This window comes from Saccostrea cucullata, unplaced genomic scaffold, assembly GCF_032062105.1.
Source record: "Saccostrea cucullata isolate Sc308-1 unplaced genomic scaffold, CSIRO_AGI_Scuc_v1 ctg1592, whole genome shotgun sequence".
Taxonomy (NCBI): Eukaryota; Metazoa; Mollusca; class Bivalvia; order Ostreida; family Ostreidae; genus Saccostrea; species Saccostrea cuccullata.
Genome location: NW_026928923.1, coordinates 113,417 through 185,505, shown reverse-complemented (window position 1 = coordinate 185,505; position 72,089 = coordinate 113,417). Strand labels below are relative to the sequence as shown.

The 72,089-nt window shown below is 34.8% G+C and overlaps 2 protein-coding genes across 2 annotated transcripts; one reads left to right on the top strand and one right to left on the bottom strand.

The window, feature by feature from the left end:
• The first annotated feature begins 25,940 nt into the window (after positions 1–25,940).
• On the top strand, positions 25,941–27,651 carry LOC134279248 (uncharacterized). Its single transcript, XM_062761604.1, has 3 exons — positions 25,941–26,205; positions 26,487–27,193; positions 27,385–27,651. Exons 1-3 carry the CDS (start codon positions 26,103–26,105, stop codon positions 27,490–27,492), a joined length of 918 nt encoding a protein of 305 aa, XP_062617588.1. The 5' UTR covers positions 25,941–26,102; the 3' UTR covers positions 27,493–27,651.
• Positions 27,652–49,687: 22,036 nt separating this feature from the next.
• LOC134279257 (uncharacterized) lies at positions 49,688–71,362 on the bottom strand. Its single transcript, XM_062761613.1, has 14 exons — positions 71,325–71,362; positions 71,155–71,236; positions 68,600–68,761; positions 68,273–68,413; positions 67,705–67,866; positions 58,162–58,223; positions 58,016–58,070; positions 57,867–57,905; positions 56,930–57,220; positions 55,731–55,916; positions 55,282–55,417; positions 54,691–54,721; positions 50,847–51,008; positions 49,688–50,007 (listed from the first exon to the last, which is right to left on the bottom strand). The coding sequence occupies exons 2-14, from the start codon at positions 71,204–71,206 to the stop codon at positions 49,987–49,989; spliced, it is 1,500 nt and encodes a 499-aa protein (XP_062617597.1). The 5' UTR covers positions 71,207–71,236; positions 71,325–71,362; the 3' UTR covers positions 49,688–49,986.
• Positions 71,363–72,089: the final 727 nt, after the last annotated feature.

Below are 72,089 nucleotides of genomic sequence, written 5' to 3'. Positions count from 1 at the left end.
GGTAATATATGTACTTAGCTTTGTTGTGAAAAAAAAATGATCGGATTCGTTCTTCATGAGATAAACATGTATGCGATAAATTTAATTTTTCGAAGGTGATTTCACGCGATATCAACAATGATCAACATAGGATTATTTTTTGTGTGACCTAACAAAAATTATTTTTTTAACTTTTGAATTTTGATATCTTTTAAAAGAAAAAGACTTTGGGGATATAATTTGACGAAAGTTTAAACAATTTATGGACAATTATTTTTCAAGAAGAAAAACGAATATATATTTTTAGCGATTAGAATCGGACCAAGCAACTTTAACAAGGAACATGATATACACACCTGTAAACTGATATGTAGATCGTGTCACTGATATTATTCACAATAGAAACATGGAGAATCAAACTTATGAACTTACCAGTTAGTCCTATTCAGAAGTAGTCGGATGTCAAATGGATCTAGGATATAAAACTTAACCAAGCAACCCACAGGATTCTGCATGAACTCAGGTCAAGGCCTATAATAAACGACTTTATGTTGTCTTCTTGACGCAAGATCAGGACAAGGAGCACACGGCGGTTGTAACCGGTCGGCAGGGAAAGCTGACTCCTCCATGGCACCTTGCCCCACCTTTGATGTTTTGAAGGCCCGTGTTTGCTCCTTTTTGTAATGTTTAATAGACTTTAAAGCTCGAAAGCTATTCTTTATTTCCACACATATTTCATCTATTATTATATCATAATCAAGTTTAACTTTCTTTTTTCTCAGACTTTAGGTGTCTAGTAAAATAATGAAAAAAATTAAAGTATTTTAACAGACTTTAATTTTTAATCATGTAAAAAATTATCCTGATACTTATATTTTATTCTTTAAAAAAATAAGAGGCTAAGGAGGTACATGTACGAATTACCGTTTTTGAGAGATGTGGGCAAACTGGATACATTCATTCCATTTGCTTGTTATGAAAAATCCGCCCAAATTTAAGACAACATATTTTACGTACGCAAACATCCTCTTAAAATAACTTTTTAAGCTAAATCTATATTGGTTAATCTACAGCATAGCGAAATAGAGGGTGGGATTGGAACATTTATTTGGAATTCCGACAATTCATCAATGTTTTATCATTGGGGATAATTGTATGAAGTGAAAAAAGTCGGAAGTTTTGATGCTATCGGTTTTGGTAATAAAATTTTGCGATTTCTAAGTTTTTAAAGTTTCTTGGAGTGTTGAAGTATCGACAGCTGATTACACAACTTCAATATACTGATATTCAAAGCTCCTAAGTTTCTCCTTAACTAATATACTATCATTCCAATAACAGCGTGTCTGACTTTGCTTAACCCAGCATGGTAAAATTTCACATGTTGATTACCATATTACTCATCGATTGGATGTTTGATTTCAATGAAAGCAATACTACTTTGCATATGAAATACAGAACCCAGCAATACCACTTACAATACTGACCAATCGTATTGAATGATTGTTCACGAGAATGCAGTAAACAATAATAACATGTGGACAGGCAAAACAAGTTTCAATCCTTATAATGATGGAATTGATCGCTATATACAGTATAACTCCTGAAGATTGGAAATGAAACCGGTTGAGTTTAATTCGGTGTTGTGATTTTTTATTACAGTATAATATATATATTACAATAGTTTCAAAGTATAGTCTTACTTATTTCATGCTTTGAATATTCTCATTCGTATCAAAATTAACTCCATTCGGTCAAATCACAAGAAATATGGCACGTACTTTTTGCTGGATAGTAAACGGGCTTTGGCTGACCACGTGTTCCCGGTGACTACAAATGCCGAGCTGGTATACAATCATTCAATACGATTGGTCAGTGTTTCGGGGTATTGTTGGATTCTGTTTTTATATGCAAAGTAGTATTGATTTCGTTCAAATCAAACATCCAAGCGATGAATGATACGGTAACCAATTTGTGAATTTTTATCACGGTCGATCAAGCAAAGAGACACGCAGTTATTGGAATGATAGTAAGTATTTTGGTGGGACGTAAAGCAAGTGGCTTGGTAGGATATTCACTAGCTAGAACCCACTTGATTAATGTTTTATTATATTTGATGCCTATAGAAGAAAAAAAGTTGACCTCCAAATGCAGTTAAAATGATGCATTGCTCATGAATTAAATACCTGTATGTTGATAAATTCTGATGAAGGGTGAGATTTAATTGGGATAATGCAAAATTGATGCAGAGCAAACATGGGCCTCTTTTACAACAAATATGGAATCAGGTGCCATGGAGGAGTAGCTACTCCCTTTCAACAAGTCATACCTGTTGTTTGCTCCTGGCCATGCTTGATTTGGGATTATTTAAGGAGGCTGGGGGGTCAAGAAATAAACCACAAATTAACCACCAGATTTAACTTATTTTTTTAGATACGGTATCTTAGGCTGTCAACTCTCATTTGGCAATGAAAAAATTCATACATTTTAGTTTTAAAATTTGATCATGTTTGTATATCTTTATATGGAGCTCCTCTTTTAAAGGAGATCAAAATAGTCTGAAAATGGCTGCCACCCCCAGCCTCTTTAAAACGAAAAAAACGTGGCCAATTGAGTTAAGTATAATGATCTAACAATTTCATGAAAAACATTCTTTATATGAAGTATCCATTAATTCGGTTATTCTTTATAATTATAATGCGAAATTAAAATTTGTGAAAGTGAAAGGATGTGTCAATCAAACCCGTCTAAAAATTTTAAGTTTTAATAACTTTAGATGAAATAAGATTTTTGATATTTTTTCGTGTGCAATGTTATTAGAATATATAAGTCATAATATTATACAGAAAATATCAACTTCAAATCTGTGTCTATGCACCTTTAAACTTTATTTATCAGATAGCAGAATCCATTGGAAATTTATCTGCCTCTAATTCTTATTATTCTAATAAATCATTGAACTTGGGGTGAGCTAGGCTTCGTTAACGAATCAAGACTAAGACCATTTTGACCCCCCCCCCCTAAAAAAGAGAATTTATTCACAAAATGATAGGCAAAAGAAAATGATAATCAAAAGTCACATACAAACTCTAGAAAGTCCCTTTGTAAAATGATAATAAACTTAATAATTAGCTGTTTGAACACAGGTAGAATATGTGTAATACACATGGGATATACTTAGCAGGAATACACATAGATGGAATATAAAGCGTCAAAGACCAAAAAATGTAATATACGTAATATGTACGTAAATAAATAAAATAAAGAACCGTGATTATCATAATCCAGTAGGCTTAACGAATCGTGAACAGGGCAATACACGGAACTCTGGGAAAAACGGAGGTGGGACCAGATACCTAGGAAGAGTAAACATCCCCTGTCGATCTGTCATACCCATATATTGGTCTGTCATACCCATATATTGATCTGTCATACCCATATATTGATCTGTCATACCCATATATTGATCTGTCATATCCATATATTGATCTGTCATATCCATATATTGATCTGTCATATCCATATATTGGTCTGTCATACCCATATATTGATCTGTCATACCCATATATTGATCTGTCATATCCATATGTTGATCTGTCATATCCATATATTGATTTGTCATATCCATATATTGATTTGTCATATCCATATATTGATTTGTCATATCCATATATTGATCTGTCATATCCATATATTGATCTGTCATAACCATATATTGATTTGTCATATCCATATATTGATTTGTCATATCCATATATTGATCTGTCATATCCATATATTGATCTGTCATAACCATATATTGATCTGTCATACCCATATATTGATCTGTCATAACCATATATTGATTTGTCATATCCATATATTGATCTGTCATATCCATATATTGATTTGTCATATCCATATATTGATTTGTCATATCCATATATTGATCTGTCATATCCATATATTGATCTGTCATACCCATATATTGATCTGTCATACCCATATATTGATCTGTCATATCCAGATGTTGATCTGTCATACCCTTATATTGATCTGTCATACCCATATATTGATCTGTCATACCCATATATTGATCTGTCATACCCATATATTGATCTATCATACCCATATATTGATCTGTCATACCCATATATTGATCTGTCATACCCATATATTGATTTGTCATATCCATATATTGATCTGTCATACCCATATATTGATCTGTCATACCCATATATTGATCTGTCATACCCATATATTGATTTGTCATACCCATATATTGATTTGTCATACCTATTGATCTGTCATATCCATATATTGATTTGTCATACCCATATATATTGATCTGTCATAGCCATATCTTGATTTGTCATATCCATATATTGATCTGTCATACCCATATATTGATTTGTCATACCTTTTGATTTGTCATATTCATATGTTGATCTATCATATCTATTGATCTGTCATATCCATATATTGATTTGTCATACCTATTGATCTGTCATATCCATATATTGATCTCTCATACTTATTGATCTGTCATATCCATATATTGATCTGTCATATCCATATATTGATCTGTCATACTTATTGATCTGTCATACCCATATATTGATCTGTCATATTCATATATTGATCTGTCATATCCATATATTGATTTGTCATATCCATATATTGATCTGTCATACCTAACATTAGATGTTGATCTCTCACATCCATATGTTCATCTGTCATACCATAAATTTGATCTGTCATATCCATATGTTGGTATGTCATACCCATATATTGATCTGTCATATCCATATGTTGATCTGTCATATCCATATATTGATTTGTCATATCCATATATTGATTTGTCATATCCATATATTGATCTGTCATATCCATATATTGATCTGTCATATCCATATATTGATTTGTCATACCTATTGATCTGTCATATCCATATGTTGATCTGTTATACCTATTGATCTGTCATACCCATATATTAAACTGCACATATATTGATCTGTCATACCAATATATTGATCTGTCATATCCATATATTGATCTGTCATACCTAACGTTAGATGTTGATCTCTCACATCCATATGTTCATCTGTCATACCCATAAATTTGATCTGTCATATCCATATGTTAATCAGTCATACCCATATATTGATCTGTCATACCTATTGATCTGCCATATCCATATATTGATCTGTCATACCTATTGATCTGTCATATCCATATATTGATCTGTCATATCCATATATTGATCTGTCATACCCATATATTGATCTGTCATATCCATATGTTGATCTGTCATATCCATATATTGATCTGTCATATCCATATGTTGATCTGTCATACCCATATTTTGATCTGTCATACCTATTGATCTGTCATATCCATATATTGATCTGTCATACCTATTGATCTGTCATATCCATATATTGATCTGTAATATCCATATGTTGATCTGTCATACACATACATTGCTCTGTCATACCCATATGTTGATCTGTTATATCCATATGTTGATCTGTCATATCCATATGTTGATCTGTCATACCCATATATTGATCTGTCATATCCATATATTGATCTGTCATACCTATTGATCTGTCATATCCATATATTGATCTGTCATACCCATATATTGATCTGTCATATCCATATGTTGATCTGTCATATCCATATATTGATCTGTCATATCCATATGTTGATTTGTCATACCCATATTTTGATCCGTCATACCTATTGATCTGTCATATCCATATATTGATCTGTCATACCTATTGATCTGTCATATCCACTGATCTGTCATATCCATATATTGATCTGTCATATCCATATATTGATCTGTCATACCCATACATTGATCTGTCATATCCATATGTTGATCTGTCATACACATACATTGCTCTGTCATACCCATATGTTGATCTGTCAATCCTTTGGTTTGTATGATTTGATTCTTTTTTTTTTTCTTTATTTCAGTTGGGAGGTTTTTTTTATTTATCTTCATCTTGATAATTGCTCCATTTGTAAAAAAGGGTACCTAGGTACAAATTTAATACAAACTTTATTTATTCATTAAGAGATAATATAAATCAACAAAAATTCAACAGCTTTACAATAATTTCATGCATGAACCTAACAATACTATAACAATTTAAACTTGCAAAATTACTCTACTGATATTAAACATTCGATCTATCTATTTGATTTGATGAATCCGATTGCGATATCGTTTGGATAGAATATGAACACGTAGTTTCCCTTACTTTTCTTATATATGAATCTAGAAACGACTTATTCCAGAAGCACACCAGCTTCAAGAACTGAAGACGACATTCGGTGAGCAAAATACAGTACAAGACTGGGTTAATCAAAGAGGTGCAAAATGTCACTCTGGCGAAGATCTTCTTACTGGCAAGCAACAAAGGTGTTGGATTGGTCGACGTTGTGTGTATAATTTGTATAACAGTGTATGGAGCTGTATAAATTACAAAACATCCCGTGTAAAGAGACACTTTTCCTATGCAGTTAGTGTTTACTCTGCCTACTTTAGCAGTAACTGCAAAATGAATAATGTAACGGTACTCAAACAAATTTTTCAAAATGAGGATTGGAAAAGTTACAGATGTCCACTGAAATGAGTTGCGATCGTCCAGATCCTGTCGATAACAACCGATTTCTGCGATTGGCGTTAATACGCCGAAGAACCAAGACACCAAGCAGACGATTAGCACATTCTTCTTGGTCACTAACTTTGAATACTTGAAGGGGTACCGTAAGGCAAGAAAACGATCTGTGTTCATAAATGTTATGATTAAAGTTGATACTTGATACAGGGACAATAGCGAGTACCTCTTCGTTATGCAAAAATTATCATATATTTTCACAATATTAGGGGCACAAAGACAAATCCCTATAAGTGCGTCAGAAATGGCCATGTTGATGGCTGGTAATCGTACACTAAACATCATTTTTCTACTTCGATGGAGAATCAAAACTGCAAAGGAGTTCAACACAGCAATTGGAAATTCTAGGGAAACTTGCAAGTAGTTTGCTATTAGATTTCCTTTATTTGTTGCAAAATCACTAATGTTTGTTGAATTTTCCATTGTGAACTTGAAGAAAATACAATGTTCACTGTTTATAATTTTGTGCTTCGTTGTTTATGTTTCTGTTTTGAGGAACATTGCCTTAAATAATAACCTTTTTATTGATCCCATGCGTATATATGGCTTAATTAATGTCATACATTTCAGTCTTCTTTTTTTAACTCTAAAAAAAAAACGTATCTTTTAATTTCCTATTTTTTTTTAATAATGATACATGATTTCCGGTTGTAGGAAATATGTTTAGAATTGTTGACATGAAATTACAAAATTAATATCATTTTTATGAAGATTTTAATAATCATCAACAAGTATAAAAATCATACACTAACTGTGTTGATTTGTGTCGTTATTCGAAAGATCATTGAAAGCAGCTAGAGATATCATTGGTCATCAGAGGTAGACAAAATATTAAATGTGATATTATATTAGAGCTGTTCTGATGAAAACAATTAGAATTTTATACATGCTTAACAAATATGGTCTTGAATACGGCATGGAAGGGGAGCACGTAAATTAGTTAAATTTCTTCCTTTTGACCTTGAGTATTTATGCTAACGTTTCCGAATAGTTTAAATCAGTTAGATGAAAATATTTCTTAGTCAATGAAACTACATGTAAATCTAAGTGTTCCAATTAAATGGATCAATACAATTAAATCTACAGAAATTCCCTCTAGCTGAATATACAATGTAACTCATATGTTTACTCATTTTTTTTAAATTTTGGTTATCAGATTTAGGAAACATAGACAAAAGCTATACATTTTCCAAATCAACCTATCATAAAGAATGTCTCAGGGCAGATTAAAACTCGAAATGATTTTTTGTTGATTGCGTCACATTGTGGAGGCAGTAAATAATTGTTGATTTGGTCACATTGTAGAGGCAGAAGATAATGTTGATTGGGTCAAATTGTAGAGGCAGTAGATAATTGTTGATCGTGACCAATGTAGAGGCAGAAGATAATGTACTCTACTTTGTATAGGCAGTATATACTTGTTGATTGGGTCACATTGTACAGGCAGAAAATATTGTTGATTGGGTCACATTGTGGAGACACTAGACAATTGTTGATTGGGTCACATTGTAGAGACAGAAGATAATGTTGATTGCGTCACATTGTAGAGGCAGTAGATAATGTTGATTGCGTCACATTGTAGAGGCAGAAGATAATGTTGATTGGGATACATTGTAGAGTCAGCAGATAATTATTGATTGGGTCACATCGTAGAGGCAGTAGAAAATTGTTGATTAGGATACATTGTAGAGTCAGCAGATAATTTTTGATTGGGTCACATCGTAGAGGCAGTAGAAAATTGTTGATTAGGTCACATTGAAGAGGAAGTAGATAATTGTTGATTTAGATACATTGTAGTGACAGTGCAGTGATTGTTGATTTGTTCATGATGTAGAAGCAGTGAGGAGGTTTGCTGTTTTTTTTTTTTTTTGGTCACATTGTCAAGGCAGTGAGGTTATTGTTTTGTCACACTGTAAAGTCAGAGAGGTGATTGTTGTGTCATATCGTAGAGGCAGTGAGGTTACTATATAGTATTGTTGATTGTGTCACGGTGTAGAGGCAGTAAGATGGTTGTTTATTGTGTCACATCGTAGAACCAGTGAGGTTATTGTTATGTTACAATGTAGAAGCAGTGAGAATATTGTTATGTCACACTGTAAAGTCTGTGAGGTGATTGTTTGTTTATTGTGTCAGACTGTACAGGCAGTGAGGTGATTGTTGGTTGGTTCACATTGTAGAGGCAGTGAGGTTATTTTTAGACGGCAAATTACAAATCAATGTTCTTTACCATTGGAAGACTAATAATTATAATTTCCAAAAAAAAAACTTATCCTTATGATTGATTGATTGTATACTGTTTAACGTCCCTCTCCAGAATATTTCACTGATATGGAGACGTCACCATTGCCGGTGAAGGGCTGCAAATTTAGGCCTATGCTCGGCACTTACGGCCTTTGAGCAGGGAGGGATCTTTATCGTGCCACACCTGCTGTGACACGGGGCCTCGGTTTACACCGTCTCATCCGAAAGACCGCCCCATTTAGTCGCCTTTTACGACAAGCAAGGGGGTACTGAGGACCTATTCTAACCCGGATCCCCACGGGGGGTTTATCCTTATGACCTTACTGACGTAAACTAATTAAGATGTAGCAATTTAATTAATGGCCATTTATTCACATTTTTTTTATCATCAAATGTTTGTCTTTGAGATAACTGTTATGAACACTCGAACTATGAAGAAATGTTTATACTTCCAGAACAGGGAAATGTCGTTCATCCGTTATTTCTTATGAAAGGAATGGATGAGAAAAACGACATGACGCATCTCTGAGCAAGGCAACTGAGTCTTCCATATTTTTAAGCATGTGTTGTGAATGGACAGGTTCAGATACGTATACACATGTTCAGTTTGAAATTCAGAAGAAGAGATGCGCAAATGAAATCTAAAATTTCTATGTCCTAGGATGAGTTGTTAAGTTTATAAATGTACTAGAGTAGCTTCCCTCTACGTTCACGGACCTTAAGATATCAGTTTACCAGGGGAATATAACCATTGGAATATATAGCAGAAACTAAAGACAAAAATGTTAAAACTGTTATTGTCTAAAAAATATTTTAAAACATTGTTTGTTCGTTACATATACTCTAGGCAACAAAGTCAAAGCTAAGTCTAACCTACCCTTAAATATGTTGGACAGTCATTTCTTGTAAAGTTAAATCTGATCTTTTAAGGAATGACTCTGATTCTTGGTCAAATTATTCGATATAACCTGGTTTGGGTAAATTTGCGCTTTCGCGGATTATAAAAAAAGCGTACACTGACCCAAATTGGGTTACACTCGAATCATTTGGCCAAGAATTAGAGTCATTCCTTATAACTTAATTTTAAAATAATTAAACCACTGTGGATGTAAAATTGTGCTGATTTTTACGAGTTCAAATTTGCCGCTCAATAATAAAACCGTAGTAATGGAAGTGATGGGAAACTAGAGGAGGTAATAACTGATACACAGACCTAGCAGCCATGATGTTTGTTTACATGAGGCAAGATCGAGCTACTGTTTGAAGCTAAACGTACATTTATTAAGTATTTTCCATGAATCCCGAGGACTGGATATGAGGAGATTGCATAGATACAAATGATTCAGCTGGTTGTCAAGGGTGTGTGTCCCCATACCAAACCAGATTATACAAAATAATTTGCGTTCCTTTTGGAAATCAACCAATGAGAGACTACAATACAAACAAAATTATATTATTAAAAGATAAATATTAAATGATAAGAAATATTTTTTCTTTAATCGCTATATATTAAAGAAAGCATGGACGTAAAACCTCATCAATCTAAAGCGCGTAGATCTGTACATTCAACCATTTTGAAATTTTAGCAACGTTGTTGTGACGTATTTCTACGCACTGTCTTTGATGCTTTGATTAAATATTAAAATGAAACAAAGTTATATATGATTACTTTTAAACGTAATTTTAAAAATGATAAGAAATGAAAGTAATATTTTTTCTTTGACAGATGTATCACCGGTCACGGTAGACTAGTGGTACAGCGTTCGCTTTGTGATCAGGAGGCCCGGTTCGATTCTCGTTCGCGGAGCCGAGTCAAATTAAAAAAATAGGCAGTGACTGTTCCTTCGCTAAACGCTCGGCATTGGAAGTGAAAGTCACGGGTCTTTCAGATCTGACCTTAAAAACGTAAGTTTCGTTTTGCGGTAGATGTTGGCTCGATAAAGAACCCTCACTGCTCAATGGCCCTGAGTGCCGAGTAAAGGTCTAAATTTGAAGCCCTTCAACGGAATACGGTGACGTCTCCATAATAGTGAAAAATTCTCTAGTGGAACGTTAAACAACATACAATCAATCAATTGACCGACGTATCAAACAAAAATTTGTACAGATAACTTTTCCATTCGAATTTTTGTTTGATACGTAGGTCAATGAAAAAATATTACATTCATTTCTTAAATGATAGGGAGTGCATCTTCGTGTTATGCAAAAATTCTCAAATATTTCCACAATATTAGGGGTACAAACCCTACAAGTGCGTCAGAAATGGCCGTGTTGATGACGAATGAAAGAACGTTGATTAAGCTTTTTTAGGTCACCTGAGTAAACTCAGGTGACCTATTGCTATCACTTTTCGTCCGTCGTCGTTCGTCGTGCGTCGTGCGTTAACATTTGAACATTTTCAGCTTCTTCTCTGAAACCACTGAACCAATTTCAACCAAATTTGGCATATAGCATTTATGGGTAAAGGGGAACAAAAATTGTGAATTTCATGGTCCCTGCCCCCCTGGGGCCTGGGGGGTGGGGCAAAAACCACTAAAATTAGTGCAATCTTTAAAAATCTTCTTCTTTACTCCTGGACATTAAGCAGTCAAACTGTTTGCATGATTGTAATCAACATTGAGTCCTCTACCAAAATTGTGAAATTCATGGCCCCGGGGTCATGGGTTCTAGTGCTAGGGCGGGGCCAAATAAGTATATAGTGAAAATGCATTATTTCTTTGAAAATCTTCTTCTCTGCTACTGGGTATTAACTAAACCAACTAAGTACATAGTTATGATGAGCAAGAGTGCCTCTACCAAAATTGTGAATTTTATGGCCCCAGGGTCAGGGGTTCTGGTGTTAGGGTGGGGCTCTATAGATTATAACAGTGAAATTACATGAATTCTTTGAAAATCTTCTTCTCTGCTCCTGTGTATTAAATAAACTAACTAAGTGCATAGTTATGATGAGCAAGAGTGCCTCTACCAAAATTGTGAATTTCATGGCCCCAGGGTCAGGGGTTCTGGTGGGGAGGGGGGGGGGCTCTATAGATTATATAGTGAAAATACATGAATTCTTTGAAAATCTTCTTCTCTGCTCCTGGGTATTAAACTAACTAAGTGCATAGTTATGATGAGCAAGAGTGCCTCTACCAAAATTGTGAATTTTATGGCCCCAGGGTCAGGGGTTCTGGTGTTAGGGTGGGGCTCTATAGATTATATAGTGAAATTACATGAATTCTTTGAAAATCTTCTTCTCTGCTCCTGGGTATTAAATAAACTAACTAAGTGCATAGTTATGATGAGCAAGAGTGCCTCTACCAAAATTGTGAATTTTATGGCCCCAGCACTACTGCACGAAAAATGTGCTGAGAATCCCAAATTTTACTGATAATGTTTGATAATTACTGATACGGTGCTGTTCTTGCTGATAAATACTGTTATTAACTGTTATTATTACTGTTGTTGCTGATAATTTTAGTTGTTGCTGATAAATACTGATAATTACTGTCGTCTTTTACTGTGGAGTCTGATAAATACTGATAATTACTGTTGAGGTACTGTCGCTGCTGAGATTTACTGATAATTACTGTTGAGGTGCTGTCGATGCTGAGATTTACTGATAATTACTGTGGTTATTGTTTTTAACCTGGGAATGGATTAAAATAGCCTGAGAAATGATTATTTGTTTTTTAAAAAAAGTATTTTAACAAATTCATTACAGTAAATTACAAAATGAATAATTCTAAATAAAAAAATCACGTTTTATTAATTTGTTTTCAGTTTTTAGATTTTAGATCATAATGTTAACATAATGTTTTTGTTTTTTCTTTTTTCTCCTTACACGTAGATGACATTACCTGAGGAAAATTATTCTGTTGTATTTGCAGTGGTTTTTCTTCCCAAGTACTTTTTTTAAAAAGTTTAATTTTTATTCATAAAGGTTAACAAAATCTCATCTCATATTTTTTCTCACATGTACTTGTACTGTCATCAAAAGCTTTTTGTGGGTATCTTTAATACTTCAATACAGTCAATGGTTGTAAATATCAATTTATTTTACCGTGTGGAGAACATGAAAATGTATGATCACATTTAGTTGAAAACACACCCCCCCCCCCCCTTTCCATTTACTTTTAAATTAAGCTCTCATTTTAACAAGACAGTATTAAATATTTGTCATAAAATCTAGTCTTGAAGCGTACACTTTGTTATTTTATAGAAGAATGTGACAGGGTTAAATAATTAAATTGAAGCATCTTTAATTATTTTTTTTTTATATATTATGTAGACAGCGCGCTCTAGTTCTCCGATGTCCTCCCTGCGAATTTTATATCATTGTGTCGCTTTCTAGCTTTCTCTCTCCCTCTTTTTTTTAAATTATGTGTTAAGGCTTAAGTTTTGTGCACTACATGACATAAATCTTATGCAGTGTGATTTTCAGTCGATGAAATACACGTCTTTCTTTAGGCTAATTCTTTTTAAATTGTACATACAGTTTTAAGTCTATGGGCATACGGCTTCTAATATTATGCGCCACTCCTTAAACATGTTATATGCGGTCAGTCAGTTAAAAAACAAAATAAAATAAATCAAAACTTGAATTAACTTTTTCCATTAATGCAATTTTCCTTGTTGTTCTGGAACATCACATGTCAACCACGTGTAAAAGTTCTACTTTCGTTTTAGAATCGGGTCAATTATTAGTACATTCTGCCATATGGATATCGTTACGGCTTGCGTTTTTGTAAAATTAGAATTTTGTGCAGAGATTATAATTTTTGTCCGAGACCTTTGTATAAACGAACAGTACAGACTGGGTGCTTATTTATATGATTTTACTTGATTCTAGCACAAAAAGGAAGGGGGGGGGGGGATACTGTTTACATTTAAGTGATCAATAGCCGATAGGGCAAGGTCTGTTCTTTAGTTGTCATGCAAGTTATGATATTATACTTATCGAATTTTTTAAATGCATAAATAAAAATATTTTAGAGAATCAATTGCAATGAACAATACAGAATTCAGAACTGAAGTAATTAACATTTATTCATGAGTGCGATATCTGACACTCAAAATCCATACATTTAAGGTTTTTTTTTTTTCTCGGATTAAGCGAAGTGGAGTTTCCCTGCATCTGAATTGTGTACAATTAATGCTAATCTTATTTCAAAAAAGTGCTTTCACTAAACAATCTTTCTCTTTATATTTATATGATTGTATATTTTGCACACTCTTTTTTAATTAAAAAGTGAAGTCAATTTTTCGTCTACGTATTTACCGGTCCCAAACCATCGTTAACAGAGATTCAGAATTGAAAATACATGTGACCACCTCCCCCGGGATATTCTTTTATCTGATAAACAAAATATACTCCCCGGCCTAAATTCCCTTACTTCGCATTTATAGCAACCTACAATTTTTTTTGTTTAGTTTCTTATTCACGCATGCCTTTTAGACCTACTGTTATGTATAAAATCACCTACATTGTATATGTTTTTTTGGTCTCTGTATACTATTGTAAAATGGTAAAAAGATTCAAATAAATGATTGATTGATTGAAGAAATATGCGTAAAACTAAGAAATGAAATTAAATACTGAAGAAAGATCATAGATCTTTGTGAATTGAAATAATAATTAAAATAAGTCTGTGCAACGTACAAGATGTACATGTATATATCTTCTTTTTTTATTTTAGTACCAGTGTTCTATTCTAAATATTTTTTTCTATCAATTTTATTCGTCATCAAATTCAATATTACGGATTTTTTTTTTCGTGCGTCCGTTAACTTTAAGATTGTTCCAAAGTAGCGATTACATGTACAGTGTAGGTAGTTTGTTTATTGATAACACCGGTAGCCGCAGACGAAGAACAATAGGTAATTAGTGCCCATTGTTACGCTGACCACTACAATTTGCATGGAATATACAAGTTGTACCCCGATCTACCCCGGGGCTGAAGACATGTACACAATACAGCCAAATCACAGGTCGATCACCAATTTCTGACCAATTGAAATCAATTTGAAGGTGTTTTCCTTTCAACTTTTTACCATGCAAAATTAAAATCGATCAATTTGATCATATACTAATAGCAACAAATAAAATTAAGTCTCATTTCAGTTCTTATTTCCCATTCCATAAAATCAAATAAAAAAAATTAATGAGATTTCAAAAATGATTTAATAAAAAATGTTTTCTTGTATTGAAATTTTAAGAGACAAACTAAGCACATGTACCTTTGCTCTAGGGATTCTTAACCTTTAATTTTTTATCAGCTCGCCCCATTTGCCGGTTGCACATGCATACAGTGTGTACTTGTACATATGTACATGTGGAGGAGTTTAATTCTTGGACGATCTACAAACGTCTATAACATTTAAATAAATGAATAAATAAATAAATTATTCATTAAAATCAGTGCTCACAGATTGAACATATTCAACCCTGTTTTCATCTCTTAGTTACTTTTTAAAAGGGATAAAATTTCTAATTTTCGAGCAAATTTTCAAATATTTCGACAAAATGAGACAACATTTAACAAGATAAAAATTGTTTTCGAGAAAAAAAGGCCTTCAAAATGAAAATGTTGTCCAAACCTGACCAGTTGACCTAGTGAAAACGGTACGAATCCAACTTTTCTAACCTGCAGGAAACTTTTTTATCCTGATTTTTTTTTCCATCCATTAAGAACTTTTTCTTATTATTGATTAAAAAAAAAAAGATCACCGATCTCCCTACATAAATTTCTTGGAGTCGGGAAAGGCGGTGATGGATCTTTTTTAAGATAGCATAATTTTCTTTTTATTTACAGTTTATTATCAATAAGATCTTATGCAAAAGTAAAAGTCCAATTTTTTGCTGCAGTTAATTTTTTTTTTATTAATTCTATTTCTGTATATTCATTCTATTGATAATTCATTTGATTATTGTCAAAATATTCACAAACTTAATGTAGAAATTGAGATCAGCATACATACATGTAATTTTGTCACAAGCAGAACATTTAAAGAAATATGAAACTTTTTTCATGATATTTCAAGTAAAAGAAAGTAATATTTAAAGGTTTTTATAGTTTTCTGTTTTATTTTAAACCAGTTACCAGGTTAAAAACAATGACCACAGTAATTATCAGTAAATCTCAGCATCGACAGCACCTCAACAGTAATTATCAGTAATTCTCAGCAGGGACAGTACCTCAACAGTATTTATCAGTATTTATCAGACTCAACAGTAAAAGGCAACAGTAATTATCAGTATTTATCAGAAACAACTAAAATTATCAGCAACAACAGTAATTATAACAGTAAATATCAGTATTTATCAGCAAGAACAGCACAGTATCAGTAATTATCAAACATTATCAGTAAATTTTGGGATTCTCAGCACTTTTTTCGTCCAGTAGTGCAGGGTCAGGGGTTCTGGTGTTGGGGTGGGACTCTATAGATTATATAGTGAAATTACATGAATGCTTTGAAAATCTTCTTCTCTGCTCCTGGGTATTAAATAAACTAACTAAGTGCATAGTAATGATGATCAAGAGTGCCTCTACCAAAATTATGAATTTTATGGCCCCAGGGTCAGGGGTTCTGGTGTAAGGGGGGGGGGGGGGCTCTATAGATTATATAGTGAAAATACATGAATTCTTTGAAAATCTTCTTCTCTGCTCCTGGGTATTAAATAAATTAAATAAGTGCATAGTTATGATGAGCAAGAGTGCCTCTACCAAAATTGTGAATTTTATGGCTCTAGGGTCAGGGGTTCTGGTGTTAGGTCAGGGCTCTATAGATTATATAGTGAAATACATGAATTCTTTGAAAATCTTCTTCTCTGCTCCTAGGAATGAAATAAACTAATTACAAATTAAGTTATGATGAGCAAGAGTGCCTCTTCCAAAATTGTGAATTTTATAGCCCTAGGGTCAGGGGTTCTAGTGATAGGGCGGGGCTCTATTGATTATACATGTATATTGAAAATACATTGAATCTTTGAAAGTTTTCTTCTCTGCTCCTTTGTATAAAGCAGATGAACTACCTATATAGTTATGATGAGCAAGGGTACTAATCTTCCAGAATTGTGAATTTCAAGGCCCCAGGGTCAGGGGTACCATAAAGGAGGGGGGGCTGTACTTATATACTGAAACTGGATGAATTGTTCGAAATATGCTCCTTGGTATTAATCAAATATTTTTGAAAAGCAAGGGTGCCTTTTCAAAAATTGTGCAATGTGTGGATCTAGGCCTAAGGGTCAGGGTTCATGTGTGATTGGGGCATTACTGATCATGCTGAATATTACTGATTACTTGAAATGCATTTTTAGGTCACCTGAGTAAACTCAGGTGACCTATTGCTATCTGTTTTCGTCCGTCGTCGTGCGTCGTCCGTCGTGCGTTAGCATTTGAACATTTTCAGCTTCTTCTCTGCAACCACTGAACCAATTTCAACTAAATTTGGCACAAAGCATCTATGGGTGAAGGGGAACAAAAATTGTGAATTCCATGGTCCTTGCCCCCCTGGGGCCTGAGGGGTGGGGCCAAAACCACTAAAATTAATGCTTAAAAATCTTCTTCTTTACTCCTGGACATCAAGCAGTCAAACTGTTTGCATGATTGTAATCAGCAATGAGTCCTCTACCAAAATTGTGAAATTCATGGCCCTGGGGTCAGGGGTTCTAGTGCTAGGGAGGGGCTAAATAAGTAGGTAGTGAAAATGCATTATTTCTTTGAAAATCTTCTTCTCTGCTCCTGGGTATTTAATAAACCAACTAAGTACATAGTTATGATGAGCAAGAGTGCCTCTACAAAAATTGTGAATTTTATGGCCCCAGGGTCAGGGGTTCTTGTTTTTTTTTGGGGGGGGGTCTAATGATTGTATAGTGAAATGCATGAACTCTTTGAACATCTTATCCTTTGCTCCTGGTTAATATACTAATGATCTAATTACATATTTAAGGCCAGGATTTATTTTATTTTCAGTTTTACAAACCCTCCGCTCAAGGTTTTGAATTTTCAGAAAAAAATAAAACATTTTTTTTCTTTCCGATGTCAAATTTGAGTCGGGATCGAGATTTCAAATTTACGAACTCGCACTCCCGGTTTTAAGATGCCATTCAAAACGTTTCGCAGAAGGATAAAACGTACGCTGAACTAGGACCTGGGGTCCCCCGCAAATAGTTCGTCATTTTGCGTAGTAATAAAACATTCTAGGAACTCTCCAGGCATTAAAGGCACAAAAGTAAATTCATCGATATCATCAATACGGAGACCTCAGGTCACCTTATATATTAATTGAATTTTATATGATAGACAATTTTCTTTGTCTTACTCCAAAATAATCATATTTACAACTTTATAAAGATCAACTTTCTAATATATATATTAGCAGAAACGAGAAAATAATAAAGGGTGACCAGAGGTAACCTAATATTTTACATCAATAGGGGGACCAAAGATCACCTTACATTGTACATCAGTAGGGGGACCAGAGGCCACCTTATATTTAACATCATTAGGGAGGTCAGTTGTCACCTTATATTGTACATCATCAGAGGGATCATAGGTCACCTTACCTTTTAAATCAATAGGGGTCAAATGATAATCTTTTATTGCATATAAAGGGGGGACCTGGGGATATCTTATATCGTACATCATTTGGGGGACCAGAGGTCACCCTATAATGTACATCAGTAGGGGGACTACAGGTAACCTAATATTGTACTGTACATAAGTAGAGGGACCAGAGGACACCTTATATTGTTCATCAGTAGGGAGACCAGAGGGCACCTTATATTGTGCATCAGTGGGGGGGGGGGGGGGGGAGGACACCTTATACTATACATCAGTAGGGGGACCAGTGGACACCTTATATTGTACATCAATACGGGGACCAGAGGTCACCCGATATTTTACATTAGTACGGGGACTATTGGTCACCTAATATTGTACTGTACATCAGTGGAGAGACCAGAGGTCACCTTATATTGTACATCAGTAGTAAAACCAGAAATCATCGTACATTGTACATCAGCAGAAAGACCAGAGGTCAGTTTATATTGTACGGGGACTAGTGGTCACCTAATATTGTACTGTACATCTGTAGCGGGACCAGAGGACACCTTATATTTTACATTAGTAGTAGGACCAGAGGTCATCTTATATTGTACATCAGCAGAAGGACCTGAAGTCCTCTCTTGTATATAAGTAGGGGGACCAGAGGACACCTTATATTGTACATCAGTGGGGGGAAAGGGGTCACCTTTTATTGTACATTAGCCGGGGGACCAGAGGACACCTTATTTTGTACATCATTACGGGGACCAGAGGTCACCTGATATTTTACATTAATACGGGGGCTAGTGGTCACCTTATATTGTACTGTACATCAGTAGAGGGTCCAGAGGTCACCTTATATTGTACACCAATAAGGGAACCAGAGGACACCTTATATTGTACTGTTATGGGTCAGAATAACCCTAAATGCCAGCAAAGATCAATCACACAGTTTAAACTTAACAATAATTTATTTACAGTAATATACAAATCATTAAGTACAAACTTAGCAAAAATCTAAAAATACATACATCAGAGTGTCCGTTGCTGCACACAATGTCCCAGTGAAATTATATCCAAGTAATACCTCAATGATGCTTATACGACAATTCTCTCTCTGCATCGAATTGACAGGGTATTTATACAGTAATATAAATCTAGAATATTCTAGAAATTGTAAATACATGATATTACTGGAAAGTTCTGGACATGCACAAAGTTCAAGAATGTTCTAGAAAAATGACCGAACATGTTGACCACTCTGGAATGTTCAAGAAACTTAATGTTACTAATAATATACATGATGAAATAATACAAATACAACACACCTCACAACACCTCCCCCCTTAAAAAGTTTGAATGTCAATGAAAACTTATATTGTTAAAATGAAATATATGTACATTAATACAAAATCATATATGTTCACGATACTCTGGACAAGGCATCTGCAATAACATTGTCTTTGCCTTTGATATGCTTAATTGTTATGTTGTATTCTTGTAACAACAAACTCCATCTAGTCAGTCTTTGATTTTTGTTTGACAATTTATGCAAAAATGTCAGGGGGTTGTGATCAGTATACACAAGAATTGGATGCAATGTAACATTCAGATAAACATCAAAATGCTGTAAGGCTAACAACAAAGCAAGGCATTCCTTTTCAATGGTGGAATACTTTTGTTGACATTTTGTAAGTTTCTTTGAAAAATAAGAAACAACTCTATCTACATTATCACTATGTTCTTGAAACAAAGCTGCCCCGATTCCAACATCACTAGCATCAACAGTAAGCTTAAATTGCTTAGAAAAATCTGGAGTTGACAGAACTGGGTTGTTCATAAGGACAGATTTGGTTTTATGAAAGGATTTTTCACAGTCCTTTGTCCATTCAAAGTTAACCCTCTTCTGCAAAAGATTGGTAAGTGGACTAACTACTGAGGAAAAATTTGGACAAAATTTTCTGTAAAACCCAGCCATGCCCAAAAACCTCATTAACTCTTTCTTGTTTGTAGGAATCGGGAACTTTGCAATAGCTTCCACTTTAGCCATAATGGGTGTAACATAACCTTGATCTACTTTATGACCTAAATACTCTACATAGGCATGACAAAATTCGCTCTTCTTAAGGTTCACAGTTAAGTTTGCTTTAGCTAAAATGTCAAATAAAGCACGCATGATTCGGAGATGTTCGTCCCATGTGTCGCTGTATATGACGACATCATCAATGTAGGCCTCGCATCCCTCAAGGTCTTGAAGAAGGGAGTGAATCATCCTTTGGAATGTAGCCGGTGCGTTTTTCATGCCAAAAGGCATTACTTTATACTGATAAAGTCCATCTGGTGTAGCAAAAGCAGATATTTCTTTTGCTCTTTCTGTTAACGGCACTTGCCAGTAGCCTTTCAACAGGTCAAATTTACTGACAAATTTGGCGTTTCCAATGCTGTCAATACAGTCATCAATTCTAGGTATTGGATATGAATCAGTTTTGGTAACAGAATTCACCTTTCTAAAGTCTGTACATAATCGGTACGAACCGTCCTGTTTTGGTACAAGAATACACGGTGAGCTCCAATCACTTTTACCAGGTTCAACAATGTCATTGTCCAACATGTACTGCACTTCCCTTCTTAGGTACTGCAATTTTATTGGATTGAGACGGTACGGATGTTGTTTGATAGGCAGAGCGTCGCCAACTATAACATCATGACAAGCTGCATTAGTTTTCTTTGGAACATCCGAGAAGATTTGATGGTACTCATTCATCAAGTTTTTAACTTGTTCTTTTTGGTGAATGTTCAAATGTCCAAGTTTGGCATCAAAATCAGTCAAAATTTCTGAGTTTTTCAAGCGGACACTCTGATTACAATCTTTCTCATTCATCTCTACACTCGTATCACTCTCAATACAATTTTGAACAGTCTTAGCGTTGGCTAAAGTGGAAACTGGTTTTACAGAATTTCGGTCACACCTTTCAAAATACTCTTTTAACATGTTAATGTGACAAACCCGTTTCTCTTTACGTCGACCTGGTGTCTTAACCACATAGTTTACATCACTGATCTTGCTTTCAATTTCATAAGGGCCATAAAATTTGGCCTGTAAAGGATGACCAGGAATAGGTAAAAATACAAGAACCTTATCACCTGGCTTAAACACCCTATTTCTGGCATCTTTGTCATACCACATTTTCATTTTCATCTGAGAACTCTTCAAATTTTCTTGTGCTAATTTACAAGCATTGTAAAGTTTTTCTTTGAAATCAGACACATAATCTAAAAGATTAAGATCACTAGTCTCAGTCAGTCACTTTTCCTTCAACAATTTCAAAGGACCTCTAACTGTATGACCGAACACCAATTCAAAAGGACTGAACCCAAGAGACTCCTGGACTGCTTCTCGTGCAGCAAATAGTACAAGATGAACCCCTTCATCCCAGTCTTTCTCATACTGGTAACAATAGGTCTTCAGCATTGTTTTTAGGGTTTGATGAAAACGTTCTAGCGCTCCCTGGGACTCAGGATGATAAGCAGTTGATCGATACTGCCTAATACCCAACTCATGCATGACTTGCTGGAACAACCCCGACATAAAATTTGAGCCTTGATCCGACTGAATTGCCTTGGGTGCTCCTACAAAACTGAAAAACTTGGTAAGGGCCTTAACTATGCTCTTTGCCTTTATATTCCTAAGAGGTATGGCTTCAGGAAACCGAGTGGATGTACACATAATGGTAAGTAAATACTGGTTTCCAGATCTGGTCCTAGGCAAAGGTCCTACACAATCCACCAACACTCGACTAAACGGTTCTTCAAAAGCTGGAATTGGTTGGAGAGGGGCGGATGGTATCTTCTGATTCGGTTTACCTACCATCTGACAGACATGACACGACTTACAAAACTCAGAAACATCCTTCCTTAGCTTAGGCCAATAAAAATGACTCAAAATCCTATTATAAGTCTTATTGATACCTAAATGACCAGCCATAGGTGTATCGTGAGCTAAACTCATGACATCTCGACGATAAGCAGCTGGGACCACTATCTGGTGAACAACACGCCACACTTCATCTGGAGAAGCGTCAGGTGGTCGCCATTTTCGCATAAGGATGCCATCTTTCATATCGAAGCATTCTCCAACTTTAGTAGCCTCTTCTGGTGGAAGTGCCCTCTTACTAAGTTGAATGATATCTGGGTCTTTATGTTGTTCAGAGAGTAAACGTTCTCGGCTGAGGATGTCCTTGCCTTGGCTAACTAGTGGATGCAACTCATCATCCTAACCACCAAATTTTGGTAAAAGTTCTTTCTTCTCTTGCTTCTTGATATTGTGTGGTTCCATGCTTGTTTGAGTGCCATCAAGGTCAGATAAGAAAGTGTCATTCAAATCAATATCAACAGGGGAATTCGTCTCATCAAAGGCTTGAGTATGGTCTGCCTCCATTTCTCGTCTTCTGGCCATCGCTCTAGTAACAGCACAGGCTGGATAAATGTCATCATCTTCATCATCGCACATGACATCTGGAGTGATTTTCTCACAAACTATAGGATCTGGTACAACTTTTCCACCAGCTAGATCGTTGCCTAACAACAAAGAAATGCCTGGAACGGGAAGAGTAGGTCGAACACCTACGATAACAGGTCCAGTAACTAAATCTGACTTCAAACTAATTCTATGCAGGGGAACATCAATGACGCCTAGCTCCACACCCTGTAATATAACTGACCCACCAGTAGAAGTCTGCTCAGACAAAGGAAGCACGCCCTCTAACAATAACGTCTGTGCAGCACCAGTATCTCTCAAAATCTGGACAGGTTTTATTTCGCTAGAGTCACCGAGTGAAACAAATCCCTGAGACATAAAGGGCTTATAATCCTCCATAGAATCAATAGAACTGGACTGTGAACCCTGGACATCAGCAGTGTCAGAACAAATCGAAACTAAGGCTTCTCTATCTCCTCTAACTGCCGCACAAGCATGTGGTTGAGTTTTATCAAAGTCATTTTTTCTCTTAATTTTAAAGCATTCACTGATCAGATGACCTTTTTTCTTACAATAACTACAAGTAGGAAGCGACCCTATTCCAGAAGATCCTTCAAAACGTCCTGGACCGGACTTAGAACCACCTTGGGATGGAGACTGGGAACTTGTGAAAGACTGAGACCCTGAACCACTCTTTTTATATGTGTCTGAATTTGTAGAATTACTGCTAGTCTGAGATCTTGATACAAAATTCTTTTTATGAGACAGAGCATAAGTATCAGATATGACTGCTGCCTCTTCAAGAGTTTTAACATTCTTATCTTCTAGATGTGTTTTCAAATCTTGAGTAACACATTCCTTAAACTCTTCTAAAAGGATGACTTGGCGCAAATTAGCAAAAGTTTTATCAAGTTTCTTAGATCTAAACCAGTGATCGAATAAATCTTCTTTCTCTCGTGAAAATTCAACAAATGTTTGATTATCAAACTTTCTATACTTTCTGAACTTTTGTCTATACGCTTCAGGTACTAATTCATATGCTTTTAATATTGCTGCTTTGACCTTCTCATAGTCTGAACTTTCAGCTACCCCTAGTGCAGAGTATACCTCAGCTGCTTTGCCAACCAGTACACTTTGTAACATTGTTGACCAAACGTGTTGTGGCCATTTAAGATTTTCTGCGACTTTTTCGAATTGGGGAAAATACTTGTCTACAGATTTTTCTTGAAATTTCGGAACTAACCTAATATTTTTTGCTGCATCAAATTCATTCTTGACAAATGAGGGTTCTGGTTTATGCTGTAATCTTAATTTCTCTAACTCAAAGTGCTCTTGTCTTTCTAATTTGTCTAATTCAAATTTCCGTTCACGCTCTCGTTCTTCTCTTTCTCTTTCTCTGTCTCTTTCTTGCTCTTCTCTTTCTAATTTTTCTCTTTCTAATCGCATTTTCTCTAACTCTAATTGAAACTGATAGTCTGCCATTTTATAAGAGCCTAACTCTGATCTAACTGTATATTCTGGAAGATCGTATTTTTCAAAGATGTTTTCATCTACTAGTTTGTTTGCAACCTTAATTCTAATGTCTTGCTTTTTCTGAGAGGATTTAACATCTGACCCAAAATGCAAACCTAATGCGATCAAGTCATCCTTTTTTAACGTATCAAAAACCTGAACACTTGGCGAACTAAGAAAGTTTGTGACCGAAAATACCATGTTGATTTTTGCTGGCTTATAATCAAATTTAACGGTTCAATAAACAAAATTCTGACAATAAACTGCAAAAGTGCAAGAAATTCTTTATCCCGGACGAGCCCCCAATTCTGTTATGGGTCAGAATAACCCTAAATGCCAGCAAAGATCAATCACACAGTTTAAACTTAACAATAATTTATTTACAGTAATATACAAATCATTAAGTACAAACTTAGCAAAAATCTAAAAATACATACATCAGAGTGTCCGTTGCTGCACACAATGTCCCAGTGAAATTATATCCCAGTAATACCTCAATGATGCTTATACGACAATTCTCTCTCTGCATCGAATTGACAGGGTATTTATACAGTAATATAAATCTAGAATATTCTAGAAATTGTAAATACATGATATTACTGGAAAGTTCTGGACATGCACAAAGTTCAAGAATGTTCTAGAAAAATGACCGAACATGTTGACCACTCTGGAATGTTCAAGAAACTTAATGTTACTAATAATATACATGATGAAATAATACAAATACAACAAACCTCACAACAGTACATCAGTAGGGAATCAGGACAACTCGCCCCCAAGACAACTCGCCCCCAACACCTGTAAAGACAACTCGCCCCCAATTTAGGACAACTCGCCCCCACTCAAGACAGCTCGCCCCCATTGCAGAGACAACTCGCCCCCATTATTTTTTCTTGTGTATTACAAGGAAAAAACAACATATTTTATTCAATAAAATATATTTAAATGCAGATTTATAATTAATGTGTATTATAAATTAAATAAAATTAATATTTACGATTGTATATGTTGTTGTTTGTTTTTTTTTTTTTACTCATATATAAAGTAAACACGGTGTAAGTATAAGATATATATTATTTCCTTATTTTTTTTCTTGTGAAATAGAGAAAATAAACGCATTTTGATTTATCATATTGTTTAAAATTTATATTTGTAGAATATGTCTGGGTAAATCAAGTACAATGTTCTAAGTCTTGAACAATTGTAATTATTCAATGATACATTAATGAATTCCATCAACGACGGCTTTTAGGAAACTTATGAAAACTATAATGAAAACATCACACAGAATTTTAATGAAATCCCCAAGCTCACAAGTATAATTTGAAACTTCAAAGTAATGATTAATTAGGACATACAAGCCCCGAAAATTACGTGTATTTCGTTTATAAAAAAATTGGAACTTCAAAGTGATGATTAATTAGGACAACCAAGCCCCGAAAATTACGTATATTTAGTTGGTCAAAAATGGGCTTGTCCAAGCTCCGAAGCAGCTTTAAGGTAATGAAGAATTAGAGCATGCAAGCCTAGAAAATTACGTATATACAGATGATAAAAAAATTGGCGTATCCAAGCTCCGAAGCAACTTAAAAGTGATGAAGAATTCAAGAAAGCTTGCGTTGGAAACAAATTAAATAATTTGACATGGTCCCTATATAAGGAAGAAATGACTTGAATTTATCATCAGTTTCAATCATGGCTGACTTGTGCATTGTATGCAATCTTCATCTCCGACAACGTCAAGAGGTCCTATGTTGCATTTCCTGCCACGGAAAACAACATAGGACATGTAACTCAGGTTAGAAAAAATGTCATTTTACATAAAAATAATTAAATATTAAAAACATTATATTCATCGTATATTCTCATCTTTTTTAAGTGCAATTTCATAGGCCTAATAGCCGTATAAATGCAAATATGTAATTGAGATTAGAAAAAAATATAATATTATATAAAAATAAATAATTTCATAGAAAACAAATTATTTTAATTGTATCTTCTCCTCTTTTAAACGGAATGTCATAGGCATAATGACCGCATAAATTGATGACTTTAATCTAAAACATATTTCTTTTTCAGGCATCTCACGTGAGGAGTATCGGCGGATGAGAAGCCAAGGACAAGTTGTGTTTCAGTGTGTCGAGTGTGTAGAGCCCACAGTTCCCTACTCCGAGGTCACCACCACCAGCGAGCTCCCCTCACGTCTTCTCCCAGACGCCGAGAGCACCCGCATAGTTGAGGAATCCATCAACATCCCCATCGTTCCCCACGCCGAGCCACACCATCCAGAGGAGGAATCACTCAACGACCAGACTTCACCCCAGGAACTTTCTACCACAGAAGCCGTCGTCACCTTCCAAGTCACCGAGAATACTTCACAACGCGGGAAGAGGAAACTTGTGTCTAGTGATGGATTTTCTTATGTGGTGAAGAAGGAGAACAAAAGCGGATCCATCCTCTGGCGCTGCAGCGTAAGGAACAGCAAGACATCATGTTCAGCCACCGTTCATCAACAAGGGGACACCTTCATCACCAACAGTAAAGAGCACACCCACGCCTCCAAACCCGGGATACTGACGGCAGTGCAGATGACGCAGAGAATCATCGAGACAGCAAAAGACGACCTGTTTGTACCGGCACCAACTATCGTGGAGAGAGTGATAGAGGAGATGGCAGATCCAAGGGAACCGGAATTCGCTCGTCCAAAGTTCAGCAATGCCGTGAGGACAGCCAACAGACGCCGACAAGCTGATCGACCAGAGGAACCCAAGGACATGAACTTCGAGGTATGAATTTATTTTAAAATTTATTATTTATTTATTTTAATACTTTTTCATATACCTAAAAATTTGCGTTATTTTTTTAAGATTTAGAAATAATTCCACATGATAGAATTAATTGATACATAAATAATAAGTACAATGTAGAAGATTAATGTTAAAATTTCAGAATAATACATTTTTTCTTCTTTTTTTAGATTGATTTGGAATTCCTGGAGCGCCACACTTCGTCGGATTTCTACAGAGGAGACATCACTGTTGGAGATCATCGACACCTCATCTTTGCATCAGATCAACAACTGTAACACATTGCTTCAGCAAAGACGTGGTACATCGAAGGAACTTTCAAGATCGTTTCCAAGCCTTTTGTGCAGCTGCTATCCATCCACTTCTTTGCCAGATCCGGAGACGACATGAAACAGCTTCCAGGGATTTACGTCCTCATGCCAAGGAAAAGAAAAGACTACAAGACTTCTACAGTGCCACATCAACCAACTTTGGGACAACTACAACGATGGATCCATCAGCGCCAGCCGACTACTGAAGAAGTGTGGACAGATCTACAACGGACAGTGAAGAAGGAAAACGTGCCGTAATTTGTGATTAAAGTGAAAATAATTGTGATTGAAAGAAGATAGTGATTAAAATAAATACTGTTTATATTATTTATGATTTATTTTCAATAAAGTCTAGAAAAGAAAATTTATTTTCGTTTTGTTATAGTTATATTGTATATCAGTAGGGGAACCAGAGGTCACCTTATATTGTACATCAGTAGGAGAAACAGAGTTCACCTTATATTGAATATCAGTTGAGGGAACCAGAGGTCACTTTATATTGTACATAAGTAGGGGGACCAGAGGTCACCTTAGATTAAACATCAGAAGGGTGACCAGAAGTTACATATGTACATCAGCAGGGGTACCTTAGGTCACCTTTTATTGTACATCAGTAGGGGACCAGAGGTCACCTTATATTTAACATCAGAAGGATGACCAGACGTCATTTTATATTGTACGGGGAATAGTGGTCATCTAATCTTGTACTATACATCTGTAGCGGGACCAGAGGACACCTTATATTAAACACCAGAAAGGGGACTAGAGGTCACCTTATATTGTACATCAGTAAGGGGATGAGAGGTCACTTCATATTGATAATTAGCAGTTGTACCAGGGTTCACCTTATATTGTACATCAGTTGGGTGACCAGAGGACACCTTATATTGTGCATCAGTACGGGGACCAGAGGGCACCCGATATTTTTCATGAGTACGGAGACTAGTAGTCACCTAATATTTTGCTGTACATCAGTAGAGGGATCAGAGGTCACCTTATATTGAACATCAATAAGGGGACCAGAGGACACCTAATATTGTACATCAGTAGTAGGACCAGAGGTCATCTTATATTGTTCATCAGCAGAAGGACCAGAGGTCAGCTTATATTGTACATAAGTAGGGGGACCAGAGGTCACCTTATATTATACATAAGTAAGGGGACCAGAGGTCACCTTATATTTAACATCAGTAGGATGACCAGAGGTCACCTTATGTTGTACATCAGTAAGAGGGACCAACGGTCACCTTATATTGTACATCAGAAGGGGGACCAGAGGTCATCTTATATTGTACATCGGTAGGGGGACCAGAGGCTACCTTATATTGTTCATCAGTAAGGGGGACCAGAGGTCACCTTATATCTAACAACAGAAGGGGGACCACAGGTCACCTTATATCTAACATCAGAAGGGGGACCAGAGGTCACCTTATATCTAACATCAGAAGGGGGACCAGAGGTCACCTTATATTGTACATCAGTAGAGGGACCAGAGGCCACTTTATATTGTATATCAGCAGGGGGACCAGGGGTCACCTTATATTTAAAATCAGAGGGAGACCAGAGGTCATCTTATATTGTACATCAGTAGGGGGACCAGAGACCACTTTATAATGTACATCAAAAGGGGGACCAGAGGTCACCTTATATTTAAAATCAGAATGGGGACCAGAGGTCATCTTATATTGTACATCAGTAGGGGGACCAGAGACCACTTTTTATTGTACATCAAAAGGGGGACCTGAGGTCACCTTATATTTAACACCAGAAGGGGGACTAGAGGTCACCTTATATTGTACATCAGTAAGGGGATGAGAGGTCACTTCATATTGATCATTAGCAGTTGTACGAGGGTTCACCTTATATTGTACATCAGTTGGGTGACCAGAGGACACCTTATATTGTGCATCAGTACGGGGACCAGAGGGCTCCCGATATTTTTCATGAGCACGGAGACTAGTAGTCACCTAATATTTTACTGTACATAAGTAGAGGGATCAGAGGTCACCTTATATTGAACATCAATAAGGGGACCAGAGGACACCTAATATTGTATATCAGTAGTAGGACCAGAGGTCATCTTATATTGTTCATCAGCAGAAGGACCAGAGGTCAGCTTATATTGTACATAAGTAGGGGGACACCTTATATTATACATAAGTAAGGGGACCAGAGGTCACCTTATATTTAACATCAGTAGGATGACCAGAGGTCACCTTATGTTGTACATCAGTAAGGGGGACCAAGGGTCACCTTATATTGTACATCAGAAGGGGGACCAGAGGTCACCTTATATTGTGCATCGGTAGGGGGACGAGAGGCTACCTTATATTGTTCATCAGTAAGGGGGACCAGAGGTCACCTTATATCTAACAACAGAAGGGGGACCAGAGGTCACCTTATATCTAACATCAGAAGGGGGACCAGAGGTCACCTCATATTGTACATCAGTAGGGGGACCAGAGGACACCTGATATTGTACATCGGTAGGTCACCTTATACAAGGGTTGTTTAATAATGTCTTCGGTGCTCGGAAAGAAACAAAAGTCGCTTTTCAATAATTAAGTTATAATGATTTAACCTAAATTATCTTTTCATTAAAACACATGTAAGTAACATTTTTATCCAATTTCTGATTCATTTTCAATTGTTTTTCGAACTCATTTTCTGGTATGAACCTTTGTATACTGGATTATTGCAGATCCTATGATTTCCTAGACTTGTTTCTTCCTTCTGAAAGGCGTTTTCTCAAGTTTGGCAAATGGAACAAGTCAAAAGGCAAAAGATCTGGCGAATATTGTTAACGTGAATGAACATTAACTTTTGTTTATCCCCAAGACCCCAAGGGTATGGACGCTGTCATGGAAAAAATCTTATGTTGTGGATTCCTTATTCTCATTAACCTTTTGATTTTTTGCCAATAAATTGCTTTCTAGATTCCTCCAGAAATTAAACTGCATCCCCGAATACGAATCTGAACAATAGGACCACTAATATTTAAGAAAATTGCCTATAAATCTATCCTTGTGCTCTTGCAATTCTCTGCTCTTCTTAGACCTTTGCTTTTTTTGTCAAGTACATCTTATTGTAAATTTGTTTTGAGGGTTTTAAGCAACAGATTCAAGTTTCATTATCTGTTTGAAATTCAAATAAACGTGGATAACTACAATTACTGATATTCATTTTTTTAAGGGTTACTTTTGAGTAATAAGCTTTTTTTTCTGACAAACGTTTTTAAAACAGTGTGAACTACTCCCGAAATGATGTGTATTTTGAAAGAGGTCGTATAAGGCGTGTACAATCCCCCGCTCTGAGACAAAATGTTTTTCAATTTTCAAAATCCACAAAAAAGCTATATTTTTCTAAAATCATGTTCTCAGTAATGTCATCTTCAAAATATTTTATCATTTTATTTTTCTGAACGACTTATCATTTGATTATATTTATTTAAAAGTTGACAGTTAAGCATATTTAGTGGAAAATGGGTTTAATAGAGCTATAAAAACGAATTTTGAGCATGAATGGGTCAAGTCTCCATTCTTCGCGAACGCTTAAATGATGAAATGTTACAAACCCGTCCATTGAAATCACACTGAAAGACGTCAGTAGTGCATATACTTCGTAGCGTACCGGTAGTGGTTAAAGCGGTTGGTCTTGGACTAAACCTGAGCTAATATGAGAGTTCGAATCATACATGTAGCTTTTTCTTTTTCTTTTTTTTTTTTTTTGTTTTCAAATGTCATAAAAACATGAATAAAAAATAAATTATTCATAAATTATTAAAACAATGAAATAAAGAATTTGATATGTAAAAGATGATATAAACCATAAAATTTTGAAAAAATACTACTTTTCGAATTGAGAAATATTTTTTTTCAGAGCGCGGAATTGTCCTTGCCTTGTACGCCTCCATTCTTTGCTATGTGTCGTATAGTCAATCATACACCATCAGTGATTATTTGTTAAAATTTGGCAAACAGTACATTATTTGTTTAATGTTTGTTTGCAAGTAAGGTATTCATTTTTGATGCCCATTATATACATTTTATCAGTGAAATCCACCTGCTCAATTGTCTATAAAACAAACATTGATTGCAGTAAATTTTTACATATTTCAGTGATTATTTCTTTGGGATTCTTAACAAATTTTACAGCAGCTTTAATGGACGGTTTATTTTTACTTTAGTTTACTGATTCTCTACAATTCTCTTTTAATGCAGTGTCTCGAATACCCTTGTTTTCCAGCTTCTCACAATTAAACTATGTGATGAAAAGTAGTCACATCAATTGTTATAAATTCAACCTTAGTATTGTATGTCATACAGTTCAGGACATTATTTATTGAACAGCCCTCGTAATTTGTACATCAGTAGGGGGACAAGAGGTCACATTATATTGTACATCATTAAAAACTAATGATAACACTATTTTGAACGACAATGAAAAAACCGGAAGACACTTTATATTTTACATCAATAAGAAGACCAGAGGTCATCTTATAATATTATATTGTAAGTCAACAGGGAGACCAGAAGACACCTAATATTTTACATAAATATTGAGACCAAAGGACTCCTTATTTGGTCACCTGAATCAACGCATGTGACTTATTGCTATCAGTTTTTTTTTCTGGCGTCGTGCGCTGTGCATTGTGCGTTAACATTTGAACATTTTCAGCTTTTCTCTGTAATCCCTCAACCATTTACAACCAATTTTGGCATAAAGCATCTATGGGTGAAAGGGAAATTTTTTTTGAATTCATGGTCCCTGCCCTCCACCCCCTAAGGCAAGAATGTTTGGGCGTAATTACTACAATTGATGAAATCTTTAAAAATCTTCTTTACTCATTAACATCAAGCCGTCGAACTGTTTGTATTTGTATTTTATTTGTATTTTATTTGAACCGGAGACATTACATCTCATGGGTATACAATATTCATACATAAGATTTGTACAGGCTACACAATATACATGTATTAATTGCATAACAATATCATTTAATTATTATTTAGAACATCATTTCTTAATTGATAAGAAAAATACAAAAATTTGCCCAGGTTACATAGTTCTTTAGTATTTGTAGAACTCAATAGCTGTACTAATTTAAATACTGATGGTTTTTTAAAATAATAACACTTAATATATTTATTTCTAAGTTCTTCATATCGAGGACATTTTAATACAAAATGAAATTCGTCCTCTATCTCACCTGACATACATATTTCACACTTTCTATCTTTTCTTTCGATATTACTATACCTTCCCCTTTCTATTCTTAAATCATGGGCTGATAGCCTTAAACGACTGATAGGTATTCTATACTTAGAATGCAATGGTTTTCTTAAATAATTCTGTAAAGCAACATTATCCACTAAATGTTGAAATAGAAAATATTTAGGAGAATTACAAATTCTTGCCATAATTTCTTGTTTATAACAGTCATACAATCTTTGAAATATAATGTTCAGAGTATTATTATCAATACAATCACTATTATACATGTCAGCTAAACCAAGCCTTTGGAATTCCTTCTTAATGTTTACAATCCATTCATCATTATTTTCAATCATATCTTGATAACATGCTTGTAATATACAATTGTCACTGTTTTTTAATTTCACCCAGTATTTCAAAATTTTCTTTTTCCTTTCAAGTAAGTGGAAATCTACCTGATTCACAATAAACTGCATCATTACTAGTGCTTTGTCTGACCTTTAAGACTCTTTTACAATAATTTAAGTGAACATTTTCTATGTCTTGACCCTTGTGAAATCCCCATACTTCAGCTCCATAACTCATAACACTGTTAACATAAGTATCGAATACAGCTAATTGTGTTTCTACGTTAAAATGCAAATCCCTGATCTTACTATTTACACCGTACATAGTTTTTTTACCTTGACATGAAAAATGTTTCTGTGTTTCAGTAAATTTTCCATTATAATTAAATAACATACCTAGATAATTAAACTGATTAACAACTTCAACTTTGCAACCGTTGTATATCCAACGTTCATTTTCCAGTATTTTACGACTATTGCGAAAAATCAATATTTTTGTTTTTTCAACATTAACAGTTAGATTCCACTCCGTTGTGTATGTATATAATGCATCCAACATTCTTTGTAAACCTTCAGATGAGTCAGATATCAAAACAGTATCATCTGCATACATCAGTAAAAATATATTTATCATCTGCAGTTCGATTGATGGACAATTATTTGTAATAAAGTGACGTTCAAAGTCATTCAAATACATAGAAAATAATAATGGTGATAAAATTTCACCTTGTAATACACCAGATGTAATTTTGTAATACTCTGTAAGTAAACCGTTATATTTTACACATGCCTTAATATTATCATATAAAGATTTAATAATACCAAATAATTTCCCTTGAATACCCTGAGTACTAATTTTAAGCCACAGGTTAATTCTGTTGATATAATCGAAGGCTTTTTGATAATCTACAAAACAACAATAAAGTTTTCTTTTTTTCCTTAAGAATTTGTTAACTAATGTCTGTAGAACAAATATTGCATCAATGGTACTTGCACCTGACTTAAATCCAAATTGCGCGTCTGTAGTTATATTATACTCTTTATCCCAATTCATCAGTCTATTATTTAATATGCTTGTAAATAATTTAGCCATGCAACTAACAAGTGTAATTCCCCTATAATTATTAGGATTATTACTATCCCCTTTCTTAAAAACTGGCACTATACACCCAGTAGCCCAACTCTCTGGATAATGGCCTGACGTAAAGATTTTATTAAACAACATGCATAAAATAGGCATGAGTATTTGTTTACAATGAATGAAGAATTCGTTAATCATGCAATCTTCTGCATTACTTTTATCATGTTTTAATTTATCAATAGCATATTCAATTTCTTGTTCCGTAATTTCCTGATCTAATTCACAGTATACTGATGATTGTGTCTCTACGTAATTAAATTCATTATTCGTATTGTTTTCTGTATTACATTCAAGCAAGGTTTTGAAATGTTCTAAGAAATCTTTAGCCGATAAATCTGAACTTACTTGGCCTTTCTTACGTTCAAACAATTTGTAAAATTTTTTGGGGTTATACTTCCGAATATACTCGATTTTATTACCTTGATGTCTCTCATAATTGTGTCTACATTTTTTCATAACTTTCTTGTAAGCCGCTTTTTTATTAACTAATAATAACCTATTATCAGTAGATTTCTGTTTATTGAAATGGTTTAGAGATGTCTCATATTCTATGTACTTTGTCTTACACTCTTCATTAAACCATGGTTTATCTTCAGTATGTTTTGAATTAATATTTCTATTCATATTAATAGATCTATTACTCTGTATAATTTTACAGTATGGTAGAATTAAATCACATAATGTTTTACTAAAATTTTCAACACACTGATTTACTTCTTCTGTGCTATCAAACGAATGAATCAGACAATCAGAAAGCAAGTCATAATTATCGCTGAGAGTAGTATTTATCTGCGTTACATTTTCTTCCACCCATTTTACTGATTTGAAAACCGTTCTACCTGATTGCTCTTGACCACAAACAACCTCACTTTCTTTAAATGCACCACCTATAGAAAAAATAATTGGTGCGTGGTCTGAAAAAACAGAAAAATCTCCTAAAGTAAAATCTACAATATTACTAGCGTTTTCACTCTTTGTTATTAGATAATCTATAGTACTCATACCATTTGCACCATAAAAAGTGATACCCCCATGTTGATCATTTTTATGTCTTCCATTGATAATTCGCATACCAGTGGTTTTACACAAATCTATCAATTTTCTACCAAAATTATTCACAAAACTATCACTGTTGTTCCTTGTAGACTCGTTTGTATCTAAATCGTAATCAGTAAAAACTTGCATAGTATCTGTCACCGATTTATTTATCATATCGTTCCTTATAAAATCTTCTAAATTACCACATCTAGCATTTAAATCTCCTGTTAAATAAATTTTTCCCTTGCTAGCAAATCTGCAAATTGATTCTTCTAAATACTGAAAAATATCTACATCTTCTTTTTTATAAAAAGTACTTTTTTCTGGTGGTATGTAGCAAGAAGCTAAATAAATAGGCTTTTCATTTACACTCGAATCTTTTCTAATTTCTAGCCAGATAACAGTATTACAAAAACATTCTATAATATTAACACTGATACTGGGCACGTTTCTATAAAAAATTACAATTCCTCCCCCTCTACCACAATTTCTAGGGAAAGTGTAACAACTGTACTCATCTAAGTAAATACACAATTCATCACCTGCACAGATCCAGCATTCTAAAAGAACTATAATATCATATTTATTTACAATATTTACAAACTCCTTATCTTTCAGCTTTTGTCTAATACCTTTATTTACATTCCAAACTATGAATGAAAGGTTAGAAGTGAAGTCACTGACCTCTCTACCTCTACTTAGTTGAACAGTCACCCGATTGCTGCGGCCGCACTCACGATGAGGAACGTCGCGCTGCTCGGCTGTGGCGGCCACGCACTCCTATCTGCAACCCATTGCAGTGCCCTGCGATGTAGCGTGGCTCTGGTGATTATTTGCGTTTATATCATAGTCCATAGGATCGTTCGTGTCCCAGTCTTCTCCCTCTGAGTACATGTAGCTATGATTGTCCGGGTCATACTGCCGACCGTTCACAATTAACTTATCGCGCACAAGTTTGACGTGCGCCCCCTCGCTACGTAGTTGGCGCATGATTGGTATGAGCTCCCGTCGACGTTTTTCCATGGTCACTGGGTATTGCCTATGTACTGTTGGCATAATTATTATAAGCATTGACTCCATACCAAAATTGTGAAATTCATTGTCCCAGGGTCAGGGGCCCAGGGGTTAGGACAGGGCTATAAAATTTATATTAATTTATAATCTCTCTCACTTCGTCTGTCCGAATATAAATTAATTATACTTTTTATTCTGTATTGAAAGAATAATCAACTCATATGTATGGAATGCTGCTCGTCAGAACGTTTATTACAAATTTAACACATTTGTATTCATTTCAACACACGTTATTTTTAATCATTACTTATATACATACATATATGTGAGTGTGTGCCTAATTTACTGGTTTCCATTCCTTACACGTTCTGTACGAGCGGTAGAGTAACTTTTTAAGCACGCACCTGCTATTTATATGAACATGTCACGTGACATAAAAAACACACAGATCCACCGCTCTGTTCACACAGGAAATACCCATAAGGACAATGATAATAATTATGAAATGCATTTATTTTTTGAAAATATTTCCCTCTGCCCCTGGATATTAAACAAATTAACTACATGCAAAGTTGTGATGAGGAAGGGTATTCTCTCCAAAGTTTTGAAATTTGTGACCCAAAGGTCAGGGGTTCCGGTGTTACGCTGGGGCTATATAAACTGTAAAGTTTATATTCATTAAAGAGGCTGAGGGGTGGCAGCCATTTTCAGACTATTTTGATCTCCTTTAAAAGAAGAGCTCCACATAAAGATATACAAAAATGATCAAATTTTAAAACCTAAAATGTATTAATTTTTTCTTTGCCAAATGATATTTGACAGCTTATGATACCGTATCTAAAAAAATAAGTTAAAACTGATAAACTGATGGTTAATTTGTTGTCCCCCATCCTCCTTAATTCCTTAAAAAAATCTTCCTCTCTGCTCCTGGATATTGATTAAAGTAACTACATATAGTTATGATAAGCAAGGGAGTGTCTTCCAGAATTATAAATTTCAAGGCCCCTGGCTCATGGGTACCATGTCATTTGTAGACAATACTGTAATTGAATTAATGCCTTGAAATTTGTTCTTTGGTATAAACCAATTTTTTTATGCACAATGGTCCTTTTTTCAAAATTGTGAAATGTATGACCTCAGGATGAGGGTTTTTGTGGTCAATGAGCACTACTAATTATTGCTAATTATTATCGCTTATTTGAAATGAAAGTTTTTAAGTTTTACAAGATGTTCAAATGACCTATAAGATCCATAGGTCTCTTGTCGTGTTCTTAAGTGAACGTCTAGCATCTCGTTAATATGCATTTTATCTGTACTCACTGGTTCGCCCTTGTTTTCTTTTTAGGTGTCTGTTGGTTAAGACGAGTCTAGAATCGTTGATGCTTTATCTCTCTGCATTCATATAATATTTTTTATGTCTGATTTCTTTAAAAATGTACAACAAAGGGGACCACTGGTCTCCTTATTTATGTACAATACAAGGTGACCTCTGGTGATGTAAAATATAGAGTGACCTAAGGTCCTCATAATGATCTACAACATAGGGTGACCTTTGACCCCCCATTGATGTATAAGGTGACCTCCGTTTCCCCTTATGATGTACAATATAATCTGACGTCTGCTTTTGTACAGTATAAGGTGACCTATGGTCCCCTTTCTGTTGTACAATATAAAGATGACCATAAGTCTCCATAATGAAATAACATATAAGGTGAATTTTGGTCAACTTCTTGTTTTACAATATTAGTTTACTTCTGGTCCACCCAGTAACGAACGTTAAAACTGAACTGAAGGCTCTGTCTCCCTACTGATGTACAATAAAAGGTGACCTCTGGTCCCCCTACTGCTATCTCCTACTGATGTACAATATAAGGTGTCCTTTCGTCCTCGTAATGTTGTACAATATAAGGTAACCCCTGGCCCTCTACTGTTGTACTATATAAGGTGACCCTACTTTTGTAAAATATAAGGTGACCCCTGGTCCCTCTACTGATGTTGCCTACTTATGTACAATATGAGGTGACCTCTGTTACCCCTACTGATGTACAATATAAGATGACCTCTGGTCACCCTACTGGTGTACAAAATAAGAAACCCCTGGTCCCCCTACTGATGAATAATATAAGGTGCCCTCTGGTCCCCCTACTGATGTCCCCAACTTATGAACAAGATGTACCCTGGTCACCCTGCTGTTGTACAATATAAAAAGTCCTATGGTCCCCCTACTGATGTACAATATAAGATGACCCTGGTCCCCCTGCTGATGGATAATATAAGGTGTCCTCTGGTCTCCCTACTAATGTACAATATAAGGTAACCCCTGGTCCCCCTACTCATGTACAATATAAGATGTCCCCAGGTCTCCCTACTGGTGTACAATAAAAGATGTCCCCTGGGTCAACAACTGATGTACAATATAAGGTGTCCTATGGTCCCCCTACTGATGTACAATATAAGGTGCCCTCGGGTCCCCCTACTGATGTACATATTAAGGTGTCTTCTAGTACCCCTACTGATGTACAATATAAGGTGACCCCTAGTCCCCCTACCAATGTACGATATATGGTGTCCTCTGGTCCCCCTACTGATATATAATATAAGGTTACCTCTGGTCCACCTATTTATATATATAATAAAAGGTGACCTCTAGTTCCCCTACTGATGTCCCCTACTATAAGGTGCTCTCTGGTCCCCTTATTGATCTAAAGTGTAATATAAGGTGTCCTCTGGTCCCCCTACTGATGTACAATATAAAGTGTCCTCTGGTCCCCCTACTGGTGTACAATATAAGGTGCCCTCTGGTCCCCCTACTGATGTACATTATAAGGTGTCATCTAGTCCCCCTACTGATGTACATTATAAGGTGACCCCTAGTCCCCCTACCAATGTACGATATATGGTGTCCTCTGGTCCCTTTACTGATGTACAATATAAGGTTACCTCTGGTCCCCCTATTGATACACAATATAAGGTAAGCACTAGTCCCCCTACTGATGTACAATATAAGGTGCCCTCTGGTCCCACTAATGATCTAAAGTGTAATATTAGGTGTCCTCTGGCCCCCTACTGATTTACAATATAAGGTGTCCTCTGGTCTCCCTACTGAAGAACAATATAAGGTGCCCTCTGGTTCCACTACTGATGTACATTATAAGGTGTCCTCTAGTCCCCCTACTGATGTACAATATAAGGTGACCTCTGGTCCCCCTACTGATGAACAATACAGGGTTACCTTTGGTCCCCCTATTGATGTAAAGTGTAATATTAAGTGTCCTCAGGTCCCCTACTGATGTTCAATATAAGGTGACCACAGGTCCCCTACTGATGTACAATAAAAGGTGACCTCTGGTCCCCCTACTGAAATCCCCTACTGATGTTAGATATAAGGTGTCCTCTGGGTCCCCTACTGATGTCCCCCTACTGATGTACAATATAAGGTGACCCCTAGTCCCCCTACCAATGTACGATATATGGTGTCCTCTGGCCCCCCTACTGATGTACAATATAAGGTTACCTCTGGTCCCCCTAATGATATACAATATAAGGTAACCTCTAGTCCCCCTACTGATGTACAATATAAGGTGTCCTCTGGTCCCCCTATTGATCTAAAGTGTAATATAAGGTGTGTTCTGGTCCCCCTACTGATGCACAATATAAGATGACCTCTGGTCCCCCTACTGATGTACAATACAAGGTTACCTCTGGTCCCCCTATTGATCTAAAGTGTAATATTAGGTGTCCTCTGGTCCCCCTTTCTGATGAACAATATAAAGTGTCCTCTGGTCCCCCTACTGGTGTACAATATAAGGTGCTCTCTGGTCCCCCTACTGATGTACATTATAAGGTGTCATCTAGTCCCACTACTGATGTACAATATAAGGTGACCCCTAGTCCCCCTACCAATGTACGATATATGGTGTCCTCTGGTCCCCCTACTGATGTACAATAAAAGGTTACCTCTGGTCCCCCTATTGATCTAAATTGTAATATTAGGTGTCGTCTGGTCCCCCTACTGATGTACAATATAAAGTGTCCTCTGGTCCCCCTACTGGTGTACAATATAAGGTGCCCTCTGGTCCCCCTACTGATGTACATTATAAGGTGTCATCTAGTCCCCCTACTGATGTACATTATAAGGTGACCCCTAGTCCCCCTACCAATGTACGATATATGGTGTCCTCTGGTCCCCCTACTGATGTACAATATAAGGTTACCTCTGGTCCCTCTATTGATGTACAATATAAGGTTTCCTCTGGTCCCCCTATTGATATACAATATAAGGTAAGCTCTAGTCCCCCTACTGATGTACAATATAAGGTGCCCTCTGGTTCCCCTAATGATCTAAAGTGTAATATTAGGTGTCTGGTCCCCCTACTGATGTACAATATAAGGTGTCCTCTGGTCCCCCTACTGAAGAACAATATAAGGTGCCCTCTGGTTCCACTACTGATGTACATTATAAGGTGTCCTCTAGTCCCCCTACTGATGTACAATACAGGGTTACCTTTGGTCCCCCTATTGATGTAAAGTGTAATATTAAGTGTCCTCAGGTCCCCTATTGATGTTCAATATAAGGTGACCACAGGTCCCCTACTGATGTACAATAAAAGGTGACCTCTGGTCCCCCTACTGAAATCCCCTACTGATGTTAAATATAAGGTGTCCTCTGGGTCCCCTACTGATGTACAATATAAGGTGACCCCTAGTCCCCATACCAATGTACGATATATGGTGTCCTCTGGCCCCCCTACTGATGTACAATATAAGGTTACCTCTGGTCCCCCTTTTGATATACAATATTAGGTGACCTCTAGTCCCCCAACTGATGTCCCCTACTGATGTACAATATAAGGTGTCCTCTGGTCCCCTTATTGATCTAAAGTGTAATATAAGGCGTGTTCTGGTCTCCCTACTGATGTACAATATAAGATGACCTCTGGTCCCCCTACTGATGTACAAAACAGGGTTACCTCTGGTCCCCCTATTGATGTAAAGTGTAATATTAAGTGTCCCCTACTGATGTTCAATATAAGGTGACCACAGGTCCCCTACTGATGAACAATATATAAGGTGACCTCTGGTCCCCCTACTGATGTACAATATAAGGTGCCCTCTGGTCCCCCTATTGATTTAAAGTATAATATTAGATGTCCTCTGGTCCCCTACTGATGTTCTATATAAGGTGACCACAGGTCCCCCTACTGATGTACAATATAAGGTTGCCTCTGGTCCCCCAACTGATGTACAATATAAAGTGACTCCTGGTCCCCCTAATGATGTAAAATTTAAGGTTGCCTCTGGTCCCCCAACTGATGTAAGGTGACTCCTGGTACCCCTACTGATATACAATATAAGGTTATCTCTAGTCCCCCAACTGATGTACAGTATAAGGTGACCTCTGGTCCCCCTACAAATGTAGAATTAAAGGTAACTTCTGCTATCCTACTGATGTCCACTACTGATGTACAGTATAAGGTGACCTCTGGTCCCCCTACTGATGTGCAATATAAGGTGACTCCTGGTCCCCCTACTGATGTACAATTTAAGGTGACCTCTGGTCCCCCTACTGCTGTACAATATAAGGTGACCTCTGGTCCTCCTTACTGTTGTCCCCTACTGATGTGTACTATAACGTTACATGGAATAAAATCATAGGGGAGACCACAGGTCACCTAACGTAATCCATAAATGTTAAACGCTAATATATCATATATCGCATAAAATTGCAGTTAATGTTGCTCAGCACCCACCCTCCACCCCCTCTATCTTTTCTTATACCCATCAGATGGTTATTCCTTTTAAAAAGTTGTTTGTTTTACACTTTAAAGGCTTCACAGTATTACGATTTATTCTATTTTCACTTTACGTATGCAACGCACTACATTTTGTAGCGGAGTAAACAGGCCCGATAGTCGTGAACTGAGCAGGGGACCTCAGGTCCTAGTTCAGCGTACGTTTTATCCTTCTGCAAACGTTTCACCCGTTCAAAGGACAAATAAAATGCTGACGACTTTGACAATGACATGCTGGTGAGATAATTATGTATTCGTTTCAAAAGTATCTGTCTGTAAATTATTTTCCTCCCCCAGGTTTTAAACTGCCCGTGGTAGCTATTGCATATTGCCAGCGACATTGTTTAGGACTCTGTTATAGCTTACAGTCTAAGCATCATTCTTCAGAAAAGGGTTGCTTATGAATCAGATGTAATGAATAAAACTATGGGAGAAGTTAAGTCCATTTGAGGAAGAAATAAACAATAACCTGAAGAAATAAAAAAAAAATTCAACTATTAAAAGGCAAGAATATACAAATACATGTATATACAGGCATGTAGTATCATTTGTATCAGCCAGAAAAATTATTTTACACTTAATTGAAAAAATGTTCACCCTACTCCCCAATTCTCCCTGTCTGTTTTATGATAGGAATTATAATTTTAGGCATCAAGTAAATTTTAGAACAATGTCTACACATTTACCTAACACATATTTAAAAAAAAAATTTATTCTCATGTTCATAACTAAACCTGAACATAAAAAAAAAACGCTGGCCTTATAATGAAAAAAAGGGGCCTCTTTCAAAATAGATAATTTCAGGGCCGCTGGGTCAGGGGTACCGGGGGGGGGGGGGTACTTTGACTAAAAATAAATTAATGCTTTGAAATCTGTCCTTTGATAAGCAATGGTGCCTCCTTCAAAATTTGTGAATTTTATGGCTTTTGGATTAAAACATGAACCAAATACAATCGCTGGAAAGTTGTTACATGATACTCAGGTGACCTATAAGGCCCGTGGGCCTCTTGTTTACGTATGGTATCCGTTTATTTATCATATATTTTACTCCTTTTACTCCCTTATTGATACTTTCTTTACCTTTCAATGGTCCGAAACAGTCCTCTAAGTATTTGGGAATAGAAGTCAAATGCATGGCTAATTATTTAATTATCTGATATCATTTATAAAGCTGGGGAAAACATAAAATATAAGAAATAATGCCTGAAGTTATACCCGGTATTGTAAATCAAAGGTTTTTACCTGCCTGGATCTGTAGAGCTCTCTCTGCTTTATCTGTCCAAGTTTTGTCAAGCAGAGAGCTACAGTTCTGCACCAATAGAGAAGCAAGACTGCACAGAGGTTCAGAACAGCAATTGGAAATCCTATGGAAACTTGCAAGTAGTTTGCTCTTGGATATCTTTCATTTGTTGCAAAAATATTAATGTTTGCTGAATTTTCCATATTGAACTTAAAAAAAAAATACAATGTTCACTGTTTATAATTGTGTGCTTCGTTGTTTCTGTTGCTGTTTTTGTGGAACATTGCTTTAAATAATTACCTTTTTCTCATCCCATTCGTAAATATGGCTAAATTAATGTCATACAATTGAATTTTCTTCTTTTATTTCTTAACTCAAAAGGAAACATATCTATCTATTTCCTTGTTTTTTTTTTTATTTTATTTTAACGTATGATTTCCTAATGTAGGAAATATTTTCAGAACTAAGTAAATATGAAATTGCAAATATCATTTTTATCAATATTAATAATCAACAAGTATAATAATCGTAGCTGTGTTAATTAGTGTCATTATTCGAAAAATCATTGGAAGCAGCTAGAGATATCATTGTTCATCAGAGGTAGACAAAATATTAAATGTGATATTATTTTTGAGCTGTTCTGATAAAAACAATTATAACTTGATACATGCATTACGAACATGGCCTTGGGAACGACAGGGGCGGGGGAGGGGCAGCGTTTTAAAAGCAGTATGTACTACAACTTTTATATTAATATATGAATTTGTTCAACTTTTTACATATTTATAATGCAAAATGCATCAATTTGTTTACTTTTGCAAATACTGAATACTTTATATAGCATGTATAACTGTGACAATATAAATATGTAATTCAAATGTATAGGGAGAGGGCGTTATAAGTTTTCAGAACTTGTGCTCAATCCCTTTGTAATTATATTACAATAAAATATGTTCAAATCAACCTTGATGTCGGATTTTTTTTTTTTTTTTTTTTTTTTTAAATTGTAAATAACTATTTCAATGACAGAAAATATAACATAAACAAACTACAATATGTTCATATATGCGATGGAAGAACTATTTCTAAGCTTTGATTGAATCAAAATTACATTATTGTCGTCCTGTAAATAATGATTTCATATATAAAACAGTATATTAGATTGTATGTAGAATTCTTTCTTCTGTTTTATTTTAGTCTAATTGATCATAAAGTTTTTAGTTACATAGAAATTTATCTTAAGGGCAGAGGATACAAACTAACTTTTGTCAAATAATTTGAAAATAACGACTTGAGTCATGTTTTAATAATAAGATGAACAAGTTTTACCGCGTAGTTTTTAATTTTTTTTTCAAATTTTCTCAAAAATAGGATTTGAAGTGAAAAATATTTGTATAGATTAATAAGGATGGTGTCAGAGAGCCAGACTTTTGAACACCATAGAAGGTTTACAATTTCTTTATCCTCTAGAAATATATCATTTGCATCATTTTCAATGAAATTAGGCCACAAAATATATACCAATCCAGGCATCCATGTTTTGTTTGTATCATCTGTCCTCAATAACACATTTTAACAGCAAAATAAAATTTTCAAAAATGCAGCTCATATTGCTTCATATTCCTTCCTTCTGACTTTAAGAGTGTTTATGCTAACATTCTCTCAATTGTTTAAATTAGTAAATATGAAAAAAAAATCTAGTCAATGAAACTATATCTATGGGTTCATCTTCCAATTTAATGGATCACCAAAATTAAATCTACAATAGTTCTCTTTAGCTGAATACACATTGTCCCTTACATGCATTTTTTAATTATTTGTTATAAGATTTAGGAAACGCATAGAAAACCTTTCTTTTAAATCTTTTAACAATTTTTCATGACGCATATCTCAGGACAATTCAAAACTCGAGATGATTGCTAATTGTGTCACATTGTAGAGGCAGTAAGATTATTGTTGATTGTGTTACATTATAGAGACATTGAAGTGATTGTTGATTGTGTTACATTATAGAGACATTAAAGTGATTGTTGATTGTGTTACATTATAGAGACATTGAAGTGATTGTTGATTGTGTTACATTATAGAGACATTGAAGTGATTGTTGATTGTCTCACGTTGTATAGAGACAGTGGGTTGATTGTTTGTTTATTGTGAAACATTGTGGAGACAGTAGATTATTGTTGATTGTGTCACATTGTAGATGAGAAGATAATTGTCGATTGTGTCACATTGTAGAGGCAGTAGATCATTGTTGATTGTGACACATTGTAAAGGCAATGGATAATTGTCGACTGTTTCACATTGTAGAGGCAGAAGATAATTGAGGTAGTGAGGCGATTGTTGAATGTGTTACATTGTAGAAGCAATGGGGTGATCCTGTCTTATTTCGTGGTTTTTGTGTAGGGAATGTATCAAATATTTTACACTTATGTTCTAGTCTTACATCAATGTATTCGAGTCTTACATCAGTGAATTCAAGTCTTACATCAGTGAATTCAAGTCTTACATCAGTGAATTCAAGTCTTACATCAGTGAATTCAAGTCTTACATCAGTGAATTCAAGTCTTACATCAGTATATTCAAGTCACGTGTATTCAAGTCTTACATCAGTGTATTCAAGTCACGTGTATTCAAGTCTTACATCAGTGTATTCAAGTCACGTGTATTCAAGTCTTACATCAGTGTATTCAAGTCACGTGTATTCAAGTCTTACATTGATGTATTCAAGTCACGTGTATTCAAGTCTTACATCAGTGTATTCAAGTCACGTGTATTCAAGTCTTACATCAGTGTATTCAAGTCACGTGTATTCAAGTCTTACATCGATGTATTCAAGTCACGTGTATTCAAGTCTTACATCAGTGTATTCAAGTCACGTGTATTCAAGTCTTACATCGATGTATTCAAGTCACGTGTATTCAAGTCTTACATCAGTGTACTCAAGTCACGTGTATTCAAGTCTTACATCAGTGTATTCAAGTCACGTGTATTCAAGTCTTACATCGGTGTGTTCAAGTCACGTGTATTCAAGTCTTACATCAGTGTATTCAAGTCACGTGTATTCAAGTCTTACGTCAGTGTATTCAAGTCACGTGTATTCAAGTCTTACATCGGTGTGTTCAAGTCACGTGTATTCCAGTCTTACATCAGTGTATTCAAGTCACGTGTATTCAAGTCTTACATCGATGTATTCAAGTCACGTGTATTCAAGTCTTACATCAGTGTACTCAAGTCACGTGTATTCAAGTCTTACATCAGTGTATTCAAGTCTTACATCAGTGTATTCAAGTCTTACATCGGTGTATTCAAGTCTTACATCAGTGTATTCAAGTCTTACATCAGTGAATTCAAGTCTTACATCAGTATATTCAAGTCACGTGTATTCAAGTCTTACATCAGTGTATTCAAGTCTTGCATCAGTGTATTCAAGTCTTACATCAGTGTATTCAAGTCACGTGTATTCAAGTCTTACATCAGTGTATTCAAGTCACGTGTATTCAAGTCTTACATCGATGTATTCAAGTTACGTGTATTCCAGTCTTACATCGATGTATTCAAGTCACGTGTATTCAAGTCTTACATCAGTGTATTCAAGTCACGTGTATTCAAGTCTTACATCAGTGTATTCAAGTCACGTGTATTCAAGTCTTACATCAGTGTATTCAAGTCACGTGTATTCAAGTCTTGCATCGGTGTGTTCAAGTCACGTGTATTCAAGTCTTACATCAGTGTGTTCAAGTCACGTGTATTCAAGTCTTACATCAGTGTATTCAAGTCACGTGTATTCAAGTCTTACATCAGTGTATTCAAGTCACGTGTATTCAAGTCTTACATCGGTGTGTTCAAGTCACGTGTATTCAAGTCTTACATCGGTGTGTTCAAGTCTTACATCAGTGTATTCAAGTCTTACATCGGTGTGTTCAAGTCACGTGTATTCAAGTCTTACATCGGTGTGTTCAAGTCACGTGTATTCCAATCTTACATCAGTGTATTCAAGTCTTACATCGGTGTGTTCAAGTCACGTGTATTCAAGTCTTACATCGGTGTATTCATGTCACGTGTATTCCAGTCTTACATCAGTGTATTCAAGTCACGTGTATTCAAGTCTTACATCAGTGTATTCAAGTCACGTGTATTCAAGTCTTACATCGGTGTGTTCAAGTCACGTGTATTCCAGTCTTACATCAGTGTATTCAAATCACGTGTATTCAAGTCTTACATCAGTGTATTCAAGTCTTACATCAGTGTATTCAAGTCTTACATCGGTGTGTTCAAGTCACGTGTATTCAAGTCTTACATCGGTGTGTTCAAGTCACGTGTATTCAAGTCTTACATCGGTGTATTCAAGTCACGTGTATTCAAGTCTTACATCGATGTATTCAAGTCACGTGTATTCAAGTCTTACATCAGTGTGTTCAAGTCACGTGTATTCAAGTCTTAAGTCAGTGTATTCAAGTCACGTGTATTCAAGTCTTACATCGGTGTGTTCAAGTCACGTGTATTCCAGTCTTACATTGGTGTGTTCAAGTCACGTGTATTCCAGTCTTACATCAGTGTATTCAAGTCTTACATCAGTGTATTCAAGTCTTACATCGGTGTATTCAAGTCACGTGTATTCAAGTCTTACATCGGTGTGTTCAAGTCACGTGTATTCAAGTCTTACATCAGTGTATTCAAGTCACGTGTACTCAAGTCTTACATCATTGTATTCAAGTCACGTGTATTCAAGTCTTACATCGGTGTAGTATTTAAGTCGAAAATCAGCAAATCCTTTGCTACACTTATATTGATGCCAAATAAACTTCTGTCAATACAAGCCAGAATTTCATTTGTTCCGATTTTTAAATTTTTTTTTATTTAATAGATGAACTGCTAAATAAACAAAAGCAACGTTAAAAGTCAATACTATCTCATTATTTATAATCTTGAGCTTTAGAAGTTATCAGCACAAGTAAATGAAAGCAAATAATTATATATATACAATGAAATGTATGGAGAAAACTAACAGCATCCAAACTCAAAGATCCATTCCAATAATACAAATCAGAAGCTGAGCCAACACAGACCTCTTAACATCAGAGTTGGGACCGGGTGCCATAGAGGAGTAAGCATTCTCTGCCAAACGGTTACACAAGCTGTAAGCTCCTTGACATGATCGGAAAATAATGTAAAATCCCGTCCATATTTTGGTGTATAAATCATGGTCTAACAATTAGTATGAAAAACATCAGTCAGCATTTGACCTAATGATAGATCGTTTGCTGACAAGGCAATTGTATCGACCATAGAACCTAAGAAATGATTACTTACGTATAAGTGCTTGGCCTACGCATTTTTTCGTTTGCCAGGTTATGAAAAGGAGCACACGGCTGGTGTGACCGGTCGACAGGGAATGCTTATTCCTCCATCTGGTGATTTTATAGGTTCATGTTTGCGGTGCATTTAATTTGTATGGTTTCAGTGGACTTGTGATCTTGATTAATGTTTGTCGTCTGTATATTTCATTAAGACACCATAACTTGATAGAAGACTGCAAATTTAGACCTGTTCTAGGCACTTTGACCTTTGAGCAGTGAAAGAACGTTTCCTGCCAGCACCTACTGAGAAAGAAACCTCTTTTTATACGGTCTCAGCTGAAGGACCGGTCTCCATCTGTTGTAGTGGGATTCAAACTCGCAAAGAGTAGAATCAACTCCGAAACTCTAGAACAAACGCTCTAGCCACTGCGCCACGCCACCTATCTTACTGATATGTTTACTTAAAAGTCAATTGTTTTAGCACGTATTTTATTTCATTTGTTAGCATTCCCCTCCGTATCTCTCACTTAAAAAACCCGATATAAATTTTTTCAATATAGGAATTATCAGTTCCAAATCAATTGAAATCATGCCATATAATATTAACTTTGACATCGAATTCCTACCTAATGCACTCTTTGAATTTTCATTGATTCTGCAAAATGCATTGGCAGTCATAATTGAATGTTTTGGACTGTTGCGTGCGTATTTTCATTGTGTTACTTTTGCTGTAATGAAAATGATAATAATATGATGGGATTTCTTTGCTAGCAATGAAAATTTTAATTTGATCGTATATTTAATGAGACAAGATAAAATATGTAAGGGCATTGGTTCACAAATCTAGTTCAGCTTATCATTTATCATTAATGACTTTGTATGCCAATTCACAATTTAGTATCAAACACTTCATTTTTTTCAAACTTTCATTTGGTGAAAAATCCCTTATTTAGCATCAAAAGTAAGAACTTAATGTACATGTATATCCCCCATTCATCCCCCCCCCCATATTAAAAGTTTTTTTTAAATGTACCACAATGAATTGAAATGATAAAAAATCATGAAAGTTATTCAACTTCCTTTCCTCTTTACTTGTTTTTCTTATATGTACACAAGGTAAACTGAAAGTTGAAGTACAATGTACATAATCTTATGATACCATGATTATTTCATTTTTTCATTTACGAAATTTTTCAGTACAATTTAAGGTTAATATCTACACATAGATCATAATTGGTCAAATATAAATATTATGACGTGTCTGTCCCCTTCTAGGTTGTTCACTGTAGCTTTTTGGAATTACCAGAAAGAGGACGTAAAATGTGTTTTCTCCTTTAGTTCTCTGTGACATTATCATCTTTAGCTACATCATGAGCTACTGGCTCTTCATGGTAACCTTTATGATATGGATTCAAAAGAGACATCATTCTTTTAGCATATCTTATGCAACGTTTTTTTCAAAAGTTAAAAAAATAAAGAAAAGTGGATATAATTATTAATAAAGGGTTGAGAGTATATTTGATATTTTAAAAAAAAAGGGGGAGGGGGGACTTTAAGGATTTCAATTTACTTTGCTCTTGAAGAAGAATGTAAAAATTGACGAGTAAAAATCTTGACAATTTTGAAATCTTCGTCAAATTTGTCCACCTTACGACGTCGTCAAAGTTTCTACATTTAAAGTATGTAAGAGTATGGATAATGAGATTATCAAACATAGATCTCTGTTAATAAAACTTTTCTGGTGACCTAAATAATGATTCAAACTATAAATTTATATACATGTATAAAGATAGAAATAAATTGTAGTACTAGTTTATTTTAAGCAACTTACACATTTTCATCGAATTTATTCAAATGTTAGTAAGAGTTGGGAATTTAATTTCTGCTGAGGAAAAATTTTACGTCAAAAACTCGTATCATAATTCACTAATTATTCATAAATATTTTTTCTTAAAGCCTTGTTTAAAAATCTATTAAAAATGAATTTAATATTATGCCTGGTTTTAAAGCCATTTCTTTGAAATATTTCTTTTTATGATAAATGGGTTCTACCATGAATGCAACTGCAGAAAAAAATCAAAATTTAGATAAAACTTCTGTCTTATACTAGACCTTTCACATAAAATTCAGGAACATGAGATGGAATGTTCTACAGTATTTCACGCACTGGGTCTAATAAATATTGTTTATGCCAACAACAGAAAAAATAAAGCTTAGTCAAAGAAAACAGATCACCTTCTCTTCTCCTGACCCTCTCCCACGACCTCTTCCACTTTCTTGACCGCGACCTCGACTTTGACTCCGACCCCGACCTCGTCCTCGACCTCGTCCTTGACCCCGGCCACGACCTCGACCACTGAAACGTCCTTGTCCTGTCCTCAAACCTACTTCTCCCTCCTAAAAATCATAGTGAATTCAAATGACAGCCTCAGTACTACTTACCTAAGAAACCCTCTTTTTGCAGAAAAAAATTATGAAAAAAGAAAAGGAAATTAAGGCTGCCTTTACCTTCCCCCGGGGGTCATGATTTGAGCAATTTAGAGTTAACACTATTCCAGGATGCGATCTTAAAAATTTTAGATTTATGGCCCAGTTTTTCTTAAGAAGCAATTTTTAATGATCTATTTTTGTCTTTTCGTGATTATCTCTCCTTGGATGGGAAGTTGACCTTTCATTTTAAAAATAATTTAAATTTCCTTCTATCCAAGAATACTTTGTACCAAGTTTGGTTGAATTAAACTGGCCCAGTAGTTCTTGAGAAGAAGATGAAAATGTGAAAAAAAAAATACAAACAGACGGACGACGGACAACAAGAAGTCTGTTAGCCAATTCTTACTAGTCTCGTTCAACCAGACCCTCGGCTGTCTCCGTAAATCTCCGACCAGCCAGAGGGTCTGGTAAAGATACGTGATATCGTTTGTAACGCCAAAACGAGGCTTACCAAATTTCTGGTAAAGTTTTTGATTGGCTGAAAAGAACACACCTCCACAATTTAAACAAATACATTGTAAATCAGCAGAAAAAAAACTTAAAGTTTTAAAAGTTAAATGTCTAAAAGTTATAGCAGTTAAAGAGGAATAATTTTATTATTTATGGTAATGTGAACGGGTTATAGGTAAGTGTCTTTGAAAAAAATATCATGTATTTTTTTTACGAAAGCTAAAGTGGAAGTAGTTTAGCTACCTGCAGAATACATATTTCTTCGACTGATATTGTAATTACTCGTTGTTATGTCCAATTTTAAAGATCAATTTATTAATATAAACTCACAATCTAACAGGAAACACATGTATAATATTCGTTTCAAAAAGAAGTCGTCAAAATGTAAACAAGATAGCGCCCTCTGACGGTAACAAACGCTAATGTGACTCTTTACCAGACTCTCTGCTGGTCGGAGTTTACGGAGACAGCCGAGCGTCTGGTTGAACGAGACTAAATTCTTACTAGTACGAGGGTTGATCCAAAAGTAATGTCACAACTTCCATAAAATTGCTACTGGTCGACGTAAATTTACAAAACTTTACATGATTCAACCTATATTTATTTCAAATCAGTCCTGAAAAATTCAAATTAAAATGATTTATACTTTTCAAAATATCGAATTATATAAAAAGTGCGGATAAGGCAGTCGCACCTAAATAACGTCATATGACGGATATGCTGTCATACACTTACATTCACATAATTATTTTACTTTCTTTATGAATTACTTGCACCAATTGTACACTCAATCTATCTATAATTTAGTCCTCTATCAAAATTCTTTGAACAGTACCATAAGACAAACTTAAAGTTTCTCATATCACTCTAACCGTGACACGTCTTTTTGAAAACATCAGACATTAAACGTTTCCGCCCGACCTCCTATCTTTCGGTCCTTCTGTCCTCAGCTGATCATTCAATGACCCATGACCCACCCAAAGTCACTAAATAAGGATATGGAGATAACGAATAGTATTCAATCTCAAAGTCCATAAAACAATACAAATTAGGAGCAGAGCAAACACGGACCTCCGAAACATCAGAGATGGGATCAGGTGCCATGGAGGAGTGAGCATTCCCTGCTGACCGGTCACACCCGCCGTGTGCTCCTTGTCATGATCGGGAAATAACGGGAAAATCCGTCGTCAATTTAGTGTATAAATAATGGACTAACAATTAGAAAAAACGTCCATCAGCATTTGACTCAATGATAAATTGTATTTGCTGACAAGGTCATAGTATCGACCATAGAACTAACGAAATGATAACTTTAAACGAGACTGCTGATATTCTTGTTTCATCAATTTGCTTGTCAATAATTTACCTCGTTTTCGAAATTGGTCATACATAGAGCATGCTCTTGCATATCGAATCAACTGAGATAAATGTATTACGTATGCAGGTGATGAAGGTATATTGCTGCATAAATAAGGGACGTTGACGAAAGAAAAGTTAAAGTCATCACGTTTATCATGTAGCTGGGCTGTTAGATTACCAATAACGTCTTTTTCAAGTAAAATATCCAAGTATGAAACAGATGTGTCAGACTCTGTGGTATCTTTTATCTCAAGCTCACAAAGATGTATCGTATCGACAGAGGAATGGAAATTACCATTGTTAATTGACAATACGTCATCGATATATCTAAATGTCGAGTTGAAGGCCACAGCAAGTGTTTTTTTTTCTTTTCATGCATAAGATTTTGCACAAATTCTGCTTCATATGAATATAAAAATAGGTCTGCTAATAACGGAGCGCAATTGGTACCCATTGGAATTCCAATAGATTGTAGGAAGACCTTTTCTACAAAAACCATATATATATTGTCAATCAGAAACTCAAGCATCTCTTTGATGTCAACTTCAGAGTACTTGTGTGTGCAATCAGAATGTGTTTTAACAAAATAATTTTGCAAATGACCAATGACCATTAAACCATCTTTAAGCAAGTCTCTTGAGTAAAGTTTTTTCCCCTGTGAGTCTGATTATTCATCGTAAATGTCTCTACTGGCGATTTCCCGATTTCGAAAGAAAAACGCATTACAGCTCGTATTGACATTTCCTGTGTGCAATACATCAGATATAAACGACAATGTTTATGATTAAAAAAAAATAATGTCATTTGATTTTTAACTAAAGACTAGAAAATGTCTTTTAAAATATTGGGCGATTAGACGCTTTTTTAGATGTGTTTTTTTTTTAAATGTTTTTTGTCTTTTTTCATTCTAACAATATAAAATTTAAAACGTGACGTGAAGTTGTGACGCTGCGACACCCCTATGTTAAATGTTTTAAACGTCTATAAAATGAATACAATTAAACATTATTCAATGAAATTTTCAATTTTAATCAGATTTATTTTTATGCATCTTTTGGTACATTATATTTGAAAATATGAGCCAAATTTGGACACAGTGACATTACTTTTGGATCAACCCTCGTAATACCCCCGCTCTGATGTGAATATACAATATCGTGTTAAAAAAAGTTACGGGTATATGCACGGATAAATAGGAACTTGACATCAGATTTATATAAAATAAATTCCACCATACTGCATGCCTCAACAAAGTATGTACTAAAATTTCAAGCATTTATTATGAGTAGTTGCTGAGAAAACTGCGACGAAAATTAAAAATTTGCGATTTGAGAAGCAGACAGATGCATTAACAAACAGGAAGTTGACATCAGATTTGAACAAGAATAAATTCCATCACATAGCATGCCTTAGAGAAAATTGTGTTAAAATTTCAAGCATCTGCCTTGAGAAGTTGCTGAGAAAACTGCGACGAAAATTTTTTACGAACAGACATCCGGACACATAAGGATAAAACAGTATACCCCCTCTTCTTCGGAGCGGGGGTTTAATGAGTGATCAGAAAAGTTACTTGAGCTTTCAGCTAGAAACCTCAAAAGTCTCTTCCAACCCTCACCATTGTCTGAAATCGGTGACTTGGTATTACATTTAGTTATAATCTAAACATGTTATATACTGTATGATTACTTCTGCTAGAGGGGTTAATCGACACATGCTGTCACTTCTTATCGTTCCACTTCACTGTATTTGTTAATAATAATAATATAAACTACTCGCTTACCCTAATTTCCTTTTCTTTTTTCATCATTTTTCTGCAAAAAGAAAAAAAAATTTCAATGAAAAATTTACAATTATCATGAATTATGTCTTAAACTGTTCGTGGTACTGTTGTATTTCAGACAAGTGCAAGTATTTCCGTATTAATATTACAATGGTACTTTTATTCTGATATTTAAGGAATGAAGCTTATTTCAACTTGTATTATGCAATATAACATAACTTGGGACAGTTTACGCTTTATAAACCGCGAAGCGGTTTATAAAAAAGCGTAAAGTGACCAAAGTTTTGTTATATCGTATAATATAAGTTGAAATAAGCTTCATTCCTTATAATTTAATTTCAGTGCAGACAATGAGACAATTCCCCCCCCCCCCCCAGAATAAGGCTTCACGTTGATTAAATTTTAAAAGTAACGTCAAGCGGAGTAATACGTTTTTGACGTAACTCATTGTGACGTAGGCAAGTTATGTTATACAAAATGGATAAAATCTTTTATCCAATGAAATGACGTGTTACAAGTAAATTTAAATTATTCTCTAATCTTCTTTTAATTATTTTTCAAACACTCAATTTCACACACAATATCTCTTACAATCTCAAGGCTATAAACCCGGCAAAGGCTAGGACAGCGGCCATCACCCCGCAGACAGTACCAGCGATAGCGCCAATGTTAGGTTTCTCTCCGTCCTCTCTCTTAGGCTCCATAATAGCACTGGTGTCCTTAGTATCTACGGGAGAGAACGAGAATCAAACACGTATAATATGTATAAATAAATCCATAATAGCACTAGTGTCCTCAGTAGTAACATAAGAGAACAAAAATCAAAATCGTGTGTATAAATAAATCAATTGCATGCCAAGAAATCAATTTTCCATTGTTTTAACAATTTTAATAACTCTAATACAACATGACTATGATGTGCATTTACTAACAGTATTTTGGCATAAAATGTTGAGTCTGACCACGGTTTATGTCAAAACTCAATGAGTGACCTGCTAGTTCACATGTATTGACTGTATGGAATTCTCCACTTCTTTTACCTTCTTTGCATTCTTCATCTTTGGTGACGAACAGTCGGTGTTTTATTTGGTACCACCCTATGACCATTGTGAATGTCGCGTCCTCTTTGATACCAGACGCCACGATCTTCGCCTGACACTGGAAAGCTCCTGTTAGGGTGTCACACATATCCAGAGGAATAGAGATCTCAAAATAGGCAGAGGTCCCTGGAAATACAGAAGCATATAGATCTCAAAATGGGCAGAGGTCCCTGGAAATACAGAAGCATATAGATCTCAAAATGGGCAGAGGTCCCTGGAAATACAGAGGAATAGAGATCTCAAAATAGGCAGAGGTCCCTGGAAATACAGAAGCATATAGATCTCAAAATGGGCAGAGGTCCCTGGAAATACAGAAGCATATAGATCTCAAAATGGGCAGAGGTCCCTGGAAATACAGAAGCATATAGATCTCAAAATGGGCAGAGGTCCCTGGAAATACAGAGGAATAGAAGATCTCAAAATAGGCAGAGGTCCCTGGAAATACAGAAGCATATAGATCTCAAAATGGGCAGAGGTCCCTGGAAATACAGAAGCATATAGATCTCAAAATGGGCAGAGGTCCCTGGAAATACAGAAGCATATAGATCTCAAAATGGGCAGAGGTCCCTGGAAATACAGAAGCATATAGATCTCAAAATGGGCAGAGGTCCCTGGAAATACAGAGGAATAGAAGATCTCAAAATAGGCAGAGGTCCCTGGAAATACAGAAGCATATAGATCTCAAAATGGGCAGAGGTCCCTGGAAATACAGAAGTATATAGATCTCAAAATGGGCAGAGGTCCCTGGAAATACAGAAGCATATAGATCTCAAAATGGGCAGAGGTCCCTGGAAATACAGAGGAATAGAGATCTCAAAATAGGCATACGACCCTGGAAATATAGAGAAATAGAGCTGTCAAAGTAGACAGAGGTCCCTGGAAATACAGAGGAATAGAAGATCTCAAAATAGGCAGAGAGTGAGAGAACGAGGCTATGTTTATCATATATTGCATGCAGATTTTATGAACAGGTCTACTCGCTGACTCTTTTTTTTCCAGTGAAAAACAAAAATACATTTAAATGCAAAGTACATATAGTAGTTTATAGTGTAAAGGCACACAAGGATAATAAAGTAAGCTACAAAAATATAGTTTGAAAAACAGCTTCGAATGAACGACAATAGAAAAACACAACTTACCAGGCCCCTCTTTGCCTTTCCAGTATCTCTTTTTGGTTACATCAAGAAATCTCTTAAATTGTGGAAACATACGGATTCTGTAGGATTTCACATACAGAGATTTTCCCGCCACGAAGGCTGCCAGCATCACACGAGCGTTTGGCCATTTCGGAAAAGGCACATAAAATATGTAAAACTCGTACACCTTTCTAACATCTTTCTCCAGTTTTTTCACATCCACTTTACAGTTTAGATCCATAAACTTCAAACCATCTCTTTGTCTAAATGTTGCATTCATAATCGTGTTACTACCTGAAGATTAATTTTATCATAAGTCAAAACATATTTTTCATTCCTATCTTCATAGTGAAACTGTACTTATCTATTTCTGCATCTGAAAATCAGAATGTTAAAATTTCCATTTTGTCAGAATTTAATGCAATTTGAAATAATGAAATACCAGTAGAAAGTTTTTGCAAAGTTTTCTAATTAATCTGAATTATATTTTATTGGTTTCTTTCCCAAAGAAACATTGATGTCCTTGCAGAGGTTGATAGTGTCTTACTTGATATTCTGTAGCTATAATATTTTTGATTTTCTCAATCAATCAATCAAAATTCAGTAGTATATCGGAGGGTTTCTATATCAAAGTTGTCATTTTTGCATGATATGCTTCCCAAAAATTATTTATCTAATCCTTTGTACATATATATACCTTGAAGCTTCTTAACCATAATTCTTTTATATACAAGTTATATATGTACCCGTTAAGTGAAAGAAACCTTAATCTTACATAATCAAGTCACTTGCTGGTTTGGTTTAAAGGCGGGCTAGTCCAATTAGATTCCATTTTGATAGAAGGCATAAAAATTTAATTTTTAAAAAACCACAACACAACCACAGTGAATTTCAGGTTCTCAAACCAATTCATTGACTCATTCTGCTACATTGTACCTACCTTCTGTTAAAACTTTGTTCATGTCACTCGAGAAATAGTCTATAAAACAGAAAATTATCAAGATTTAGTACTTCACAGTTTCTAATACTGGCTTTCTAGGGCTACATGCACATACACTTTTCAGCTCAAGGTATAATTCAAACACTTACCTTGTTTGAAAAAGCTTTCTCTGACTGAGCTCATGTAGATATCTGGTAACGGGTCCTTTCATGAAAAAAGGAAGCACAACAGATTTTGTAACAAACTTCAAAACATATAAAACTCTTTTTTTCGTATTGTACTGATCAATACCTACAAAATTTTGTAAATATTTCCTTTCTTCTTCTTTATATTTATTTGTTTTCTTCTGACTCAAACCTGTAAATTTAGTATGATATGCTAGTATTCATAAATAAATGGGCTAGTGGCTTAAAATGAATTTCAGAGGAGGGGGGGTGATGGAGGTGATTGTGTTTGTGCAAGTGTGCATGTGTCATTAACATACTGTAAATGTATTATATTTAGAGTGTACGATATTTGGCGGAAATTGAATTTTTAACAAGTTAGCGTGGATTTGATTTAGCGCATATCTTTATTTTCTTCTTTATATGTATATGTGCGAGACTTTTAGCTTTTATTTGAATTAGCAGAGGTTGCTTTCCGCCAAAATCGCTAAAAAGAATACACAGCGAAATGTAATACTTTTACAGTACAATGTATAAAGTATAAAGTATTGTGTGACAGTATGTTATAATACCTTTCAATTTTTGACGGTTAATGGTTTAAAATCTTTGAATATATGATGAAAAAGTTATAAAATCTTTCTATGTTTGACTATAAATGTTATATAATCTTTCAATGTTTGACGGTAAATGTTATAAAATCCATCATTTTAATGTTACCAAAGAAAACAATGTACAAATTCCTGTAATTGAGTAATGTACCCAGCATATCCATGTAAAATTGTGACAATTAAATGTAATCAAATATTTTAACAAATCTTATCAAATATTGAAAAAATTACCAAATTTAAAAGAGGGAAGGTAATTTTACTAATTTATAGTAAGGTTCAATGTAATATCATGAAATACAAACGCTTTCTAGCCTCCTCTATAAATATAACCTGATTTTGATCAGTTGAAAAATCACACCTTTATCAATGCATATACAGTCAAACTTTGTTATCTCAAACCTGATAGGGCTGAGAAAAACTTCAAGATATCTGAAAACTCTAGATATCCAGGCTAAAATACTTAAAGAATATGTGGTTAGGACTTCCACATCTCATCTTAATGTCAATTTTATTCGAGATATCAAAAACTGAGATACTGAAGTTTAAGTGTATATTATCTAAGAAAATATTTCATTAACAGAATAACCAAATCTAAGTTAAACACTTCGATTAACTTTGATTTACAGTATTTCTTTTGCTTGCATTTAGAACTATTCAATAGGTTTGTTAAACCACAGTATTTATTCTACAATATTTACATTCAGTGTAATTTTCCTTATGAAATCCATTAGAGATCCACGACGTTCAAATTTCTATTACACACGTGAAACCTTGTCACCGTGCATTAGAATACATAGTAGGAACTATATGCAAATGATACCCTAGGAACACCAAAATGTAAAATGTTTTATTTCAATTTAATGATAAACTATAACCCTGAAAAATTAACGTAAAAATTAACGTAATGTGCATTAAGAATTAATTTGTCACTTTTTTTCCTTGCAATGTTTGTTTGCATAATTTAACTTTGCAACGTCATTTAAGAGCCAGTCCGCGAGAAAACCATGCAGAACTGTCCAAATCGAAGGTTGTCATATCTTAATGAAATTTGGTGGGTAGTTAGACTTTACAATATGTTATTCAAAGATGACCAAAAAAATTCCCATCATTCAACATGGCAGCCGTAGGCAGCGCCACCTCCTTTTTGCACATTTAAGTGCAAATGCACTTAAAAATTCAATAAAAATGGTAAAATTCACATTTGATTTATTTTACTCAAAATTAAACTTGCATTTCCACTAAGGTATTTTTAAGTAACATAAGACTATGTTCTTTCAAAATTGACATTTATCATAATCAAATATGCAATATATCAAAGGGCAGACAACTCTTGAAAATTGGCGTGATGCCAATTTTCAAGAATTGCCAAAAGTATTACAAATTTAATGCCCCAAATCTTCCAAGACCAATCTTTGAAATTAATTTTTTTGATTTTATTGTACAAATATAACTCTAAACATTATCTTTGCGAAATATTGAGCTTGGGAAATAATAAATAATTGAGATATGGGGATTTACAAATTGCCAATTTTCAAAAAAAATGCTCAAACTCAAATGGGTTACAAAGTCAAATAAAGTACTTTAAATTATAAGCAATTGTTGTTAGATATTGAAACATGTAACAATTTTCTTTGAAATAATAATTGAAATTGAAAAAATATTAAAATAAAAAAAGAAATTAAAAATAAAATTAAACTAAATTGTCAGAAATTACCCCTTATATGAGGACTGGCATTTTGCCAATTGTTTAGAAATGAAAAAAAAGCATAATAAATTGTATTGGCTTACTTGCAATTTTTCAACAATCATGAATATTCATGTTCTTTATATTTTGTAAGTTAGTTTCTCTTTAATTAATAAAAGGGAAATTACAAGTATTTAAATTCAAACGGACTCTATTTCAGTATCATTCATATAAAGAATGGGTGGACTTAACTGGCCAGTAAAAATTCCATAAATTTAAGTTTCATAAAATGTTTATTTATTTTTTTTTCATCAAAGAAACCACCCATATCTTAACTGTGTATTCATGGTACGGACGTGAATTTAAACGATTTTTTTGAGGTAAACTAAATAAATATCGAAGGCATGGTGCCTGAAGATTTCTTGAATATCAATAGATAATCAGGGTCACGCGTTTTTCATCGTCTGAATACATAGTCAGCACATGTTTGTCGGCTGTTTTTAAGAAAACTGTAGTTGTATATTGAACAAAATAATGTTATATGAAAAGGAGAAGAGCCGACAAAAGTGTGCTCATACTTAATTTAACAAAAAACATGTTCAAAACAAACTTCTCGCTTCCATTGTTATGTCTTCGATTGACCTGTTAAATATTACAATTGATTACGTGATATCCACCTGCAAGTGGACTCGTGAAAACAGTTACATTGTATTCTTCAACCTGACCTCGATCTAAATCTTGTCTTTGGGCGTGTTTTGTTGCCGTTTTCAGAATTTAGCAAATCAAATATTGTTTTAATTTTGCCTGTCATAACATTTTTAAAATAATTTCAAATTGACATCGCTGTAATATGCTAAACACGTATTCGAATTTTTGGAGAGAGAGAAGGATAGAAAGAGAGATTTCAACAATGACGCCAATCGATAGCCCCGCCTCCTATAAATATTGATTGTGTAACATAAAAACCACTCCGGGTACATGTCAAATTCCGGAAGACGACACTTATGTATCATTGCTTTAATGTTGATACATGACAACATGGCATTGTTTTTGCAAAATTTTTTCACCTAATATAACCAAGTATATGTGGCTCTTTCCATTGCTCGTAATATACTTTGGATTTAGTTCATTTTCGACTTGGTAGAGGAGTCACAAAAAGATCCAAAACAGGGCATTAAGTCCACCCATTCTTTTGAGACTTGAACATATACAATTTGAGCTTTCAGCAAGTTGTTTGCTTTCTGCCAATTTTAAATTGGTGCAATCTTATAAAAATGCTGACAGGAGATGTTACACAAAATACTCCATAAAGGAGTTTAAGAAAATGAAAGATGCTGGAGTTTACTCTTATCCCACCTCCCGAATCAAACAATTGTCTTCTTTTTTGGCTTGGCAAATTCTTTTCAGGTAAGTTTAATTTTACACCCCACCCACGCACCCCATCCCACCCCGACCCTTTCAAAATCATTTCTACGTCACTGCTATGACTGCGATTTTCGTGAATAAGAGATTTTATGAACAAGAATAAATCAACCTGTATCAAATAATGGGGGATTGAATTTTTAAAATTTATATGTTTGTAAATTTGTGTATTTAAAGTGATTTAATCTAAAATAAAAAAAAATATCATACGTTTTCCGTTCCGTTTTCCGTTTCTCGTTTTAGCAACACCCCTCCAGAACCCCTATTATTTTTCATTATTTTATACATTTCAATAATAGTATTTAATTGTGGGGAGGTGTATGGGGTTAAACGATTGGGTACTAGATACACTCGTATATTTAATATCCTGACCTTGAAAAATGATTTTATTAATCTTTTCTCGACTGACACGCCCCCTTCCCCAACTGTTTTCAGTGGACACATTTAACATTTAAAAAAAATAATTTATCTTCAAAATAAAACTCTGTCTGCAATGATATTAATAATACCATTATGGTTATTCAGAAAAAGTGTCAAACATTAATTTACAAGGCCTTCTACAATTTTATTAATAATGTTATGAAAATAATTTTGACAAAATTTGATACCCCCCCCCCCCATTTGAATGAATATGAATCCAGTCTTTTATCATGTTTATAGATGTTAAATTCAAGCCGGTTTTAACTTTTTACCACTTTGTACTGCAAACTGGCATAAATTTTGGCTGCAGTAACAACTCATGTTTTCTTTTTTTTTTGGGGGGGGGGTACCCTCCCCCGAATAATTTTGCCAATATATATCGTGGAGGGTCCTATATCAGTGTGGTACCTAAAATCGGTGGCATCTCCTTTTGTGCTGATGATTTTTTAATGGGAGATCTGACTTTATCAATATATGAATGTTACGTAACACAGTAGTTTAAAGTATGTAATGTAAAATTAAAAATATTCCTAGGAATGTTTGGTTAACTCAAAAACACACTAAATTTATGAAACGTAAACAATTTACATGTAGATTGAAATTACCAATTATTTTTGAATTTGTTGAGAGTAATGACAGTATGCAATCAAATACCTGTATGCATGTATATTCTATATTTTCTCAACTGATAACAAAACAAGTTGCTAAGACACTAAGAAAACTACGTACGTTTATATTGAAAATATATGACTTTAGTTAGTCAGTCCTCCATGATTTTTCCCCTCGCTTATTTCATTATTGAACGTTTCATATATGTTTTTTACCTCTGACCTGAATTTATTTTGTAAATATTCTTCATGTACCTGAAATGGATTGAGTGAATAAAATGATCTTGAACTTGAATGGGGCCAGGTGCCTTAAACAAAATATCAAATGTATATTTTGATAAAAAATATCTGCTAGGAAAAATTTTGTAACTGTTAATTACCACGAAATACATGTAGATTCCTCGAGGACAGAACCCTATAGAAAACATAGCTACTACATGTATATGCTTGTTCCCCAAATAAAAAAAAACATCTGATGACCTTTTATTTATTTTTTTACTTTCTTTGGAATTCTTGGCAGTTGATAATGTAGGTTGTCCCCCCTCCATCACACTGAAATAGCTTCCTATGGGCCTGCTATTTGTTTATTCAGGCTAAGTTGTTGTTTCTTTCTTACATTCAAATATCTTAAAATAAGTTTTCCCTCTTTCATAGTGCAATTATGCTCCACAACAACTCCCTAGGTGAAGACAAAATGATCATACATGACTTTCTTCTTTCCATATTGACATACCTGTCACTTTTTACCCAATAATACTAAAGAGTTCCAACAAGGGGAGATAACAATTTAACTCCAGCAAATTGGTAACAAGAGCCTAAAATAAGCAAAAGAAAGTTAATATGAAGTATCCAAATCAGTTATTCCTACTCTAAAAAATATATTAGATTAAGAATCTTCTCTTTTTCATTTAAATATCATAGAAATAATCCATAAATATGGTAAAAGACTGTTATTCAAAATATGTGAAATTGTAGCAAAGTACGGTATTTCAAAGTTAATTTACAACATGTAGATATTATTTCCCAAGCTCAATATTTCAATACAAAGTAGACCTTAAATCATTCTTAAAGTAATAATTAATCTAATTTAATTTCAACCTTGGTCTTGAGAGAAACGAGCATCTAAAAATGGCTAAAAAATCATACTCATTGATTTATGATCTATAAATAGATGTGCAAAAAATAAAATATTCATTTGAATTAAGTTTTTCCTCATTAATTGTGTAAATTGGATCATTACTTTGAAAATAAAACAAAATTTGAAAATAAACTGATGACAAAAAGTAACTTTTTGACAAGATCAATTTGTAATTAGATTTTCCATTAAATTTTGTGTGATTTTCAACAAATATGCAAATGAGCTGTTACTAAAAATAGATGCAGGGTTCGACATTTTTGTATGGATACTCTGACTTCTACCTTTATGTAGAAAATTTTAAGCCACTAAAAACTCCCAAGTTGCAACCTTCCATTTGGACGATTTTTTGAATTTTGCATGGTTTTCTCACGGACTGGCTCTTAACGTCATTTGACGTCACAAACGGCTCTTACATCTATTAATCATGGCAGTCTTGAACGGCGCTAAATTCACATTAAAGATAAACGAAATAAGGAATTATGAAAAAGGAAAATTAGAGAATGTAAATATAAGCATTGAATTCATATTTTTGGATGTCTTCGGTCCTATAACACACCTGGCCGTGCCGACAAATTATCATACTGTGCTAACGCGCGGTATTCAATTTGTCAGCACGGCCAGGTGTGTAATATGACCAAAGACATCCAAAACTATGAATTCAATGCTTACGCATTCCCTAGACATATTAATCTACAGTATTCCATAGACTTGTTAACCTACAGTATTCCCTAGACATATTAATCTACAGTATTCCATAGACTTGTTAACCTACAGTATTCCCTAGACTTTTTAATCTACAGTATTCCCTAGACTTGTTAATCTACAGTATTCCCTAGACTTGTTAATCTACAGACAGTATTCCCTAGACATATTAATCTACAGTATTCCATAGACTTGTTAACCTACAGTATTCCCTAGACTTGTTAATCTACAGACAGTATTCCATAGACTTGTTAACCTACAGTGTTCCCTAGACTTGTTAACCTACAGTATTCCCTAGACTTGTTAATCTACATTATTCCTTAGACTTGTTAATTTACAGTATTCCCTAGACTTGTTAACCTACAGTATTCCTAAGGCTTCCTAATCTACAGTATTCCATAGGCTTGTTAATCTACAGTATTCCCTAGACTTGTTAACCTACAGTATTCCTAAGACTTGCTAATCTACAGTATTCCCTAGGCTTGTTATACAGTATTCCCTTGACTTGTTAAGTTAACCAACAGTATTCCCTAGGCTTGTTAACCTACAATATTCCTAAGGCTTGCTAATCTACAGTATTCCCTAGACTTGTTAACCTACAGTATTCCCTAGACTTGTTAACCTACAGTATTCCCTACACTTGTTAACCTACAGTATTCCCTACACTTGTTAATCTACAGTATTCCTAAGGCTTGCTAATCTACAGTATTCCCTAGGCTTGTTAACCTACAGTATTCCCTAGATTTGTTAAGTTAACCTACAGTATTCCCTAGACTTGTTAACCAACAGTATTCCCTAGACTTGTTAACCAATAGTATTCCCTAGACTTGTTAACCTACAGTATTCCTAAGGCTTGTTAACCTACAGTATTCCCTAGACTTGTTAACCTACAGTATTCCCTAGACTTGTTAACCTACAGTATTCCCTACACTTGTTAACCTACAGTATTCCCTACACTTGTTAATCTACAGTATTCCTAAGGCTTGCTAATCTACAGTATTCCCTAGGCTTGTTAACCTACAGTATTCCCTAGATTTGTTAAGTTAACCTACAGTATTCCCTAGACTTGTTAACCAACAGTATTCCCTAGACTTGTTAACCAATAGTATTCCCTAGACTTGTTAACTTACAGTATTCCTAAGGCTTGTTAACCTACAGTATTCCCTAGACTTGTTAACCTACAGTATTCCTAAGGCTTGCTAATCTACAGTATTCCCTAGGCTTGTTAACCTACAGTATTCCCTAGATTTGTTAAGTTAACCTACAGTATTCCCTAGACTTGTTAACCAACAGTATTCCCTAGACTTGTTAACCAATAGTATTCCCTAGACTTGTTAATCTACAGTATTCCATAGATTTGTTCACCTTCAGTATTCCATAGGCTTGTTAACCAACAGTATTCCATAGACTTGTTAATCTACAGACAGTATTCCATAGACTTGTTAAGCTACAGTATTCCCTAGGCTTGCTAATCTACAGTATTCCATAGACTTGTTAATCTACAGACAGTATTCCATAGACTTGTTAACCTACAGTATTCCCGAGGCTTGTTAACCTACAGTATTCCATAGACTTGTTAACCTACAGTATTCCCTAGACTTGTTAATCTACAGTATTCCCTAGCCTTGTTAATCTACAGACAGTATTCCCTAGACATATTAATCTACAGTATTCCAAAGACTTGTTAACCTACAGTATTCCCTAGACTTGTTAATCTACAGACAGTATTCCATAGACTTGTTAACCTACAGTGTTCCCTAGACTTGTTAACCTACAGTATTCCCTAGACTTGTTAATCTACATTATTCCTTAGACTTGTTAATCTACAGTATTCCCTAGACTTGTTAACCTACAGTATTCCTAAGGCTTCCTAATCTACAGTATTCCATAGGCTTGTTAATCCACAGTATTCCCTAGACTTGTTAACCTACAGTATTCCTAAGGCTTGCTAATCTACAGTATTCCCTAGACTTGCTAATCTACAGTATTCCCTAGGCTTGTTAATCTACAGTATTCCCTAGACTTGTTAACCAATAGTATTCCCTAGACTTGTTAACCAACAGTATTCCATAGACTTGTTAACCTACAGTATTCCCTAGGCTTGTTAACCTACAGTATTCCCTAGACTTGTTAACCTACAGTATTCCCTAGACTTGTTAACCTACAGTATTCCCTAGATTTGTTAAGTTAACCTACAGTATTCCCTAGACTTGTTAACCAACAGTATTCCCTAGACTTGTTAATCTACAGTATTCCATAGATTTGTTCACCTTCAGTATTCCATAGGCTTGTTAACCAACAGTATTCCATAGACTTGTTAACCTACAGTATTCCCTAGGCTTGTTAATCTACAGTATTCCCTACACTTGTTAACCTACAGTATTCCCTACACTTGTTAACCTACAGTATTCCATAGACTTGTTAACCTACAGTATTCCCTAGACTTGTTAACCTACAGTATTCCCTACACTTGTTAACCTACAGTATTCCATAGACTTGTTAACCTACAGTATTCCCTAGACTTGTTAATCTACAGTATTCCCTAGACTTGTTAACCTACAGTATTCCATAGACTTGTTAATCTACAGACAGTATTCCATAGACTTGTTAACCTACAGTATTCCATAGACTTGTTAATCTACATTATTCCTTAGACAAGACTTGTTAATCTACAGTATTCCCTAGACTTGTTAACCTACAGTATTCCCTAGGCTTGTTAATCTACAGTATTCCCTAGACTTGTTAATCTACAGTATTCTCTTGACTTGTTAACCTACAGTATTCCATAGACTTGTTAACCTACAGTATTCCATAGATTTGTTAATCTACAGTATTCCCTAGACTTGTTTATCTACAGTATTCCCTAGACTTGTTAATCTACAGTATTCCCTAGACTTGTTTATCTACAGTATTCCCTAGACTTGTTTATCTACAGTATTCCCTTGACTTGTTAATCTACAGTATTCACTAGACTTGTTAATCTACAGTATTCCCTACACTTGTTTATCTACAGTATTCCCTAGGCTTGTTAACCTACAGTATTCCTAGACTAGTTAATCTACAGTATTCCCTAGACTTGTTAATTTACTTACAATATTTGCCGGCCCATCCTCCCTTTACTTTGTCGGCCGCTAACTCCCCACTCAGGGGCTGGTCTTTATTCTTATTGTAGACTTTAGCCAGAGCCTGACAGCGGAACTGTCCCGGGGAGTCACATTGATCCAGGATAAAGAAAATCTCCAGCCAATCAGTCACTGTGGAAATAAGATAGAATACAAATATAATATATGTATTCCAGCATACAAATATTTTACTATACATAAGAACAAGATTCTTGGTCCTCTTAACCAATTTTTTTCGACCAGCGAGAATAGCGCTTCATCTATCCGATTTTCAAATTAAATGAGCAATGACCTTTAACTCGGCTTAATCTCAAAAGTTACTCATGACGACAACGCTATACAAAGGTGAAGTTCATGATTGACTCAAAAGTTAAAATGTTTGCAAAATGGTAAAAAGCTAGCATTCTGTTTTGTCTTTTATACCATCGTATCAATGTTACCCGTCAGATCTGTAAATATGTTTCTATTAATACCGAGAACTCTTGACTCCAACAATTCTAGTATACTGTCAGAACACAGTTTTTTTTTTTTAACTTACCACTACCACTGATATCTGACAGCCCGCCCTGGTTCTCTACAGCACACATCATATAGGGCTGAACTTTATCCTTAAAGTACCTCCTGGGCTGGAATCGGACATTGTAACTACCGATTTCTTCTTCATCTCCGATCTTAGCACCTGCAACAGAGAAAAGGGGTTTAACTTTTCAGGTATTATCGATCTGCCGTACTGTTTTCTTTATATGCATTCAGATTTTTGTCCCCTCTATTTGATCTTTAATCATAACAGGAGACAGATTGTGGTTGATTACATTTGGCTGGAGTAGGGCTGCCAATATTGTGTCAATATACCTCGCCGGCGTACCTCCGATCATTTTGAATTTTTCACCACTACGAGCACGCCACCATACTATCCAGACTTCGACATTCTTCACAAAAGATTTGGCCTTCTCGTTCAATTGACAATATACCGACAAAACTTTTGATTTCCCAACTTCTTCTATCTTCACAGTTACATTTACTACATCTGTAACAAACATAACATTTGTATTTTTAAAACAGCAGTTAGATGAAAAAAAAATCTTCACTATACAAGATTTCTCCTCGTAAACCCTTAGCCTATGCTGCTTTTCAAAAGTCGCGACTGTTTGTAAGCAGAGAAGCGGATCAAATAACCATAGCCAGACTAAAGATGATGTAACTACAGATTATTTTTTCAAGTTAATCTTGCAAAGCGACCGTTGAAGAAAATTATTTTTAATATTTTACAAAAAAAAAAAATATTGAACTAACAAGTATATCTCAAAAAAAAAAAAAAAATAAAAATAAAAATAAAACTAAAGAGCCACAGCGCATTTGATAGTCACTTTCGCCTACTCTAGTAGTGATTTTTAAAATACTTTGTGTAACAAAAATTTTGTCATACAATGTTAGTTTAAACATGCCTTTAAGCAACTCACACAAAAATGATACTCAATCATTAATAGTTCCCTCATATGATAGATATAAAAATCGTTCAGTTTATATTGAGAATATAGAAAATACTGAGGTACCCCCCTAAACAATGACAAACTGTAGGAAAAGACCACCATTAATCAGAAAAACAACTTCTGAATAATTTTATTTGGATATGACTGCACTTCATTACGCTTAAATAATTTTGGTTAAAGGTGGTCTTTGTATTGAAAATGTTGAAAATATGTATTTAATTTTTCTTCTAAAATTATTTCAAAATTCAACAATCTGTCTTAATTTTATCCACTTGGTTACCAATACTTCGTGGTGAAGTATGGAAAGGAAGAATGAGTAAACATACATTGAAAATTCATAAATACATATATATTGAAAACACATATGGCTGGTCCGGGAATCGAACCCGGGACCCCTGTATTTCTAGTCAGGTGCTCTAACCACTGAGCTATCCAGGCCGATTTCCTCAATCCAGCCTAATTTCCTACATTCACCCCTCCTTAAATAGTCTTCGACCCCGAAGACACAACTCAAGTTCACCTTGTCAGGACTTTAACATTAGTAATTATACATTGCCTGAACAAGGTAGGCCACGGCACCATCTGTAGTATGGAAAGGAGGAATGAGTAAACATACATTGAAAATTCATAAATACATATATATTGAATGTATGTTGGGGGAAAACAATCTTAAACTATTTTAATGACCCAAAGTCATAGCTGCTAGCCTGTTTTATTTTTAAAATTTTCAAACAATCTTGTTTAGAATAAGATTATTGGACAAGTAAAACTATTGTCATGCAACAAACTTGCAACTATGAAAATATAACACTGGTTCACAAATGATTACATACATGTGGATTGATTTTGATTTGAAAGGTACATGTATCTATAAATAGAAACAGGTGATTTCCTTTTAAATACTTGTGTAGGCCGAGTCGTCGGTAAGTCAGCTATGGCTCTTTATCTGCATTGTAAATTCACTATTAGTTTCAGGACTGTCTCAATACTTATTAAGTAAATGCCACTTATTTCTGATTTTGGGCTTAATATCTAAAAAAAATAATAAAGCCCTAAAGTATTAAACATTATCTTTAATAGTAATTTTAAATTATTATTATTAAATTCTATTTGTAGAAACTCCATTATTATTTAAAAAATCTTATTATGCTTTAATCTTAAAAAAAATCAATGTTAAAAAAATATATTTTAAAAAAACCACTAAAACGTCTTTTCCTCCAAAAGCTGAAAATACAAATAACTAATAACACCTAATAATGATAAGGAAATAAAGAAATCGAATTGAAAGACTAACAAAATTTTAAATAGTATATAAAAAATTATGGTGGGAAAGATTAGTTTAAAGTGGGCTCAAATATTTTTTAAAAGCATTTTTACTTGTTATTTAAAATACTTTTTTATTTTTTGAATATATTTCTCAGGAAAGTATGACATGTGCATTTCAGATGAACATTATTTTCATTTCCTAATAGAACTTAATGAAAGCATCCGGGTGGATTTTACATGAAATGATGACTTATTATGACAAGGTTTTGGTTAATTAATTATCTCTGTTTTTGATAAGTTATACTATTAGTAACCATATTTTATTTAGCTATATAAGTTATTGCATATTTTAGAAGAGTTTCCATAATGCATGCTTTAAGAATCGAAAGAGTATTCCCTCTTCCTTGGACATTTACTCTCTACCATCGGCTCATACATTCACAGCCCGAGAGAGGAACGAACGACAACTCTGCACTGGGAGATTGTTGGACATTCACAGCCCGAGAGAGGAACGAACGACAGCTCTGCATTGGGAGATTGTTGGACATTCTCGTGGCATTCAATTTCTGATTGATCATTTTGGACCAAAATGACAGTTCAAGGTACACGGCCATGTTTGACGAGGGAAAGAACCCCCTTAAGTTTTTTTTTCATTCATAGTTACCTCCCCATTTCTTTTTGCGGGGATCAATATGTCTCGTGTTATACATCTCCATCGCTGTCAGGTGTTTCTTATTTTCTGAGCCCTGTGAAAAAATGAAACAAGCCTGTGAATGGATTGAGAAACACACCCTCCCCCTAAACTTTGGCAAAAAGAAGCCACATCATACTTACCAAAGACGTTTCTCCTCGCCATAAAAGCCACAGTATAACCAAAACTATAAAGGAAAAAATACATGTATATTAGGTTAATTTTATGTATTAATTAAAACTGTATGATGAAATGTAAAAATTATTCTCTTCCAATTTAAGCAAACCTTAGCTAATTAAAATTCAATGACTATTTTAAAAAAGTCTAGCTGTACATTGTTAGATTGTCTTGATAAATACATATTATTTCTGTATAACACAGTCTACGCCAAATATTTTTTTCCGGTACATGTCCTTCGGACGCCATCCTCTCAATCCACGGACCAGAGGCTATGGAATGTCTTTTATGAGGGTTAAGACCGCGGAACATTAACTGGCAAAATTGGAAATATACAGCTTACGTCATTTCTATCTGTTACAATCAAATCATTCAGTGATAGACAATGAAATGGGTGGATACAATTCGACGCGGACGATTGGAAAACATGGGATTGAAATTGTAGATCAAAATTCATTTTCAATCCACCTGAGCTGTTTTCAAAGCAAAGAGTGAATGTATGATCCAAAAATCAACTATATTTCAACTCCCAAATACCGGTACATATTGTTTGAAGTTCACATTAATATGAGTTTTAGGTTATAATTTTAAGAACGCGAAAGATCATACAAGACAATTATTTTTCAGGAGATATTTGATTCTAGAAGGGGGGGGGGGTTAAAAAATTGTCGAGTCAGGTCATGGCTTAACATGACAATATATTTTATTTCTGGGATTATAAGAGTGAATGA

What these genes read in the sequence shown, in the direction of transcription:
- LOC134279248 (XM_062761604.1), top strand. Translation starts at nt 26,103, where the DNA reads ATGGCTGACTTGTGCATTGTATGCAATCTTCATCTCCGACAACGTCAA. An exon ending in ACATAGGACATGTAACTCAG is followed by an intron (nt 26,206 to 26,486) that starts GTTAGAAAAAAT and finishes TTTCTTTTTCAG; the next exon opens with GCATCTCACGTGAGGAGTAT. An exon ending in CCAAGGACATGAACTTCGAG is followed by an intron (nt 27,194 to 27,384) that starts GTATGAATTTAT and finishes TTCTTTTTTTAG; the next exon opens with ATTGATTTGGAATTCCTGGA.
- LOC134279257 (XM_062761613.1), bottom strand. Translation starts at nt 71,206, where the DNA reads ATGGAGATGTATAACACGAGACATATTGATCCCCGCAAAAAGAAATGG. An exon ending in GGAAATATTTACAAAATTTT is followed by an intron (nt 58,071 to 58,161) that starts GTAGGTATTGAT and finishes TTTTCATGAAAG; the next exon opens with GACCCGTTACCAGATATCTA. An exon ending in GGGTTTATAGCCTTGAGATT is followed by an intron (nt 54,722 to 55,281) that starts GTAAGAGATATT and finishes TTCTTTTTGCAG; the next exon opens with AAAAATGATGAAAAAAGAAA.